General features: G+C 35.4%; 4 protein-coding genes and 1 non-coding gene across 11 annotated transcripts; 2 read left to right on the top strand and 3 right to left on the bottom strand.

Moving 5' to 3' along the window:
- Window positions 1–1079: 1079 nt before the first annotated feature.
- On the bottom strand, window positions 1080–1186 carry LOC136215891 (small nucleolar RNA R71). Its single transcript, XR_010682894.1, has one exon. It is a non-coding gene; the product is annotated as a small nucleolar RNA R71 (small nucleolar RNA).
- Window positions 1187–28102: 26916 nt separating this feature from the next.
- Window positions 28103–29611, bottom strand: LOC136230381 (mediator of RNA polymerase II transcription subunit 11). 5 transcript variants are annotated; one of them, XM_066019448.1, is made up of 4 exons: window positions 29235–29611; window positions 28846–28944; window positions 28646–28762; window positions 28103–28566 (listed from the first exon to the last, which is right to left on the bottom strand). In XM_066019448.1, exons 2-4 carry the CDS (start codon window positions 28903–28905, stop codon window positions 28387–28389), a joined length of 357 nt encoding a protein of 118 aa, XP_065875520.1. In that variant the 5' UTR covers window positions 28906–28944; window positions 29235–29611; the 3' UTR covers window positions 28103–28386. The 5 variants fall into 5 exon arrangements, with proteins under 5 accessions (XP_065875520.1, XP_065875532.1, XP_065875523.1 ...); XM_066019460.1 differs by having other exon boundaries at window positions 28846–28941; window positions 29244–29611; XM_066019451.1 differs by having other exon boundaries at window positions 28846–28941; window positions 29235–29610.
- An 8681-nt stretch (window positions 29612–38292) lies between these two features.
- On the top strand, window positions 38293–40983 carry LOC136230371 (uncharacterized). The gene is made up of 6 exons (XM_066019431.1): window positions 38293–38963; window positions 39047–39160; window positions 39399–39479; window positions 40009–40181; window positions 40337–40433; window positions 40588–40983. The coding sequence occupies exons 1-6, from the start codon at window positions 38643–38645 to the stop codon at window positions 40696–40698; spliced, it is 897 nt and encodes a 298-aa protein (XP_065875503.1). The 5' UTR covers window positions 38293–38642; the 3' UTR covers window positions 40699–40983.
- A 133-nt stretch (window positions 40984–41116) lies between these two features.
- On the top strand, window positions 41117–50906 carry LOC136230352 (uncharacterized). 3 transcript variants are annotated; one of them, XM_066019415.1, is made up of 9 exons: window positions 41117–41685; window positions 48268–48628; window positions 48735–48768; window positions 48846–49073; window positions 49163–49252; window positions 50014–50079; window positions 50169–50260; window positions 50382–50429; window positions 50526–50906. In XM_066019415.1, the coding sequence occupies exons 1-9, from the start codon at window positions 41679–41681 to the stop codon at window positions 50641–50643; spliced, it is 1044 nt and encodes a 347-aa protein (XP_065875487.1). In that variant the 5' UTR covers window positions 41117–41678; the 3' UTR covers window positions 50644–50906. The 3 variants fall into 3 exon arrangements, with proteins under 3 accessions (XP_065875487.1, XP_065875493.1, XP_065875479.1); XM_066019421.1 differs by lacking the exon at window positions 41117–41685 and adding an exon at window positions 46953–46989; XM_066019407.1 differs by lacking the exon at window positions 41117–41685 and having other exon boundaries at window positions 47076–48628.
- A 1345-nt stretch (window positions 50907–52251) lies between these two features.
- Window positions 52252–59068, bottom strand: LOC136230343 (uncharacterized). The gene is made up of 5 exons (XM_066019398.1): window positions 57049–59068; window positions 55366–56358; window positions 54336–54561; window positions 53856–53998; window positions 52252–52748 (listed from the first exon to the last, which is right to left on the bottom strand). The coding sequence occupies exons 1-5, from the start codon at window positions 58666–58668 to the stop codon at window positions 52461–52463; spliced, it is 3270 nt and encodes a 1089-aa protein (XP_065875470.1). The 5' UTR covers window positions 58669–59068; the 3' UTR covers window positions 52252–52460.
- Between the last annotated feature and the right edge of the window lie 13021 nt (window positions 59069–72089).

The following is a 72089-nucleotide window of genomic DNA, read 5'->3' as shown; positions in this document are numbered from 1 at the left end:
GGAAGATTGTCTGCGGTTCAAAGCCTTTTAATTGAAGGAGTTTACGTTATTACATTTTCATAGTTTATACAAAGTTTATACTTGTTTTCTTTGCTTAATGCAAACGAATATAATTATTCTCTTATTTTAAACACTAAACGTTTCTGTTTTGTAATTCATATTCAAAACAGAATTGATTTCTAACATTCTACATATTCTAGCCTAATTCTTATTCTATCAATTTTAAAACCAATTTCAAATAACGATTATCTATTTCCATAAACCTTAAGTCGTATTTAAATTGCACTTAAATAAGTTTTCGTTAAAAAACGTTCCATATGGGATCGATATCTTTTTATTACTACAAGCGAAACCGTGCACTTGCGGAAATCGCTCAACAAGTTTTTGGCGCCATTGCCGGGGAACGCCAAAAATTTTAACAAAAATTTAGATTTTTCGTGTTTTATTTCAAATCTAGGTTTATACATACTTATTTTAACTTTTGTAATTTATTAATTTTACTTTACTAACGTATTTATTTTTCAAATTCTGTTTTGAAGGAAGTTTCGGTTCGTGCGAAAATTTCAAAGTTCATGCGCAGTTCTCGAAGTTCAGGCATTGCACCAAACCCAATTGACCCAGAAATTGAAAAGACCATTAAAAAGAAAAACAAAGACAAGAAAAACAAAGAAAAACAAAATTCAGAACCACAGCCAGAAAATATGGCAAATCCACCAACACTTATGGAATATGCTAGGCCAGGAGTGGCCGGTGTAACCAATAGTATCGTTAGACCCAGAATCACCGCAAACCAATTTGAAATTAAGCCAGCATTGCTTAATATGTTGCAAAATAATGTAACATTTTATGGGTTACCTAACGAAAATCCTAACACCCACTTGACAAATTTCTTAAAAATTCACGACACTTTTAAGATACTAGATTTGACTGCCGAAGCAATCAAACTTCGCCTCTTTCCTTTCACTTTGAAGGATAGAGCCAAAGAATGGTTAACTTCTATGCCAGGCACAACATTTGCGACTTGGGAACAATTAGCCCAAACATTTTTATCAAAATATTTTCCTTTAGCAAAAACAACAAGAGTCATAAAAGAGTTAACATCTTTTTCTCAAAATGATAATGAAACTCTTTATGAGGCTTGGGAACGTTTTAAAGAACTTCAACGTTTATGCCCACACCACCAATTGCCCGATGCACTTCTAATGCAAACATTTTATAATGGATTAAATCCTACAACTAGAGGCTCATTAGATGCTATATCGGGAGGGTTATTTATGAAGAAGACATCAGCCCAAGCAAGAGAACTTTTGGAGGAAATGGCAATCAACAGCAGTATGTGGCCCGCGGAACATGGACACATACCGGTGGTGAAACCAACATCCTCAAACACATCATCAGTTAAAGGTATAGTGAATCTTGATCCAATCGCGATGTTACAATCCCAATTTTCTGCCTTATCGCATAAAATTGATAAGTTTATGGCACCGTGCGATGCCAACGGTAATCCAATCCAAACGGATGTGGATTATGAAGGTATGAGCGAGATCGAACAGGTAAATTTTGTCCAAGGGCAAAACCAAACTAATAATCCTTATTCTAATACTTATAATCCTGGATGGAGGAATCATCCTAACTTTAACTGGAAAGATAATAATAATAATGCAAATGCTAATCAAAATCGTACCAACAATTATCAAAATCAATCAAAAGATACGATTAGCAATTTATCTTCTAAAATTGACAAATTTATATATGCTATCAGTGGAAAAATAAGTAATCACGACGATGGTTTTAAACGGATCGAAAATAAATTCGATCAGCTTATTAAAAACCACTCATCTAGCATCCATAATTTGGAGGTTCAAATTGGACAAATTGCTAAATCAATTCCATCCTGAAAAGAGGAAAGTCTTCCCAGCCATATGGAAGAAAATCCGAAAGAGCATGTAAAGGCTATCACTCTTCGTTCAGGGAAAAATTACTTAGGTCCGGAAATGCCCGAAGACTCAACTTTACAAGGAACTGATTTACCAAAATCCAAAGAAGATACATTAAATGCAAAAAGTTCACCAATTGACTCTAATACAAAAGCATTTGTACCCAAACCACCTTTTCCACACAAAGTCCGAAATAAGGACTATGACAAACAGCTTTTAACATTTTTGGACAAACTTAAAAATTTGTATATTAATTTGACGTTTATGGATGCTATTACGCAAATTCCTAATTATGGAAAGTTCTTAAAAGATTTAATTTCAAAGAAGATTAGTTGGGAAGGAATTTCATCCATTTCACTAACTGAGGACTGTAGTTCAATAGTGTCAAGCAATTTGCCCACTAAACTCAAAGATCCCGGATGTTTTACCATTCCGTGTAAATTGGAAGATATTGAATTCCCAAGTTGTCTTTGTGATTTAGGAGCGAGTATAAACTTAATGCCATTGTCTATTTTTAATAAGTTAGGTTTAGAAGAAGATATAAAACGTACCAATATGGTTTTGCAATTAGCGGATCAAACCACTAAGAGATCATATGGTATAATTGAGGACGTTTTAGTTAAGGTTGACAAATTTATTTTTCCCACCAATTTCGTTATATTAGACTTTGCATATGACATTAATTGTCCGCTAATTTTTGATAGACCGTTTATGAACACGGGACGTGCATTAGTCGATGTGTCGGAAGGAAAAGTAGTTTTAAGGATAGGAGAAGATAAGATCGAGTTTAACATTAACAAAGCGATGAAATATCCTATGGAGGAATTCGCTCGTATGAAACTAGACTTGGTTGAAGAATGTGTCAATGACATTGTTCAAAAAGAAGAAATAATAGAACCTATAATGGGAGAAGAATTAGAAGATAAGGACCCAGAGCCTTTGATTCGAGAAGATGGACCAGTTCCGCCTTCAATTGTAGTACCCCCTAAATTAGAACTTAAAGAGTTACCAAATCATTTGAGGTACGCTTTCTTAGGCGAAGGCGATTCTCTACCTATAATTATCTCTAACAAGTTAACTAATGATCAAGAAGAAAAATTGAAAGAAGTTGTTAGAAATAGGATAGGAAGTATGGGATGGCAAATTTCAGACTTGAAAGGAATTAATCCTATTATTGTAATGCACAGAATTCATTTAGAAGAAGATAAGCCACCTAAAGCGGATAGGCAAAGACGCTTAAATCTGAACTTGAAAGAAGTAGTCAAAAATGAGATTACTAAACTTTTAGACAATGGAATCATTTATCCTATCTCGGATAGTGAATGGGTTAGTCCAATCCATTGTGTACCTAAAAAGGGAGGCATAACTGTTGTAAGGAACGAAGAAGGTGAATTAATACCTACGCGAACCACCACCGGTTTGAGGGTTTGTATAGATTATAGGAACCTAAATAAAGCAACCAGGAAAGATCATTTTCCTCTACCTTTCATCGATCAAATGATCGAAAGGATAGCCGGTCATGCTTTTTATTGTTTTCTCGATGGTTATTCTGGATTCTTTCAAATTTACATTTATCCGGATGACCAAGATAAAACAACCTTCACATGTCCTTATGGAACCTTTGCATATAGGAGAATGCCATTTGTTCTATGTAATGCACCAGCAACATTTCAACGTTGTATGACTGCAATTTTTAACGATTTCATTGAAGATATCATGGAAGTTTTTATGGACGATTTTTCAGTTTATGGAGATTCTTTTGATGCATGTTTAGGAAACTTAGATAAAGTATTGTCTAGATGTGAAGAGACGAATTTAGTCTTAAACTGGGAGAAATGTCATTTCATGGTTGACGAGGAAATTGTTTTAGGTCATAAAATATCTGAAAAAGGATTAGAAGTGGATAGAGCAAAAACTTCAGTGATAGAGAAATTACCCCCTCCAACTACTGTTAAGGGAGTAAGATCATTTTTAGGACATGCAGGTTTTTACAGACGATTTATAAAAAACTTTTCTGTGATCTCCGAACCACTTACTAATTTGCTCATGAAAGATTCAACCTTTGATTTTAATAAAGATTGTGTTAAAGCTTTTGAAACATTGAAAGCAGCTTTAGTCAGTGCACCTATAATTGCTAAACCCGATTGGGATTTACCTTTTGAAATTATGTGTGATGCAAGTGACTTAGCCGTAGGATGTGTTTTAGGTCAAAGGAAGGATAAGAAACTTCATGTTATTTATTATGCCAGTCACACATTATCTGGTGCACAGTTAAATTATACCACAACCGAAAAAGAAATGCTAGCGATAGTTTTTGCATGTGATAAGTTTAGGTCGTATCTGCTAGGATCTAAAGTTATTATATATACCGACGCAGCTTTAAGGTATCTATTTGCTAAAAAAGATGCAAAACCGCGTCTGATTAGATGGGTTTTGTTATTATAAGAATTTGATATAGAAATTAAAGACAAAAAGGGAGTAGAAAACCTTGTCGCCGATCATCTATCAAGACTTGAAGATGGAAACGGTCCTATCGGTGAAACTATCGGTATACGAGATGATTTCCCCGATGAATATCTCTATCAGATAAAAAGTGTCATGTCACCATGGTATGTGGATATAGCCAATTATCTCGCAGCTAACGTTGTTCCAGAAGGGTTAAGTTTCCATCAAAGGAAAAAATTCTTTTCCGATATTAAACAGTATTTTTGGGAAGATCATTTCTTGTTCAAAACTTGTGGTGATGGTATGATTAGGAGATGCGTTAGCGAAAATGAATACGGGTCTATAATGTCAGAATGTCATTCAAGCTCTTATGGAGGGCATAACGGCGTTAGTAAAACAGTTGCTAGGATATTAGAATGTGGATTCTTTTGGCCTACATTGTTTAAAGACGTTCGTTCGTTTATTATTCGTTGTGACAAATGTCAAAGAACCGGGAATATAGGAAGGAAAGATGAGATGCCTCTCACGAACATGTTAGAAGTTAAAGTCTTCGACGTGTGGGGGATCGATTTCATGAGACCTTTTCCCCCTTCTTTTGGTAAAACTTATATTTTAGTAGCCGTAGATTATGTTTCAAAGTGGATTGAAGCAATTGCAACCCTGACGAATGATGCTAAGGTTGTCGTTAAGTTTCTTGATGATATATTTTGTAGATTTGGATGCCCTAGAGTCATGATAAGTGATGGAGGTACCCATTTCATAAACCGAAATTTTGAATCGCTTATGAGAAAATATGGAGTACACCACCGTGTATCTACGCCATACCATCCTCAATCGAATGGTCAAGCGGAGATATCAAATAGAGAACTCAAGTGGATTCTAGAGAAAATAGTTTCGTCTTCAAGAAGAGACTGGTCTTGCAAACTTAACAATGCGTTATGGGCATACTGTACTGCATTTAAAACACCTATAGGAATGACACCATACCGACTTGTGTATGGAAAAGCTTGTCATTTACCAGTAGAATTAGAGCATAAAGCTTATTAGGCTATTAGAGCACTTAATTATGATTTGCAAATAGCAGGACAGAAGCGTTTATTCGACTTAAACGAGTTGGATGAATTACGCCATTTATCTTACGAAAATGCGAAGATATATAAAGAGAAAGTGAAAAAATGGCACGATGCCAAAATTAAAGTCAAAAGCTTTAATGTTGGGGATAGGGTGTTGCTATTTAATTCTCGGCTCAGATTGTTTCCAGGAAAACTTAAGTCTAGGTGGACAGGACCATTTTTAGTCATTAAAACTTTTGACTATGGATCCTTAGAACTTGAAGGACTTAATGGAGTTCGTTTTAAAGTTAATGGTAATCGATGTAAAATTTACTATGAAAACGCTCCAAATAAGGAAATTAAGTTTGTAACAAAATTCAATGAAGATTAATTCATTAATTTTCATAAATTTCCTTTAGTTTTTGTTCAAATTTTAGGTTTAGTTTTTGTTTTGTTTTGTTTCATTTCTTTTTACACATTTCATTTTATTATTTTTAATTTTTAGATAGGTTTATATCAAGTTTTAATTCAGTGACAAATTATTTCAGTCATGTTTTTAATCAATTTTCAGAAATTAATGTATATTAGAGAAATTCAGGAATCTCAGTTGAGATTTTCGGATTCTCAGTTGAGATTCAGCAGTTTCAGTTTGTCTCAGGAAGGTAGGTAAATTTCTGAACTTACCAAGATTATGGAATCTCAGCCGAGAATTCAGGGTTCAAAAAAAATTCAAGGGAAAGGAAAAAAAAACTTTCTCTGATCTTACCGAGAATCACCAATCTCGGCCGTGATCAATGGAATGGTGTGAATTTGTACCTTTTCAATCCCAACAAACACATTAATTCATCCTACAATCATTATAAATAATTCGAGAAGATCAGATTCTTTACTTTTCATCTTTTCCAGACAAAATCTGATATTCTTCTCAAGTTATTCAAACAAGTTCCAGAGATTTTTTTTTACTTTTTCATACTTCAAACACCATGACTTCCAAGCATAAATCTTCCAAGAAGATCGTTGCTTCTCACAATAAGCGTCCTGACTTGTCAGAACGCTACGGTGCGCCATTTCCTATATATAATCGTGACGAAGGCCGACGATATTACCAACTTCGCTACAAATTCTTTGTTGGCATGCTGTATATAGACGAGTTCTTAAATGATGAACTCAGCCATTAGCGACGATATGGATCGCTATTTGAGGAATCTAGGCTGGACAAAGTTTGCCCACATGCGGTTTCCTATCATTGGGGACTGGATTCTCGAGTTTTTCTGTACAGTACGCTTCGTGAAAAAGCGACGGGTTCGTCTAAGTTTTCACAGGGATGGCGAAACCTTCACATTTGGATACCCTGAATTGCATGCCTGGTTTGGTTTCCCACCAAGGGATACAACCATACATCATCCTGGCAGAGATATGACATCCAAAGACATTTGGAGGATGTTAACCGGATTCTGGCGTTTCAATCCACGTCTCGCCTACAACAAATCCATCAACTTCAATTCGATGTTGTATTTACATAAGTTTCTGTGTCACAGCTTGTTTGGATGCACCTTTAGTAGTGTTGTCCAAGACACAGACTTATACGTACTTGGTGATATTTTCCAAGGCAATACCGTCAATTCCTCCAAAATATTGATGGAAGGTCTTGTTGCCGCTTCTCGATCCAAGGATAAGAAGATTGGTTTCGGCAATATCATCTGTGGAATAATTCTCGGGGCCAAGGGCACTATATCTGTTCATTGGAGCGATGATGAATCCTTTCCAACATTAGACTATGAGTTCTTGGAAAGCGAGGGCCTCGTGAAATGAATCTTTTGGGTAGGCCCGCGATTTCTTTCTGCAGAAGAAAGGCAAATCTTCGTGCAAATGAAGATTGATCGTTATAGGGCAATGCAAATCCCGATTCAACGGGATGAATATTCCGTTTAGTTTAGTTTATTTTTATTGTTTGTAAATAGTTTGTGTTTAGGTTTTATTTTCTTTGTAAATATGTTTTGTTAATTATGTAAATATGTGTTATGAAATAAAATTTCAGTTCTTTCTTAATTTTTGTTCTGGTTTATGTATGTTCCAATTTTTATATGATTATCAATACATCTGTATAAAATCCATTTAATATTAATGAATTATAATGTATAACATAATAATGCATTTTCATCAAATCATTAAGGTTACTTTTTATAATGAACTTATATAATCTTTTATGATGATTATCACATATATCAGTTTGAACTTATTAACCATAATTTCATTCTTTTATGAATATGTATCTTAATTCATCAATTTGTTTAAAGTTCTAATGTTTAAGTTTTAAACATGAATTAATCCTTACATGAACTTACATCAATTACATTGTGGAAGATTCATTTAACTTATATGATTTAATGCACATTAATTGTTCATTAATTCTAATTAAGGCATTAATGTTTCATTATTTTCCAATTAATAAGGACAACCTTTTGGTTTTCCTTGTATTTAATGTTTTTAATTTGTGATTTTTAATACAGATTTAATTAGTTTCAGGACATAATTACTCAGAAATTACGCAAAAAGGAGTTATTGTGCGCGAAATTCAGCCACCAGGGGCAAATTCTCGGCCGAGAATGCGAATTCTCGGTAAGTTCAGCGAGCAACAGCCAAAATTCAAAGGGATTTTATCCCAGAATTTGCCGTGTCGCGACCGAGAATCTGGATTCACGGTCGCGACACACGTGCTTTATGCAATAGGAGGTCTGATTTTTGCATTAAATTAAGCCTATTCCTATTCCTAATCAACGTATACTTAACTCTTTTTCAACCTTATATATACATACTACTTACACAAACATCACATCACCTCAATTTTTACCCAATTCCTCACTCTAAACTCTTCCCAATACACAACTTTTACTCTTCCCAATTTATTCATTCCAAATCAATTACCCTTTCATCTACCTTCTCTTTCATTCATTCACCCCTACCATTCCCAAACTCTTCTTCAAGCTTTTGCTTTTCTCTCTACATCTCTTCTTCTATATTTTCCAATCTTCCAACACCAACATCATGCCTAGAACCAAGATTGTGGGCCAAAAGCCTAAGGTTACGGAAGCTAATCGCCTTCGTGTTCGTTGCGGAGCTTACTTCGATATCGCTTCCAAGGGAGAGGCAAGCCGTTTCACTCATTTTTCCAACCCAAAAATAGAGTTTGTGGACATGCCATTCCTACATTTTAATTCGGTAAGGGAGTTATCTTTCTCTACTCGGATTAATGCATACCTTGATACTCTAGGTTGGCATACTTTTGCTTCAATGAAATTCCCAAACATTACCGAATATATTGTGGAATTTTTGGTTACGTTGAAATTTGATAAGAGGAAGAATTTTATCACCTTTAGGAATAATAGTGTAACCTATACTATTGATTATGAGGCAATGGGGAATATGTTCGGTTTTCCAACGAGTGGTTTTGTTGATAAGCCTAAGGAATTAGATAATGACACCATTTGGAATACTCTTTCGGGGCAAGCTTATTTCAATACCAAAAACACTTCAAGCAAGATGATTAGGGATAATTGTTTGTTTTACTTTCACAAATTCTTGAGTTTTTCGTTGTTTGGCCGGGTTGAGAGTTCCAAAGTTCAAGTTCGTGACTTGTTTGTGCTTGATTGTTTATTGAAAGGTTTGAGGGTTGATAGCATCGGAATGCTATTTGATAATTTATATCATGTTTCGAAATCCAACACTAGGCAAGTATCTCTTGGCAATTTTATTACCGGATTAGTGTTGGGTGCACGTGGAGAATTGGCCGATTATGATATGTCTTCCTACCATGGCTATGTACCTCTTTTGGATATTTCGGCCCTTGACCGAGCCCACTTGTTTCTCAATTTAAGTCCTCCCGTTTTTGTTTCATATGAGTCACGTATTGCCCATCTTAGTGGTAATACGGGAGGAGGAGCCTCGAGTTCTCAATTTGTAGGTACCGAAGGAGGCGGAGCGGAGGATGCACCACAAGCACAACCACAAACCCAAGCACCACAAGAGGAGGATCCTATTGATTTAAGAAGGATTTTGAACCAAATGAATGTCCGTAATAGACAAATGAATTTGAGAATTGATGATTTGGTTGAGAACAACATGGTGATGAATGAGAATATCAACACCTTGAGGAGGGAGAACAAGTCCACCCGTCGTCGGATGCTCTCATTCTTCCGTCGTCAAAACATTGAAACTTCACCATCTCCATCGGATTCACCTTCCAATGTTTAGGTTTTATCTTTTCTTTCACATTTCCTTTGTTATGTTTTGGTACAATTTCTTTTCCATTATGTTTGGTACAATATTAATTTGGTTTTATGTTGAATGATTTTCTTTTTATCTCTAATATTGCATGAATCTATTTCATCTCTTATTTCGTATGCGTTATTTCGTATAATTTTTCGTGTTTTATCCATTTTTACACCAATGAGGACATGGTCCAAGTTAAGTGTGGGAGGAGATATTACATATATCATTTTATTTTAGTACGAATCAATGAAACGAATGACGATAAAATAAAATAACATCCATTTTTAAGCAACATTTAAAATTTTTAAAATGCAACATTTCTTTTATGCAAATGCAACACATTTTGCAACATTTTATTCAAAACATAGTATTTTTCAATGATATTATTTTAAGTAACATCATTATAACTTATCATTTTTATATGCATAAGTAAACATTTAACTTATGATTATTTTTAGGTTATCATTATTGTTAGAAATAATATATTTCTATACGGGCAACATTTTTAAACTTTTTCACAAATCTTCGATACAATTTTTAAGTAAATCGTCTCGAGTAAATGTATTTAAGTAAAATTCTTTTTAATCTCTATTTTATATCATGCAATTCATGATACAATAAATCTTATTTTAAATTTTCAATTAGGTTTATAGGCATTAAATTGAACTAACAATTTTTAGCTCGATTTGAATTTCGTCTTACATTAACACCAATTGAAGTTTTTAAGGAAACTTTAGCCATAATACATGTTGAATTTTAAGTCAATATAGGATGAATGTGCTATTTTTCTTTTTCCCAATTTATAATTTTAATTTATAATTTATGTTAATTAATCAATTAATCGTATTCTTAACTTTTGGCCACGATTGAGACCAACCTTATCACAATCGAGGTATGAAAGGGAAGAAAATTAAGTACCGTTTACTTTTAGCCACGATTGCGACCAACCTTATCACAATCGAGGTATGGAAGGAATGTATAAGCAAAAATTAAGCGTGTTTAAGTTTAAAGTAACGATTGCGTCCACCCATGGCATGGTCGGTACCTCTTAAGCGAACACAAAAGCAAATAAAACCATATAAAGTTACGATCGAGACCACCCTTATCTTGGGCGTAACTAAGCAAATAAATTAACCAAAATACTTATTCAATTCATATTTCGTATAATAGTTTAGGTTTGGGAAAGGAAATTTTGTGCTTTGAACTGCCTTGAGACGAAAAACTCAATAACATGCGTGCTTATATCGTCCCGAATACTTCAATTTAAATTGAAAATACAAGACGAATGATATATCACCTTTATACTAGTTAGTTTGATATTATGCGTATAAATTTGCCATGCGAAGTTAATCTTTTTGGCTTAACTAATTTAAAACGAAATACAAAGATATATGTTTTATTTTTATAAAGAGATTAGTTAAAGGATAAAATCAGTGAAATTTTGCTCGGCGCTAGCAAAAGATTAAGTGTGGAGATTTGTTAAGCCCAAAATATACCTAAAATATCATCAATATTTACATCAGTTTTGTTACGAATTCGTGTTGTTTATATCTATTTAGAGTACTTTTACGTCCGAATATGTTTCTTTCATGCAAGGTACCTAAATATTTGGTAAAATCCAAATAGGAACGAAAAGAGGTCAGAAACGAAGGAAAAACCCTACAAAAGGAGTCAAAGACGACGAAAATCAAACGCACCGAAACGAAGACGAAGAACGAAGTCAGAGACAGGACAAACATCCCGTGTCACGACCAAGATTCCCAATTCACGGTCGCGACACGCTAATCCCAGCTCTTCCTCCTTTGCGTTCTGAACACTTAAAACTGCTTCCCCATTCACGGCTGAGAATTTCCATTCTCGGTAACTTCAGATTTTCAGGCAGCACAACTTACACATGTTCGTTTTCAAACATACGCGTCCGTTCGATTGGATAGAAACATCTCTTCGCAGCAGACACGTCCCATAGACTCGACTTTTCAACTACTATAAATAAGAGTTGATTTCAGAGTTGAAGATATAATTGAAGAAAAGATTTAGTACAGAATTAATGCAGAAATTCTGAGTCAAACGATTCAGAGTTAGAAGTTCGATTTTGTAAAAAGCAATATGATGTACACACATTGTTTACCATTTAATTACAAACACAGTAGCAATTAGATTTAGATTAAGATCAGTTAAATATTAGTTTACATTTTGGTAGTAGAAGTACCCGTCTCTATTCCGAAGATTCAGCGAGAAGATTAAGTAGAGGATTCGACCCACGAGCCTGACAAACTCTAACGAGGTTTGAGGAAAGGATTGACGACCCGGAACTCTCATGTCGTTTGAATGCTTCCATGCTTTTTATTCTCTGTAAACTTGTATCAATTCATACTTCATCTAATAAAGTTCATGCAATTCAATATATTTTTATGTAGCACTTCTGAGAATGATCGGAAGTGAGTTCTGGTGTTTTCATTAAAACGTAGTTAAATTCAAAATCATTACAAGGAAACTTTGTTGAACACTTAGGCAAATTCATTCTTCGAGAATTAATTTGGTTAAGGTAGCAATCTATCCCGACCGTAGGAAGATTGTCTGCAGTTCAAAGCCTTTTAATTGAAGGAGTTTACGTTATTACATTTTCATAGTTTATACAAAGTTTAAAGTTGTTTTCTTTGCTTAATGCAAACGAATACAATTATTCTCTTATTTTAAACACTAAACGTTTCTGTTTTGTAATTCATATTCAAAACAGAATTGATTTCTAACATTCTACATATTCTAGCCTAATTCTTATTCTATCAATTTCAAAACCAATTTCAAATAACGATTATCTATTTCCATAAACCTTAAGTCGTATTTAAATTGCACTTAAATAAGTTTTTGTTAAAAAACGTTCCATGTGGGATCGATATCTTTTTATTATTACAAGCGAAACCGTGCACTTGCAGAAATCGCTCAACAAGTGTATCTATAAAAATCATCAACAAAAGTCATATAATACTTTTTAGCACCTTTGCTAACAGAATTCTTGAAATCGGTCAAATCAGAATGGATTAAACTAAACAATTTTGTACTTCTATTGAATACATGTGAAAAGGGTTTCTTTGCAAATTTTGCTTCCACACAAACAAAACATTTAGATTCACATTCAGAATTAGCAACAACAATATAATGCATATTTTTCAACCTTTTTCTGGAAGAGAATTTTACATGTCTTAATCTACCATGTTATACATCCAAAGATTCACACAAGTAAGCATAAGCAGATGAAGTTACATTATGTCCAACATAGTTCACAAAAACAGTGTTCATAATAAAAGGCCATCAGCAAGGTATCCTTTTCCCACTTCAATAAGAATAACCTTATCAACCTCAAAAATAATTTTTAGTCTAGTCTTATTTAATAAACTACCCAAAATAAGGTTTCTACGAAGGGAAGGCACATACAACATATTCTTCAAAGATAAACATTTTGCAGAAGTTAATTTAAGCAAAATTGTTCCTTTACCAACAATATTAACAGTAGTGGTGTTTTCTATCTAGACGTAGTCCCCTCTCAAAGTGATGAAACGACTCCTTATTTGAATATAAATGTCTAGTTGCACAAGTGTTCAACACCCAGTCAGTTTTGTTCTCTACTAAATTGGACTCGATCACTAATGCAACGATGATCTCTTCATTCTCCACTAGATTGGATTATGGGGCAGCTCTTGTAGTCAATTTTTTATTTGTGTTCTTTTGGTTCTTCCTTTATAAGCATTAATATGTCTTGTTGCCATTTTTTCCAAAAACAAAGCAGATCTGAATCTTTCATTGGTCTTCTTGAAAGACCTACCTTTCTAGAAATTGTTTGATTTCCCTTTGGACCTGTCTTTTGGTACAACAATAGATTCAACTATGTTAGCATTAATAGGAATAGATTTTGAGGACAAAAATTTATCTTTCATCCAATTTGCTTCTTCAGTTCTCATCTGGCTAATAAGCTCTTGGAGGGTGAAATCTTTCTTTTTATACTTCAAGTGGTTTATGAAGTTACTTTAGGAGGGAAGGAATTTTTCCAGAAGGACATTAGCATGCAACATATCACACATATACATGCCTTCACTGAGAACTTCAATAACTAGATTCTTGATAAGTGCATAATTCAACAATAAATAACCCCACTTTTGTGCTTCATAATTGCCATGTTTTGTTATTTTTGCGGGTTTTATTGTTTGTTTTTGGTATTTTCACCTCTACAGGCCACTGATGACCAAAAGGAGACAAATTGGGCTTAATTTGGGCCGAGCTGATGACGGGCCGTGATCCAGAGCTGATTGAACAGATATTGGTTCGAGTCAGAGTTAGTCTTGCACAAGACTAAGGCAGTCGTGGGCTGACAGTTCCCTAGTTCGAATAGGATTGCTGTCCTGATCCGAATAGAGCAGATAGAGAACAAGACTTTCACTAGAAGCACGAGATTGTAGGAGAAAAAGGAGGAAGCAACCAATTTCAAATTTGAAAGGAGATTTTGAAGCATTTTGAAGGGATTTAATTCCCTAATTTGGAGGAGCCGTAATTAACATAAGGACGGCAGATTTTCAAAAGAACGATCATCAGAGTTTTACATTTTTTTTCTTTCCAGCAGAAAACACATACTTTTCATGGCTATTGATAGCTAATTTCTTTATTTCGGTTAAGGGTTAATTCAAGGGATTTTTCTCCGTTATTGTGAGACTGTCGTGTTACATTTTTCTCAATTTATTAAGCCGTTTATTTGTTCATCGTGTTTAGAGAATTACTCTCAATTGATTGTTTGTTCTATGAATGATAACTGCAGGTTGTTTGTCGAATCGAATAATCATATGGCTGATTTGGTTTATTAGAGTTTCACCTAAGATAGCCAGACAAAGTAGCTATTGACTATTTAAATCAAGCTAGCTTCGTGTTTGGAAGAACAGACTCAAGTTTGACAAACCTGAGTTTGTATTCCGCGTGACATTAATACGAATCTAGTTGGGTTTATCTGAGTCAAATGAACAGATAAGTTAGTCCAAAATCGCCGATGCTGAGAGACGATTAACTAAGATCAGGTTCTTCTATCCCTTAAAGCTGTCAGTAAATTAAATCTTAGGCGCTGAGATAAGATTGTTTATTGATTAGGAACAAGTTATTTGTCGTGCTTAACTAGTTCGTTATTAAGGAAGAACATTCAAACTGACCCGGTGAAAACATGAGAATATAATCTTATCTGTCAATGATCGTTAACGTATGAATTATCCTGCGATTCCCCCTTAACTGAACTTTTCCAAATATTATTCACAAACCATCTTCAATTTCTGTTTTGTTTTTGCCATATCTTTTACTTACTACCTTTAATTTAATAAGCTTCACAATTTCAAACCCCCATTTAATTATTTTGTTAGGTCATTAGAAGTTTTAAATCAATATTATTCCCTTGGGTTCGACCTCTACTTGCTCTATTACAAATTATTCGTTTAGGGAAAGTTGGGATTATTTTTGGTGGATTCGGCACCCATCAATTCTCATACTCATGAATTTAGTCAATTATGGGTTTTTCATCAACCATTTGAAAGTGCAGCCACCTACCAACAATATATTTGTGTTTACCGGCATCATTAGAATCATATTTTGCTTTTAGGGTGTCCCAAATTGATTTGGCGGATTTTTTTGCTGACAAAGATATCAAATAAAGGGTTGAACATGTGATTGAGAAGATGACCCCTGACTGTTTTATTATCCTTTTTATATCTGGCAGTTTGGGTATCATAATTTTGAACAATAAGAGACATAGCAAGTGCGTTTGGGTTTGAAGATAGACTAGTAGTAAGAAGATAGTAAATTTGGAGTTGTTCGAAGAATATAAGAATTTTTTTGTGACCATCTTTTATAATAAAGACATTCTAAAGGCTTTAATTTTGGAAAGGTAAGGAATGTCTTAGCAATTAGAGTAGACATAATTACAAAAGAGGAAAAGCTTCATTTTTAGATTGAAGGAAAAATATGGGTAACAGAGAAAACTTGTCAGTGTAAAAGTGTTGTGTCGTGGCCGAAACCACTGCTCTGAAAATGGATTTTGGCAGACCGAGGTGTAATCTGATATCTGGTCATTTTCCAAGGCTAACATAGCTACCTCCGAACTTGTGTACTCAAGGTTGAAAGCAATGAAGTAACAAACTCTAAAATTGCTCAGAAAAAATTAATTTTGCAAAGATAATCTGAAAGATCAGTCCAAAAGAAACATTGAAATTCTATTTTATATTTGTTCTATAAAAACTAAACATTAAGAAGTGGAGCTATGGAGAAGAAAGTGGAAACAATTTCTGAGAAGTGGAGATAAATCAGGAAGTTAACGTTCTGATATTTAGTTGTTGTAAAGAATTAAAACTGTTGAATAATTAATCAATGGGTTTATGACGTATCTGGAAAAATATTAAAATTAGGGCCCACGTCTAGCCCAAAACGAGGCGGACGGTGCGTACGCACGTGTGATATATTTACTAAAACTCATCTTAACACAACTTGATAACTCATAAGGCCTAAAACAATATAAACTCTTTCAACTTCTCATAAGTTTCCTATATGGGATAGTAAAACACTTCAAATGGCTAAAAGGACAAGAAGAGCCACTTCACAAGCACTATTAGACAATCATACGGCTTAAATGGCTAAATGCTAAAAGCTAAAGCTGTTTTGCTAACAATGATCTATTTATTAGAAATCGATGTTTTTTTACTACGATTATTTATAGCGAAAACTTCTATTTTTTTTAATTTCTTCAATTGCACTATCTATCTATTTCAAATGAGGAAAAAATCACTCTTATATAAGAAGAGCGTCGGAATATTTCTTTCTCAATTAATTCATTTAATGAACAATTAATTTTACTAAAATAATAAACGTTAATGACAATTAAACTATTGTAAATACTAAAATATTTTATAAAATTAATAATGAAAATCAATTTCATTCAATTCCATTAATGGGATTTAATTCTGTAGTAATCACCATTCAAATTTTAAAATAAATTTTGACAGTTTAAATACCTTTATTCCTCGCTCTATACAACTATTCCAAATGGTCAATTTTGAACTTTAATTTTTATATTAATTTTACCATAATATCTTATGGAACATAATACAAAAACACTTGTTCTTCAAACATAATACAAAAACATTTGTTTTCTTTTATAATAAACCTATAATTACATTAACTTTTTTGTTTTTTTTTTTTTTTGAAAACAAATGAACCTTTCTTATTCAACATCAGCATTTAAGTCATTACAAATGAATTGAGGGGGATTATGTTTCCATATCCCATGATCAGACACAGAACAAGATGCTATTGCAAGTATATGAGCAATCTTATTCGTTGACCTCCTAATGAAAGAAACAGATAAAATATTTAGCTCGTTAATCAGAGCTTTACAATCATCAACAATAATGCCAAAAGGGGAAACTAGTTCTGTAGTTCCAGAAATTGCAAGAACCAAGAGCTGAGAATCCATTTCCAGATGAACATTCGGAAACCCTTCCTTCTTCAACCAACTAAGAGCTTCACGACAACTCATTCCTTCAACCAATAGCGGGTCCTGACAGTTATTAATCACACCATTACCAGCAGCAATGAAGCACCCCTCATGATTCCTTAACACAAAGCCAAAACCAGCATGACCTGTATCCTGGAATAGAGCAGCGTCAACATTGAGCTTCAAACTATCTTGTGCCGGACACAACCACTTCAAACTAACTGTTTCTCCACCAGGCGCTGCACTCACTATCTGGGCCTGTTGCCAACTATTCAGAAACACTGTTGCATTGTTATAAGAAACATCAGGAGGCTGTCGATTCTCTTCCCACACCAGCTTATTTCTATCATTCCAAATTGCCCAGCATAACGTAGCAGCAATCTCAACAGATATATTATCATGGTGATTTATAATGAAAGCCCAGAAATCACAGAAGCTACTAACCCGAGAGCTTAGATCTCCAACCTTAGATAACATCCAAACCTGCCTTGCTTCCGGACAGGTGACTAACGCATGTAGGATAGTTTCATCATGACTATTGCATCGAGGACAAAGTGTTGGGATATTGATTCTTTTCTTTACTAGCTCGGATCTTGTAGGCAAACACAAAGTGCTTGCTCTCCACATCAGATGTCGAACTTTAGGAGGGACTTTAATCCTCCAAATGCTGCTCAGTACTCTACCCATCTCAACCTTATGCCCATCACCATTATTATTTTGCAGGAAGTTATAGCCACTTTTAACCGAATAGGCCCCATTTCGTTCTAACCTCCACCACCAACGATCCCGTGTCTCTCTTTGACTCAGAGTGATCTTAGAAATAAGTATCCTATCCCTTACCGAGAATAGACTCTGTAAGATCGAATGATCCCACTCGCCATTCCTATCAGATCGCAACATAGCCACCGTAATCGATTCATCCCCAAATGGTGCAATACTATCAACATATGGATTAATTTCATCAGGTAGCCAATGATCAGTCCATACATTCACCTCCTCCCCTAAACCGATAAGAATACGAATTTGTGATTTTAACAATGGAAGACCAGCAAGGATACTACGCCAAATATAACTTGGATTAGCTCTTACTTCAGCTTCAAGAATTGAAGAATGTGGGAAATAACGAGCCTTAAAAATTTTAGCTACTAGGGAGGAAGGTCTTACCAACAAACGCCAGGCCTGCTGGGCTAAGAGTGCAATGTTGAATCTGTGGAAATTTTTAAATCCCAGGCCACCTTGATTTTTAGGTTCACATAGCTTCTCCCAAGACTTCCAATGAATCTTTTTCCCATTAACTTATTCTTAGAATTACATATTTACTTAATTATTTAGAATTTATTATTCAATTATCATCAATTTAATATGGGTTTCGTTATTATTTATTAGATGAAATGTTAATTTTGTTATTTATTAGATTAGACAAACTGTTATTATAATTGTAAAAGGAGAGAAAAAATAATTCCATAGATTAAGATTTTTTATATTTTGACACGTCTTAGATATACTATTCATTTCAACTATTATATATTTATTACTAAATGAGCATAATTTAGTTTGTACACACCTCTAAAATCAGAGATGAGAGGTTATGGTTCGAACTCATCCTCTTAAAAAAAAGATAAAAAATATAGTGATAAGGTGCAAAAATACCCTAACGTTCATACATAGAAGCAATTTTACCTCAAACGTCTAAAATGGTGCAATTTTACCATTAACTTTGGCAGCCAATAGCAATTTCACCCCTAATGTTGACAAGTTGGGACAATTGGAAAAATTATTCATCAAATTATCTTCTCGGTCATGAATCTTATCATCTACACTTCACGTGTACGTCATTTTATCACTCGTTAGTAACAGATCACAAACATATGATTAAACGTGAAAATTTTAAAAAAATATATTGTGTCTTTTACGAGTTAGGATAAAAAAATCAAATATGTCACCGAATTTAAAAATATTAATCTCCAATTCTATTATTAAATAACAAAAATATGATTTTTTTTAAAATCAACTTACGTACGATTGGTGCAGAATAAGGAATAAAATATATATATCTTATAATAATGTCTAAAATTGACCAAACTTAGGGATAAAATTATATAATTTTAAACGTTAAGAGTAAAATTACTCATGCTTGTAAACATTTGATGTATTTTTACACTTTATCCCAAAAATATATTACATATTTATAATAGATTCAGATGAGCTTCAAATCTGATTTGATTAGTATGAAGATGTTATTTATTATGATTTAGTTATAGATCCATAGATACGTAAGGTAGTGGGCCTGATATAGAAAATGTAGAAAGACGTATATTATTTTTTAATTAATAGATTAATCCAAACAATCCAAAAGTTTGGAAAAAAAAATTTAACAAACTTGTGAGCCTCTAATATCATGTTCAATGAGGGCTGTAAACGGAACGGGACGGGGTGGGGCGGGGCGGAGATTGCATTAACCATTCTCGATCACTGGTCTATTAGAGATTCGTCATCCCTGCCCCGAATAACATATGGGGAAAATTTTGGCTACCATCCCCGCCCCGCGAGAAATCCTCATCCCCGTTTAACTTTTTAATTTCCTTACTTTTTAAAGGTTTTCAAGGTTTTGATTATCTAAGATTCTCATCGGGGAATCTCCATCCCCGGTGCATGCATTACTTATTAACTTTCAACTTTTTTATTTTATAATTTCTACTTCTAATTGCATAGGTTCCGTTTTAATTTTAAACCAACCTAGTTAGAGCTCTTACTTAATCTATCTTAATTTATTTTAGAATATATTCCATTTTAAAGCAACGAGATTACAACTCAATCTTTTTAGTTTTTTTTTTTTTAGTTTATCCAACTCACATATACATTTTTTTAGTTTATTTTTTTGATATATAGGTATTTAGTCGAGGATCCCCGTTGGGGACATTCGGGGATGAGGACAGGGATGGGGATGAAACACTTACAACCATACCCGCCCCATCCCCAACTATCGGGGACAAAATAAAAATCATCCATGCCCCATGGGGAATCACAAACGGGGATTCCCATCCCCAACGGGCCGGGTCTCCAACGAGGTTGGGGGATCCCCAACTAATTGACAGCCATATGTTCAATGTTTAACTCGTATAATACATGACAAACAATCTATGGGAGATTCAAATCATATTCCTACAACATTTATAATCTTATTATAATATTCAGACCATTTTCGAGTTAGTAAATTAAACGCTGACTTAATCCAAAATTTGGCATGAGAGAATATTCAGTCCATTTCCGAGTTAGTAAGTTAAACCCTAACTTAATCCAAAATTTCTTAAGCTAATTTCGTATCAAACCAAAAATAATATATTACTTGTTTAAGAAAACACACTAAATTTTCTCTAAGCCCATATCATGTTATCGGGTTGTATATATAATTGTCACTCCTGCTTGGTGGTACATAAGTGATAATATGAGCAAAAATAGAAGATCTAATCCACAAACTAAACCTTATTCCAACATCGGAGGCTCTCCTTACCCCGTTTCTAGGGTTTTAGCTGTCGTACCCTACCTTGGGGTTTACGTTTTCGCACTGATCACCACCAAAACCCATCACCGATCCCCCCTATCCCTATCGATCCCCACACACAAATCCCATATACAATATCATATCCCCAATCTGCTCTTGCTACATCACAATAATCGTGTCGGATTAAACCCAACATACAAATCGGCATCCTCCCCCGATGGAAGACATCACAAACAACTGCCTTCAACTGTCACTGGAAGATGAGGAAGCTGCCCATGTTGTTATCCCCGAGGAAACAAACCAACCTGACTACGACCTTCGCTGGAGTTATGTAGGAAGGTTCGTTACTGATAGACCTGTTAATATCGCAGGGATGAAAGTGACGCTATCCAGACTGTGGAAACCGGCCGGTGGTAGAGTTAGATGGAGATAGACTGCTATTCCAATTCAATCATATTTTCGACATGAATGCGGCATTGAACGGAGGACCGTGGTCATTCGAGAATAAACTTCTAGTAATGAAACGTGTTACCTGCCCTGAGGAGTTATATGGGATGGAACTCAACGAAGTTGCCTTCTGGATTCAGCTCCACGGATTACCAGTAGGTTACAGAACAGAAAAGATAGTAGTAGCTTGCGGGAGTTCAGTAGGCCCTATCACAAAAACTGATCTAAGGGACTATAGAGAGCCTTTCAATGGTTATCTACGGGTCCAAATCCTCTTGGATGTACGCTTGCCACTCAAACGAAGAACAAAGTTGGGTAAGTCGGCTAAAGAATGGGTATGGATTAACTTTCAATACGAAAGGCTACCCCACTTTTGTTTCTACTGCGGTCTACTTGGTCATAATGCTAGAGATTGTGCCCCGTTTCGAGCATTAAATGATCCGGATTTACCAACATTATATGGTCCGTTCCTGAGAGCCGTCCCGAGGCGTTTTGCACAGAATAGCTCGCTATGGCTAAGCAACTCTCCCCTTCTGGTTTCACAGCCACGCCCCATGTTTATCGGCCAACATTCGACAACCTCCCTGCAACAATCACAAACCAATATTCAAGAAGCAATGGAAAAAAAGGAAGAGATGCAATTCATCACAGACCCAAAGCGAAAAAGGACTGATGATGATGATACAGTAACAAACAACAATACAGGAACAAACATTGAAACAGAGATATTGGCAGGCCCTAAGTCAGGGGTCAGCCTGAAGCTATGAAAATCCTAAGCTGGAACTGTCGGGGCGTGGGTAACTCTGACACAGTTCGGGAGCTCGGTGAGCTCATTGCTACCCATAAACCTTCCATCGTGTTCTTGATGGAAACCATGATCAGTACTAAAGCAATTTTACGGATAAAGGACAGAATTGGGTTCGACAGAGTCTTTTCTACCAACAGCATTCGTGGAGGAGGGGGGTCGCCCTTTTCTGGACATCAGAAATACAGGTACAACTTGTTAAATTTGGTAATAACTTTATTGATGTAACAGTATCAGCGGAAAATCTGCCAACTTGGAGGTTCACTGGTTATTACGGCTTCCCTGAGAGGAATAGGAGAGACGCGTCCTGGCAATGTATGAAAGACCCGTATCGCATCTCTAATCTTCCATGGCTGATCATAGGAGATTTTAATGACATGATTTACACGTTTGAAAAGAGAGGAGGCAGAGGACACCCATCAGCGCTTCTATCAGGTTTTGCGGACTCTTTGACAGTCTGCGGATTATCGGAAGTTGCGTGGTATGGGTATCCGTTTACATGGCGTCGAGACAGACATGGTCATCTTCAACTGGAGGAAAAGCTTGATAGAGGTCTCGCCTCACACAGCTGGCAAGAAGCATTCCCGCTTGCCTCGATTCAGAATGTATTCACCACTCAATCAGACCATTCAGCTCTAATTCTCAACACGACAGAACACCGACAGTCGTTTGAACATAGGTTCAGATACGAGAATGGATGGGGGAATGACATGAACTGCCGTGAGCTGGTACAGAAACAATGGGAGGAGACAGGTAGGCTCGATTTCTCAGTAAGAATGACGCAATGTAAAAACAAACTACAGCAGTGGGGGTCAGATCAGAAAAGAGAGTTCAGGGGAAAAACGGCAAAACTAAGATCTCGACTTGAGAGTTTAAGAGGCTCAGACAGACAGCAGGAAATACAATAACTTAGTCATGAACTCGATGATGTACGGCTTGCACAAGAAATATACTGGAAACAGCGGGCAAAGACTAGATGGTTGAAAACTGGTGATTGCAACTCGCGTTTCTTCCATTCAACGGCAAAAACACGAAGGAAGAAAAATGACTTCAATGGATTGACGACAACATCAGGGGTCTTTTTAACATGGCAATCGGGTCTTACAGATGAAATACAAGAACACTTTCAGAATCTATTTACCACAAATGGCTGTTCAGAACTCGACACAGTAAATACGCTCAGTAGCAGACTTGACAGCCGACAAAAAGAGGGATTAGCAAGGGATTTTTTGGAGGAAGAGGTGAGAGAGGCTCTTTTTTCTATGCAGCCAGACAAAGCTCCTGGACCGGATGGTTTCAACCCCGATTTTTTCCAGCAACACTGGCCGACGATTGGCAATGTCGTATCAGCGTTTTGTGTATCATGTCTGAATTCTGGTAATATTCCTAGCCATCTCAATGTTACAGATATCATTCTTATCCCAAAGAAATACCCTCATACTGGTTTAAATGACCTCAGGCCAATTGCTCTCTGCAATGTAATCATGAAAATAATGACTAAGATGTTAGCCAACCAAATAAAACGCATACTAAACACAGTGGTCTCTCAAGCTCAAAGTGCTTTTGTTCCTAAGCGGGCTATTACAGACAATATTTTGATTGCATACGAGGTGGGTCATGCTCTGCGGCTAGGAAAGGGTGGTAAAAAAGGCTATGCTGCTCTTAAGGTAGACATGTCTAAAGCATATGACCGCATAGAATGGGATTTTCTGCGAGCGGTGCTATTACGTTTGGACTTCCCCCAGCGCACTATTGACTTGATTATGTTATGTGTCTCATCAGTGAAGTATCAAATTAGTAACCGGAATGCTACCTTCAACCAGTTCACACCAACACGAGGGCTCAGACAAGGCGATCCATTATCCCCATATCTGTTCATTCTTTGCACTGAGGTTCTCACATCCCTATTAAGAAAGGCCGAGGAAAGTGGTAGCATCCATGGGTGTCGTGTCAGCAGAGGAGCCCCCACGGTTTCCCACTTACTGTTCGCAGACGACAGCTACTTCTTTTTCAGAGCTACTATTGAGGAGTGCACAACCATCCAGCAAATCTTTCAGACATATGAAACGGCATCGGGGCAGAAAATTAACTTTGACAAGTCAAAAGTTATGTTCAGTACAAAAGTTCTGATGGATCGGATGAACATGCTGGCACAATTCATGGGGGTTAAGATGGTGGACAGTCAAGACACATACCTTGGTTTACCTTCAGCGGTAGGCCGGAATCGTACAGAAACTTTCTCCTACCTGACAGATAGACTGCGTAAGAAGATCCGGGGATGGAATGGCAAGCGAATTTCACAAGGCGGTAAAGAGGTTCTGATCAAAGTCGTAGCTCAGTCCCTACCGTCTTACATAATGCAGGTTTTTGCACTTCCTAAAGCTATTTGCAGTAAAATGGAAGTTTTACTCAATGGCTACTGGTGGGGACGAGGGGTGAAATGGAAAGAATGGAAGTTCTTATGTGTTCGGAAGGATTGGGGAGGTTTGAATTTTAGAAGGTTCCAGGAATTCAACATTGCTTTCTTGGGCAAATTAGCTTGGAAATTTACCACTCAACCGGAATCCCTAGTAGCCCGTATTTTCAAAGCCAGATACTTCCCCAGTACCGACTTCAGAGAGGCTAGGCTAGGATACAACCCTAACGCCATTTGGTCCAGCATCTATAAAAGTCAAGCACTGTTAACAAAAGGAATCCGCAGCAGAATTGGCAATGGTAGAACCACGCACATCTGGAAGGATCCTTGGCTGAACACGGAGTCTGGTATCCCTGGTTGCCTCGAAGAACAATATGAAAACTGGACGGTAGACAGATTAATCCACAATGGGCAATGGAACTCAGATTTACTATCTAGTATCTTCTCTCAGGAAGATTGTGATCAAATCTTGAGTATTCCTATTTCTAAAAGAAACTCAGAAGATAAACTATGTTGGAGGTGGGAGAGAAAGGGTATTTACAGTGTGAAAACGGCTTATTATGCCATGACATCATCTTATCCGAAGCCTGCTAAGGAGATATGTCAAGCCCCCTGGCGTAAGCTTTGGCAGAGCCCTTGCCCACCAAAAGTGAAAAACTTCCTTTGGCACGCAGCCTGGAACATTCTTCCAACAAACAACAATCTTCAGGTACGTCGTGTTGAGGTTAATCCGTACTGTCCAATCTGCTTTCAGACAACGGAATCGGTATCACATGTGCTGCTAACATGTCCAAATATTGCTACCATTTGGCACCACTCGCAATTGGAGACAAATGTACAATTACAAAATGGAGCATCGTTTGAGTGGTGGTGGCGAAACATGATACTGAACAGCTCCCCGAGGACAGCTGCTGATATAATGACTCTGCTCTGGTTCGTGTGGTATGGTCGTAATCAAATGGTCTGGGAGAATCGGGTAACTGCACCACACGAGATCGCTACTCGGGCGGCTCGGTTATTAGATTCTTGGCGTCGAGCACAGGAGCCAAACAACACACCGCCGAGGGTAGAAACAGCAGACATCAGCTCTTGGTCCCCGCCAATCGCAGGTATTAAGGTAAATTTTGACGCTTCAGTTAAGGCAGGTGTAGACAGGTTTGGATTCGGTGCAGTCATCAGAGGTTCCGCAGGGGAATTCATCACTGCCCGATATGGGACTCATATGGGGAATGTCTCACCTACAGTGGCAGAAGCAATATCCTGCAGAGAAGCCCTTAGCTGGATTAAACAACGTCAAGACACCGTGGTTAATGTGGAAGGGGATGCACTAGTAGTGATAAATGCTTTACATCAGGATGAAGAGGAAGATTTCTCTAGCTTGGGACTTATATTGGAGGACTGCCGTAGTATTGCGAAGGATATCTCAAGCTGCAGGTTTTCTTTTGTTCGGAGACAAGCTAATCAAGTTGTTGACGAAGCGGCTCGGTTGGGTCTGGTATCCACATCCTTGATTGTAACCAACTTAGCCCCTCCCTCTATTGTAAGCCTATTGGCTATTCATTGATTTATTCAATTATTCTTTCATTTAAAAAAAAAAAAAAAAAGAAGATCTAATCCTAGACTTAACCGGTCCTCCTCCCACGAGATCTGATCATAGACTTAATCGGATCCTCCTCTCACGTTAGCCTGATACCTCATTCGGGCTTTTGGAAACTTCTAACTCTGTAACGTTGATCTACAAACTTCTCTAATGTTTAAGAGGCTTCGACACAAAGATAGTGACATCCTGATAGGAACACCTAGGGGTGAAAACGAGTCGAACTGACCAAATAGGGATAGGCTCGGCTCAAGAAGTGTGGAGACGGAACTCAGCTCGAGCTCGAAGCTCGCTGAGCCTAGAATTTTGGAGCTTGGCTCAAGCTCGATATAGATTTAGCTCAAGTTCGAAGCTCGTCGAACGGATCGTTTTGAATTATTTTTAAAACAATTTTAAATATATTTAATTGTAAGGTTTTGAAAACCAAACTAGATCAGCCGGTTAAACCAATTTGATCCTGTTTGAGCGTGAATCAGCTAAATATTCGTGGTGAACCGTAATAAAACTGGTGAACTAGTACTAATCCGATTAATTAAAAATAAAAAATTTAAGATTCATAAATCCATAAAATATCTGATTGCAGGTGAGCACACAAGACTCATAGCACAACTATGTGCCCACTATCACTTGTATATTTATAGTACATAAATTTTTTATTTTAAAAAGGCGATGTGTTTCGCAAACTCTATTTTTTATCCCACGTTGTAACAGTGGAGGATGAGAATATGGGATTAAAATCTGATGTTCCACCTTTGTTGCACCTTTGTTGTCCCTCTCCCAGTCCCCCATTTATTTGTTGACATATGGCAACTTAATCCTAATCAGTTTTAACACTCTAAACATTGTTTAGCGATTAATTAAATCTGATTATAATCCTAATTAACTTGTTAATGCCAAGCATCATCGATCTCTCTTTATATTAGTGTTTCTCTTCCAATCAGATTTTCTTCTTCCCATTATCATCATCAACCTTTTTCGATGATTATCTGTAGATTTTTTTACTGCCCATATTTTTCTGTTTCAATCTATAGAATGTTCCACTTGCATATGTTTCATTCCAACTCCTTTAAATCGAATTTTATAATTTTTTAGATTAGAAGAAATTTGGGTTTTATGAAAACTCATCTCTTTAATGCGTTGGGCTTGGTTCAACCTTTGCAGGTGGCGATAGTCAACCTCTATATTAGATACTAAGTCACTTAAGGCTTCATTTTAATATTAAGATAGGAGATGAGCTCATGTACTGCAACTAAAAGCAAAGAAACAAAGGTATATAGCATCAGCTATTAATAGACTATATGGAATGGAGACAGACTCGAGTGAGTTGATTGATGGCTATATGGAATTCTAACATGTCTTATAATAAAGCCAATAATAAATATATGGAAGATTGTCAAATGTAATTAGACACAACTCAGCTGCATAATGCTCATGATAAAGAATTGTGGTTTAAATCCACTTCCTTGCCATACATGTTATATTACTATGATCAATCAATAGATATATGTTGGAAGAAATTAGTTGGAATCAGCCCAACTTGTTTTTCCTTTTTCTGTTTCAATATTTTGCTTTTGTCTGCAATTTACCAAATTGCTATGTATATTTTGTGATGGAAAAATCAATAAAATGCCATTATCTTTTATTCTTTTCCATCACAAATTAGTTGGAATCAGCAGTTTATGAACAAACCGATAACGGCATAATGGCATTTTATTGATTTTTCCATCACAAAATATACATAGCAATTCAGTACATTGAAGACAAAAGCAGCATATTGAAAAGAAAAAAGAAAAACAAGTTGGGCGAATTCCAACTAATTTCCAAATTTCTTCCAACATATCTATTGATTCATCATACTAATATAACATGTGTGGCAAGGAAGTGGATTTAAACCACAATTCTTTATTCATGAGCATCGTGCAGCTGAATTGTGTCTAATTACATTTGACAATCTTTCTTGTATTTTTTTATTAACTTTATTATAAGACATGTTGAATTCCATATAGCCATCAATCGACTCACTCGAGTCTCCATTCGATAAGCACTAGTTCTTGTCAAAGTGATTATGTCTAATCAATAATAAAAGAAAACGAAAAAAGTGATCATTTTGCAAGAGATATTAGCTAGGAAACATGAACTAAGCAAGTAAATTAAAGATGAATTGATAACAAGCAGCATTCTGATGAACCTAATTTTACTCTTAAATTCCCTTATTGACTGACAAAATGCATCAAGGGGGAAAAAAAGAGAAGGAAACCATACAAGTAAACTATGGCAGATTCACTAATTGGAAAGATTAGCATTCAACTATTTACTAGTTAATGAGCTTAATCAGTCCCAACAACAGAACAAAGCCACAAACAAAAGTTCAAATTCAGCAGCAAATGTCAACTTCAAAAATCTTTAGACGGCATCATGATACTGATCAATGGCTTGTTTCATGGCATCCAACTGGGAAATAACGTACTCTGCTTTCTTAGTACAGATCTCATTAGAAATTCTAGAATTATAGTCGCACTTCTCAAAAGGACGGTATTCACATGCACTTTTGATTTCATTTCGCAGGGTAACCTGGATTTCCTGCTTTATAATTACGGGATTAACAATGAATTAATGGATAGTTATCACTCCAATTACCATGTAGAGGAAGAAAATATCAGACCTTTATCATTTGCATGAAGTCACGGCAATGGCTGTTGATGAATTCTTTACGAGGACCGGCTGGACTTGTCAACTCATCCATTACTCCTCCTGCCAGCTCCAAAACCCTAACTATTGTCTGCATCGAATTTCAAAACAGAAATTGCATATTGCTTTAATTGATTCAAGAATTGAATACTTCTGGTTGCATTATTTAACTACCTTTTCCACGTTTTGAAGGCGCTGCAACGATGTGTTGTTTTGCGTCTGTGATGCATCCATTTCTCTGCTCAATCTCTCTTCCCAGACTTCCTTCACCTACTTCATGTTATTAAAGCACCAAGAAAACAGTTAGTAATTGGACAAGTTGAATGTTATAATTATAGATGCAGAAAAAAAAAACCCAATCATTCCACAAATAACCAACACCGAAGCCCCAATTTACATATCTCTCTGTGTTTATGAACTTAATTTCAGAAGCAAAAGAGCATAAGAACTCAATCAATTCCCCCATCGTTATTTGGAATAAAATCAAGCTTATGAGAACCTAATATTTATTAGAAATGGAGAGGGAAAATGTCATAAGGATAAACTTCAAGCTAATTTCGCACCTATCTTACTTTGAAAAATAAGAGAGTTCGACTGTAAATGGAGGTGGAGGTGGGTGGAGTTGGTGGAGTCCGACCAGCGGAGGTTCCGATTTTGGTGTCGTTTCTGATGGTGGAGTCCGACAAGCGAGGATGTTGATTTGATGAGGATGCTTTGAGCCGTGGGGCTGGAGGAGGTTTGAGGAAGAGAAAGGGTTTTACTCTGAAATCTGAATTAAGAGATCGATCTGTGAAGAGCACAAACTATAGGATGGGTTGGCTGCGTTAATTCGATGGGAGAACAAAAATACTGTAACCGATTTGTAATAAATCTGTGCTTAAAAATTTGCAAAGAGACATTTCCCTCAAAAATTATCTAATAAGTTTGGGAGTTAGGTGAATGGGGTTAGAGTTAATGAAAGTTAAAAATTTGAGAGTTTAAAGAATATATATACAAATTAAAAAATTTATTTTATTTGAGAATTTAAGTATAATTTCGAAAAAACATTTAATGAAATCTATATCTATCTATACTATATATAATAGCGGAAGCAGAGAGAAATTAGGAGAAGTGTTTTAGAGGTCTTTTTGATGAGTTGTCAACGTAGTAAAAAATCAAAATTAAAAAGATTTTATTAATTAAAAATAATAGATTTATATTTATTTTTTTTTTGGTAAGAAAGGAAAGGAAAAAAACAAAACCAACAAAAAACCTACACCGGGATCAGTCTAGGAAGGCTGACTCCAATCCTATCCTCTAGGAGAGAAGGCAAAAGAAAAGAAGGAGGAACAGATAGGGTAGAAACACCTAACATTCTCCCATGCCCAGCAGCTGCTAAGCGATATAAATAGATTTATATTTATAATATATTAAACAATTACTATCTCATTAATGAAAATAATAAAAGAAAGTAAAAGTTACAGAAAGATGAAAAGACACGAAGCAAAGGAAATCCAAAAATCACAAATAAACTTCTATATAAAGCATGATAGATAGTATTATATTTGTGAAGGTAATTATTCGATTTTTCTTTCATATGTTGTAGTTATTTTGTTCTCAATTGTGTTGTTGTTTTATTTTTATTAAACAATAGTTGTTATAGTTCCATCTTTCAGATCCATTTCTGTCATTACCCAGATTCTATACATCTCGCTCATTCGGGTCAGGCGGGTGCGGGAGGTGTGTTTAGAAACAATCGCGGATTTGTGGTTGGCTGCTTCGCGTTTCCAATTGAAGATGCATCGGCTCACATTGTTGAACTTCGTGCCATTATCTTTGCTATCGAGGAGGCTTGGGATAGAAATTGGAGAAATTTATGGATTGAGCCTGACTCTGATTATGCAGTGCAGTTGATGGTTAAAAATCCTGATGATGTTCCGTGGAAAGTTAAGCGTGATTGGATTCGTTGCCTATCCAAGCTCTCGAGTATGCAGTGGCGCATCACTCATATCTTCAGGGAAGGTAATCAGACTGCTGATCGGCTTGCAGGGTTCGGGAAGTCGGCCCCTCATCTGACCTGGTGGGATTCGGCCCCTCATTTCTGCCAAGCCTTCATTTTTGACGACATATGTAACGTTGCTCACATTCATTTTGTTTAATCTTTATTCTTATCCTCCCCTCTCTTTGTACAGATCTTCCTTTTTTAATAATATTCGGGTTGGTAGCTGTGCTGGGGGTGCCAACATAGTTGGGATATCCAGTCGGCTGCCGCGTCTCAATCTTTCATTCAAAAAAAATACATCTCGCTATCTTATCCATGTTTTCTTTTTTATTTGCCTTTTTTTTCAAACTGATATCTCCAATTGAAGAAATCTGATAGAAATAGAAGATACATGAACAACTAAAATCGGAAAACACAAAAGTGTCAAAAATTACAAGAAATTCTTATGTTTCTCAATGTAATTATTCGATTTTTTTTCATATGTTGTACTTATTTTTGTTCTCAATTGTGTTGTTTTATTTTTATTAAACAATAGTTGTTATAGTTTCATCTTTCAGATATGAAATTCCATTCTGTCGTTACTCAGGTTCCATATATATCACTACCTTATCTATGTTTTCTTTTTTATTTGTTTTTTTTTTTTCAAAATGACTAAAATAAAGATTTTGTATATTTGGATTTTTTTTAGTATATTTTTTTATTTTTATGCATTTTGGTACAAATAGATATAAAGTTTCACACAATAGTTGTTCATTGAAGTTGGAGACATATTGAATAAAATATTAAAGAGGTATTGAAATATTTTACTTACAATGAAGTTTATTTCAATTATAAATTATGTTATATTATTATTATTAAGAAGTTATTTTTTTCCAGTTCTCTAGACAAAGAGATTGTAATCGTCTAATACACTTGATAAGGTGTTTATTCTGGAAGAATTTGGATTATGCTAGATACGAATTCAAAATGAAGGTAAATAAAAATAAATTTTGATGCTCAAAATCCTAAAAATGTACATTAATTATGGGATATTGAGATAATTGCTTTTGCAATATTGGCTTATATAGTTTTTGATGACTAGTGGAGAACTTCCGATTAGCTTCCGCTCCGTCAGAAAACAGTCGCCGATTTAGTGGCGGATCACTGGCTGCCATGGAAGTAATCACCGTGGAATCTGCAGGTTGGGAGTGAAAAAACGAAGAATCACGAGCGTTTGGTCCTATGGTTACATTTTGCCATTGGAATGTCGTAGGAGTTGGTGCCATATGTCGAAGCGGGGGAATTAACATGTACGACCTTAAGCGGCTTTCCATTTCAGGGTCAAACTCTCTTCCTATGGATCCTGCACATATTTCAAGAAATGAGTCAGGTGACATACTTCCCTCACCATGCACCGTAGGAGCGTCAGGATCAACGCGACCAGCGTTCGTAACAGGATTGGGTGATGGTGTTACTAATGGTGTTTCAATCCCTGTTGAGGGATTAGACCCTCCACTCGTCATGTCTTACAATGTGAACGAAACCCTTATTTGGTTAGGGTTCCACGTTCACCGCACCAATTGATGACTAGTGGAGAACTTCCGATTAGCTTCCGTCCCTGTGGGGGCGTCGTTGGGTTCGACGGGGGGAAGCTCTGATGCCAAAGTCAGTATAAGGAATGGAGGAATAAGCTGAATTGACAAAGTAGGGTTTCTAGGGTTGTGTGAATGTGTACCTTGATAGCTTGAGATGCAAGCTATATATAGTCATGTAGTTGTAACCCTCGGTAACTAGAAAGTCTCCATTAATGCTTCATTAATGGCGGTTACAGGTTTCCTTTAAGTATGTCTGTTAGCTCATTAATAGTCCATTAATTGCCTTTATTGAGGAGTCGGCTCAGCTGTTCAGTTGGCGGATCGAAGGGTGATGGCGGATCTCACGTAGGTTTGACTGCGGATCTCGTGTGGCGGAGTCTCAGTGATCCGCCCATCGGATGTCTTGCTTGATACGCCATTGCCTTCTTTGACCGGTTCAATACGTGGTCATTTTGGGTAAATATCTCCTTTGATCCCTTGGATAATATCCCGATGTTATCAGTTTTTAACTATTATATTGTGTTTTGTACAAAATTATTGGTATTTCAAGAGTTTTTAACAGATGAAAATGAAACATGATCATAGCACAAGTTGTTAAAAAATATTAATTAAAAATATTATTATTTGAATCTCTTCAAATTCTCAAATGTTGAGCATAATGATTCTAATTAATAGAATTAATTTCACATATTAATTATAAACGTTTTTTTTTGTACTGGGTGGTTACAATTGCGATTTTTTTTTGGTAGAAACAGGAAAGAAAACAAACCAACACCGAGACAAAAGCTAACCTGGGATCAGCCTAGGAAAGCTAAACCCAACTCTGTCCTCTAAAAGGAGAGAAGAAAGATAGATAGGAGGATCAGAAAGGGTGGAAACACCTAACATCCCCTCGTGCTTAGCCGCCGCCAAGCGATCCGCAATTCGATTTTGTTCTCTGTAGATGTGGCTGAACTCTAAGGACTCAAAGGAGGAGCCAAGACTTCTTATTGCTTTGATAAGGTTCTGGCTACTAAGACAAAAAGCATGATTATTAGAGATCATACTAATAGCCTCCATATTATTAGACTCCACATCAAGCCTTTTAATACCCAGATTTCTGGCAAGCTTGACTCCAAAAAGAATACCCCAAAGTTCCGCTGAAAAGGATGAGCCCAAACCCAGGTTATGGGTGAATCCAGACAACCAGGCACCTCCCGCGTCCCTGAGCACGCCTCCAGCCGCGATCTTTCCATTGTTGAGACAGGAGCCATCCGTGTTCAACTTAACCACCCCATCCTTCGGCCTACACCACCCAACGAGTTGAACCTCTTTATTCTGGGTAGAATTGGCAAGGGGGTCCCCTTTGAAGCTCCCCGTAATGGTAAGGAGCTTTTTAGAGAAGAACTCGGGTAAGTTCTGAATAAAAACAGTCTTCTCACCAAAGATCTCCTCGTTTCTCCACTTCCAAAGGTGGTGGCAGATAATAGCAAATAAAATGTCTCCCTGCTCCATGCTAGCCATTAACCTACCTTTAACCCCATTGGAGAACCAGTCATTCTCAGGGTAGGCAAAGAAGGAGGGGAGAATGTGGTGCAGAAGAACTTTCTGCCAAACCTCCTTACTCTTAGGGCAGTCCCTAAGGGCATGGCACAAAGATTCAACTTGGCCTCTGCATCTACTGCAAGCACCTGAATCCGCCAAGTGACGTCTATGTCTATCCGAATTACTCAGCAACCTGTCCTTGACTCCAAGCCACAGGAAGCTCCTCATTCAGTAAGGGATTTCAGAGCCCAAATGGATTTCCAAGTGTCCGAAAGAGGGTCGGATCTGTCAAGAGTAAAAGCTTCAAAGGCAGACTTGCAAGAGTAAGCTCCATTTTTTGTCAGGGCCCAACAATGCATATCCTTGTCCTCCTCAAGGTTACTAATCTTCACTCCCCTGATTCTGAGGAGAGAATCAAGGCTCAAGAAGGAATCAAACATAGACCAAATCCAGTCCCCATCAGAGTCCACCACATCGGCAATCCTCCAGTTGCGGAAATTGCTAGGCGGGGGAGAGCAGCAAACCTCTATAAGAGGTGGTTACAATTGCGATTTAATTCTATTTAACTAAAATTAATTTATGGACTTAATATTTCATTAAGAAAAAATAAAAAATTTAATTAATGGGCAAAATATATTTCTACTCTCCTATTTATATGCTTATATATTGACATTCTCTCTTATTTTATTTTATTTTTTTAAAACGAGAGGAAGATAGTTCTCTCTTAATTATTTTTTTGTCCATTCATTTTTGTTTTCTATTCTTTTGTTTGTTTTTCTTGCTTACGAAATTCAAGAATGTATAATTATTAGAAAATATTAATGAAGTCAAATAAGTGATATCTGCGAACGTGACTGATATTCTATACAGTGAAAGAATGAAAAACAAATTGATTGAATGTCTTGATGAGTATTACGAGATAAAAATAGAAGAAATCATCACATTAAACTTATTCAATTGGATATATTTGGTTATTGTAGCAGAATGAATAATTGAATTCGAATACTTGGTGATCATGAAATTCCATCAAACAAAATAATTATCATCAAGATGAATTTGTAACTAATTCTTATCAATTTTATTTTTTTTATATGTAACATATTGAATTGATAAAGTTTCTTCTTGTGCAACATTAGAAAAATATGGATAGTAATAGTTTATAGCATAATATATTAATGTTGCTTCCATTTTAACATAGATTGTAATTCTTTTGTATCGTAGATATACTATTTCATTTTAATTGTAGTTTAATTCAATTTTTGTTTAACATAGATTATAATTCTTTTATATCATAAATATAATATTTAATTTTAATTACAGTTTAATTCAATTTTTGGTTTTTTATTATATTCTAATATATTTTTTAATTAATCTCATATTTTATTATTATTGTTTCACAAAATTATTAAAAAATACAAATCATTGAATTTTGTAAAAAGAAATAAATCATTCACCTTTAATTAAAATTCTATAAGAAAATTAAAATTATTTTCAAAATTAATTTAATTTAATTTGAATTATCAATAAAATATATATATTAATTTCAAATATATATAATATAAATTTTTTTGCTATATAAAATTACTTAAAAGTAAATATGTCAATTTATTTATTCATCTAAATTATATAAAAGTTTCATATCTCGTGCATCGCACGGGTTTTCGACTAGTTTTTATTAGTTCTATTAACTTTTAATTTGAAAGTTAAAGGAAGTGAAAGTTTAACATTCATTGAATCTAAAAAAAATCTCAAATAACATTAATGTCACATTTATATTGTATTATTCTCATTTATCTCAATTAACTTCCTCCCAAATAAGTAGAGAAAACGATTTAGAGTAATTAAAAAATTGATTTTGTAAATTATTTATATATAAGGTATGATTTTGAAAATTATTTTTTTTGGAAATAATGCCAAGTTTTTTAAAAAATTAATTAATTATAAGTATTATTTGATCGAAAAATTGATTTATAGATTTTGTTTAAGTGCAAACTTCACCAAACCTCACACCTATATTTTTGTAAGTTTTTAAAGCACAAAACTGTGTTCACAAGTCGAACAAACCACGATACTTTTTAATGGAGATGTGGGGTTCCTCGGGCTGCTTTCATGACGACCGCTCCTCTTATGCTGGGATCGGTCTTGGGAACACTCTGATTCCCAAGTTAATAAAGTAAAAGGAACAGTGAGTAGCTAGAGAGAGATATGCCCCTACTTATGGGTTACTTGCCATATATATAGGCCTTTGAGTGTTGGCCGCATATTCACCATGGTTGTTGGGCTTGGCCTCCTACTTGGTGGGCTCGGCCCACATGCCTCATCAATTAGCCCCCTTTCGGTGCATTGCTCCGAACCATTGTATGTGAGGTTCCCAGATGGTGGATTGTGTGTGCTGATTATCGGGAGCGGACTAGTCGACGTGGATGCGGAGCGTTGGAAAAAACTCGTGAAGGATGTTAGTGGATGTCTTAGATGAGTGGATGCTAGCTGTCTGGTATCTAAAAGATTATTTCTTGATTTTGGAGCGTAATGATGACCTGACAATCATTTATTATATATTGATGGTTCGGTGGCCATATGAGTGACAAGTGTTGATTCTTGGGTCGTCACGTTTTGGTGCTGTTTGGCCGGTCTTCTGACCCCTATAAATAGTTGCCATTTTTTAAAATGTAGAAACTTTTGACAAAAAAAAATTGCTTCCTTTATTCCTTCAAAAGATCTTCATATTTAGCTGGTGAAAGTCGTCTTCTCTTTCGTTTGTTATGAAATTGTGTTGTAGCCGGGAAGTGTGCGTTGTGAGATCGGAGGCTACTATAGTTGTTGCCTGAACTGGTTGAGCGCAAAGATCAGTTCTTCTCTTGCTACTCTTTCGAGGTTTTTGCTTTCTTTTTATTTGCGTATTGGGAGGCCTTCTTTTGGGGGAATCGAAGTTGCTCTTTTGAGTATAGCTGTCGAGTCAAGTGGCACGAAAGTGGTAAGCTTATCGGGTGTGAAGCTTAGGAATTCGACGTTGGTGGATACGAGTCAAGTGAAGTAGAAAAAGCGTAAGACCGTCTAGATTGGTGCTGGGGGAGATGAGGATAGGAAAAGTATGAGGAAACCCTATGCGTGAAAAGTTCCAATAGTAAGACGGGAGCCATCAGTTCGCTAGCCGACAGGTGGTATCGGGCTAGGTATTCTTGAAGTGGTGTTGAACGTTCCCGCATACCTGGTTAGTAATGGGTTGACTTTGGTCAACCTGTACGAAAGAATGTGGAAGAAAGTGTGGCCGCGCGGGACCGGAGCACATAAATCGAAAAGAGCCAGGTTCGAAATGGATATGAGGTGTAAAGCACTGGAATGCAAGCTGTGAGCGCCCCGGAACCCATTTATCCTTTTGATTCAGTAAAAAGGGTTATGTTTGAACATTACACCGTCACTTAACATTTTCTAAGAACGACACATGGTGTGTTCCTTCCAATGTATGTTTTACTTATTAGCCTTTTATTATGTTTTCGAGCTAATTTAATATATCGAGTCGTCACCCAAGATTAATTTTCGGGAACATAATATAGATGACATATGGGCTCACACTATGCCATCTCTTCAGAGTTTAGTTCATGAATTAAACAATTTTAGAGGTTTGATTAATAAAAGCGTAGACTTGTCTTTTGTTAAAATACCAATATTTCTACGTTATTTCCAGTTCACGTATATATTCACCACACATTTATACAGAAATTGATAAATAAATTCGAAATTATAAATTACAACCTGAATTAATATGAAATCATATACAATTGATCTAGCCCTTAACAAAACTATTAAACCTGTAAAACAGATAAACGTTGGGTGCAAGACATTTGGACCCCTCTTTCGGATTTACACTACGACGCCGAATTCGGTGATGTAGGACTTAATCAAATCCTACAAATCTAGCAACACAACATGACAATTTGATCCAACAACCTAGTTTATCAATTTTAACCGATTTAATTTTTTCACAATGTCGATTTAATTTTATTACTTAATACGATGTGATACACTTGTCCCTAATCATTGTAAGAGACTTTTTAAGTGCATGCTTGAGATAAGACATGATAACAAACTTTTAGCACATTCTGAATTCTAACTCCACATGAGTTTATCAACGACATTTGGATCTAAATTTATTAGATCTGATCCTTATGACGATCTTAATTTTTATCTTATAATTCTAATAAATCTAAATGCAACAACGACCGTAAGTAAAAATTATCAGAGATTAAGATAAAATCTATGATTGGACTTTAACTATAAACTTATATTAATTTCTTACACGCTCTTATACGTAAAAAAAATGAAATATAAAAATTAAATAATTTTTTAATAGAGATTAAATTATTTTATGTCGTTTTGAAAAGGCACGTTTTTCTTATTCTAAAAGAGAAGAAAAAGAAAAAAGAAAGTCACGGAATTAAGTCAAGAGAGTAAAGTGAAACGTGTAACCTCATCTTCCATATGTTAAAGAGCAAAATATCTAATGCCCATTTATCTCCCCACACAGAGGTATTTATTTTAACCCTTAAAATAGCAAAATATTAGATTTCCCCTCCATTAGTTTTCAATTTTTATCCATTTTTCTTTATCCGGACACACACCAACCCCCCACTTATTCGTTATTTTCCCTTGAAATCCCAGTTTTACCCTTCTTATCTCTTTCTATCATCCATCAAGTTTCTCCTCTCACCATGCCCATTTATGTCATTGCCCGCCCCCGAAATTAAATCCAGTTAAAATTAACCCCTAAATTCCCTCGCAATCATCGGTGGCGGTGGGTGCGTCTTCTTCTTTCTCGCTTCAAATTCACACTCCCATTCCATTTTTTCTCTTTTTTTTCTTTCTTTCCTCTTTTCTTGGGTAATTCAAGGAAAATGCATTCGTTGCCCAGCATTAAAGTGTTTACCGATTTCAATGCGGGCACCCGAACGTGTTTTCCAATTCGGAACCCCCGTTTTGAGAGGAGACAGCGGCTTTTTTTTGGGGTTTCCTCCAGGAATTGTCGGATTGTAGCTTGTTCCCTGGAGACTAATGGTAATGATGGTGTCGATGCTGGTGCTGGTGGTGGAGCAAGTTCCAGCTCCAGTTCCGGATCAAATTTGAGTGGTTCTGACTTCAGTGCGAGTTCTTTTATTTCTCGGACTCAGAATTATGCTTTGTTGAAGCAGCAAATGGAGGTCGCTGCTCAATCTGAAGTAAGTCAAGCTTCTATTATCGTTAGTTTTCTCATATACTATTCAATTTTTCTGAAATTAAAACTGTTATGGTTTTTAATTAGGACTATGAAGCAGCTGCAAGAATTCGCGATTCATTGAAATCGTTCGAGGACGAGGAGCCAGTTCTGCGATACCGTAGATTGCTCAAAGAGGCCATTGTTGATGAGCGATTTGAGGTGCTATTTTCATTGTCTCGCGCCTTTTTCACTTTCTGCTATTACGATTACGAATATGCCTATGTCTCTGTAAGAGCGTGTGTGCTTGTTTATGTTTCTTGAACTATGAGGTTGAGTTATCTATATGTAGCCCAATTTTATTGATGTAGAGGTCGAAATCATGTTTTCAGATTTGGAATATGCTATTTTAAGCTATTTCAGTTAGTATTTTTCATGATTATGGGTCATTCTTGTCCAGGACGCAGCTAGATTTCGTGATGAACTTCAAGAGATTGCTCCACATTCCCTCCTGAAATGCTCAAGCGATGCGACAACCTTGGTATGCTGATAATCTCAAAGACTGTATTTTTTATTCCTTGTTGCATTGCTTGTGGTCCATGTGGTTTATTTGTTTATATCTTTTTTCCCACGTTTATCAATATCTGTTGCAATTGGGGTGTGATGTTGTATTAGAAATTGAGGAGTGCACTTAAGTCCTACTTGTCTGGAATAATAGAACTTACTGATATTTATGGCATTTTCTAAAATCAGTGACCTCTGCATTGTCAAAGGACCATTTTCTCCATGAACATAATCATCTCTTATGAGTCTTCAAAATTAAAAACCTAAATCTGGGAAATGTGTTTGGAAAAAAAAAGGATTGAATGGGGAGGGTGTATATGTGATTGCTGATTTGTTATTGAGTCAGTTAGGATTTGGTTTTTTTGCTCCATAATTTTTTCAAGTTGTTCTGCCTGTTAGGCTACTATGTGGATAGATAGTAAAACATGGACGAATGTTGGTTACACGGGTGAAAATCAATGATAATCAATCAGTTGAACTCATAAAAAGTATCGTATGCATTTCAGGGGGTCAGGGTTCAAGTAAGGAGTGCGTACATTGAGAGCCGAAGTCAGCCTTCACAGGGGCAGTTCTTTTTTGCTTACAGAATACGAATCACTAATAACTCGGACCGTCCTGTACAACTTCTTAGAAGGCATTGGATTATAACTGATGGCAATGGAAAAACTGAAAACGTGTGGTGGGTTATTTGTTTTTGTGTTTTTATCACATGCAATTCTTGAGGCATTTCTACAACTTATCATACATTTTTCCTGGCATTTTGACAACTTATCACCTTAAAATTACATATGCTGGACTTGCAAAATTGATTTTATATTGTTTTCCACATTGCAGGGGAATTGGAGTTATAGGTGAACAGCCAGTCATACTTCCTAGGACGGGATTTGAATACTCATCTGCTTGCCCATTATCTACTCCAAGTGGCAGAATGGTGAGATTGCAATTTCTTCCTTCTCTATTTGACTATCATGAATAGTTAAAGTCATTTTTGTCCTTTGATTTTATTTGATAAGATATTAAGAATCTCCAAAAAGTTTGAAAGGTTCATCATTCATAGGCATGCTGTTTATTTCATACAATTGCAGGAAGGCGACTTTGAGATGAAACACATTGACAAGGTAGGGTCCCCTACTTTCAATGTGGCTATTGCACCATATTCACTATCAGTTCTAGGAGATGAAGGTGACACATTTTGAAAAATCAACTAAGGTCCGTTGCACCACACCGTGTCAGAGACAGGGTTACCACTCTGTCATGCATTATGCCATTACCAAATTGAGGATTACAAAAGTATAAATTAGTGCCTTTCTTTTGGAAATGTAAAGATCATACCTATTATATACTGGGGAACATAGACTAAAATATTCATAATTTGTGTATGTATAAGGTTAGAAGCTGTCAAAATTGTATGTAGCAAACTTGTGAAAAATTCAGATTGTATACATGTTTTTGATGTGAGAATAAAGATTTTATTTTTATTATTTCTTTTTTATGTTTACTTCATGGAAAGACAATGATCAAACTAACTACCAATATATATGTTATTAGATTTATGCTCTATGAAGTAGTTGACACTTTGGGTTAAAGAATAAATAAAATTTCAAAGACATTTCTTGTGGATATATACTTTATTTTCTTATTGGTTAGGGGCTACAAAAACACATACACCACTCTTTGCATTGTTTTACAGTATACTTGGTGGGGATGGATTTTTCTAACTCTGATGGATTAATTTATACCAAAGTTAATAATTTTGGAATTTTGTTCACTTACTTAGTGGAAAAGCAAGAAGAAAATTGACAATTAAATTCAAATCTTCATATAAACCAAACTTGGGCTTGAAGCATGAATTGATTTGAATCCCACAATTCCCTTACACAAAAACTATAAGCACACACGCTTGTTATCCTAGAAACAAAAATGCTGCTCACACATGAATATTTTCAGTTGCTTCAACGTATTTCATTGCTCAAAACATGGAGATTTAGACATGAAAGCTGCTGATGAATGCAATTAGTTTTTAACTCTGTTTTCTATATATACATAACTCAATGCAATTAGTTTTTAACTCTGTCTTTTATATATACATAACTCAATCCTTCCTCTTAGTGCACTATCTGATACAGATCAACTTCAAACTTGGGGATCCCTTCACTGCAATTAATTCTCAATTACCATGAAAGGTACCTCTCTAACCACACACTCTATTTTTCTCTTCTTTACTGTATGATTCAATTTGGTAGGGGCGACAATTTTGGATTATTGTGTCAAAATCGTGCTATGTTATCAATCGGATTGTCTATGTAAATTGTGTTATCATGTCAGAAACTATTGTTTTTTTCTTATTTTCTTGTCACTGTTTAGTAAGCAGCCGTTTATGACTTAATTAGGGAAAAGGAGTTTTAGAAAATGTAGAAACATGGAGAAAGCCTAGCAGGTAGCTGCATATTGACAGTACAATACATATAGCTAGTTAGACCACTTTAATCTTTAAAAGCTAGAGGAGGCAGAATCTTTCTGGTTTCAACTTTATGAAAGCATAACTCAAGGTTTTTGGCACTAAATAGCAACCTAATTGGGTAGCAAATATAGTTAATAAGTTCCATTTGTATTAGGGTTGATCAGAATTTGATTGAACTCGCTTTTTGTTTAGGATCAAACTAGCAAATATAGTTAATAACTTCTATTTGTATTAGGGTTGATCATGGGTCTCGTAGATTCTTAAAAAGATCCAGAATTGGATTGAACTCGCTTTTTGTCTAGGATGGATGGAACTGAATTGTACCGTTAATTTATATTAGTTATAATTCTTGAGATTTTTAAATTCAAGTTTCTTGAATCGGATTGAATACCCGAATAAAATGATTCAGAATGGGATTGAACTGTTAGGACGGAACCAGATTGTACTGTAGGACTCTGACCCTTGTTTCCTAAATTGTATGTGCATATCCAAGTCCTATTTGTTTCACTTTGACATGAACAATGACCTCTCTGGGCTATAATATTCAGTGAGTATAGAGAACATATGACCATATTTTAAAAAGGATCAATAATTGAAGCAAGTAAAGATATAAAAAATAGAGTCCTTTCAAATCGATGCTGTTCCCTATCTTGTTTGTTCTGATTCTCCAGAATTTAGGAATATAATAATCCCTTGCATGCGTTCATATCTTTCTTATTTGTTATGCATTTCGAGGTTGTTTGATTCACTCTAAAAAGTACAAATCAAATTAAATTTTTCTTTCCAAGAGTTTAAAGCATCTGTGTAATAATATTTTTTTACAAATTGAATGTTTGGTCTTTTATATTATATTATTAAATTATGAGGAGTACAATACATAATAATAATAATAATAATAATAATACAGTTTGATTCCATTCCATGACATAGATGGGCCAACAAAAAGCTTAACTATTCTCTTTTTATCCTGAAATCTTAAATAAAGATAATTTAAGGGCTAATTTCATCATTTAGAAAGAAATTGAAGCGTGCCTTAAGAATTTGTTCTTGCTTGTTTACCACGTTGTCTCAGTTAACTTGTCGTTTTTTTGCTGTCGTTTTCCACAATTTTCATAATTCATGAGGACCATTCTTTTCAAGGATGGAAATTGTAATGTAAAAGTAAACCCTCCACTTTATTTATTTTTCCTCTTTTATCATACATTTCCTTAATTTTTCGAATTCTCATAAATAATCAATACTAAAAATATTATTTATAATATTTATAGCTTCAAGAAATTATGTCTGGCGTCAATACATTGATAGGATCAATCCTTGCTAATTGAATTTTTTTTTATTTATTTATTGTACTTCAACAAAATGACAGTGCATTGCACAAAAAAATATAAAATTCTCGTCTTTTATTTATAAACTCTTATTTTAAATTTATATCATATGCTTTTCAGTCTATCACAGACTATATAATATATATTTATTATAAATTTCTGTTTGCTGCGGACTCTGTTTGCTTTTTGTTACTTTTCTCTCTCTTTCTCTTATTAGTGAATATACATGTTGAGTTTTACAGAGTGACAGTTAAAAAAAAAATTTGAAAACAAAAAGGGAAAAAGCCACAATCGGCGGTAAAAAGAGGTAAAACTTTGATCCACGTAACGGCGTGGTGAAAATGGATGGAGAACCCTTATTGACCAAAACCATGATCCTGTGGTTCACGTTATATTTTATTTCGATGCGACTTCCCTTACAACTCCAATAAAGATTCCCAAAGTGGTCCCGCGTTTTCATCCAATCAAGCAATCAGGACTTAATGATGGCATGATGGTACCAATGACAAGACGACACGTAGAACCTTAAATGTCAATTGAAATCAGACTTACAATATACAATTAGCACAACCTTTAGCTCGCTTCTTTTTTTTTTTTTTTAAATTAATCTCCGATGTTGAACCACATTTTAGATGATCCCCTCAAGATTAAGATTTTCCGCGTACAGAGTAAATCAAACTCAAGACAAAACTTAAGTGAATAAAGATTTTTATTACTCAAATCAATCTTAATTAATAGTTTAGTTCGTTTTCGAGTATAAATGTTTAAAGTATTGTTGACATATAACTCCTCTTTTTTTTTTGACTTATTTAATGGGAATTTGGAGAAACAAAATTTGGAGAAACAATAAGATGCCATCAGAATGGAGGAAAAGTACCTTAATCCCTTTGTATAAGAACAAAGGCGATGTCCAAGACTGTGCCAACTATCGGGGAATCAAATTAATGAGTCACACTATGAAACTTTGGGAGCGAGTGATCGAACAAAGGCTAAGGAGGACGGTGAAGATCTCGGAAAACCAGTTTGGCTTTATGCCGGGAAGATCAACTATGGAAGCCATCCATCTAATGAGACAATTAATGGAGCACTATCGAAATAAGAAGAAAGACTTGCATATGGTTTTCATTGACTTGGAGAAAGCATATGATAAGGTACCAAGGGAAGTACTTTGGTGGGCCTTGATAAGGAAAGGCATTTCGCGGAAATATATTGACATCATAAAGGACATGTATGAGGGAGTATGCATGAGTGTACGTACTAGTGTTGGGAAGACTGAAGAGTTTCCTATTACGATTGGAGTGCATCAAGGTTCCGCACTAAGCCCATTTCTTTTTGCCATCGTTATGGATGAACTAACAAGTTCACTTCAAGATGGTATACCATGGTGCATGCTGTTTGCAGATGATATTGTGTTGGTTGATGAGACGAAAGAAGGAGTGGAGAGAAAGTTGGAACTATGGAGACAAACTCTAGAATCTAGAGACTTTAAGTTGAGTCGAAGTAAGACAGAATATTTGGAGTGTAAGTTTAGCGGCCGTAGGAGCAGGGAGGCAGGGACAATCACCCTAGATGGGAGAGTTGTTCAGGCCTCGGATTGCTTCCGGTATTTAGGATCTATTATCCAAACGGATGGAGAAGTAGATGGAGATGTTGCTCATAGGATTAAAGCTGGTTGGTCGAAGTGGAAGAGTGCTACGGGTTTCCTTTGTGATCTCGGCATGCCTAATAGATTGAAGGGAAAATTCTACCGGACGGCAATTAGACCAGCATTGTTATATGGTATGGAGTGTTGGGCAGTGAAACACTGCCACATCCATAAGATGTCGGTGGCGGAGATGCGTATGTTGAGATGGATGTGTGGTCATACGAGAAAGGACCGGGTGCGTAATGAAATAATTAGGACAAAAGTAGGGGTCACATCTATTGAGAATAAAATGAGAGAAAACCGACTAAGGTGGTTTGGCCATATGAGACGTAGAGCGCTTGATGCGCCGGTTAGGAGAACCGAAGAGTGGCAAAGGGATGTAGTGGTGAGGGGTAGGGGAAGACCTAAGCAAACTTGGAGGAGGGTGGTCGAGAGTGATATGAGTTTATTGGGAATTGAGGAAAATATGGTAGTGGATAGGACAGAGTGGAGGGAGCGAATCTGTGTCGTTGACACGACTTGATTTTCACGGTTTTATATGATGATTCATGTTAGCCGATCCCGAATCATTTCGGGACTAAGGCTTTGTTGTTGTTGTTGTTGTTGTATTTAATGGTAATTTTGACTAGTTAAAATTGATAAAATTTGAACCAATATAGATTATAAGTTTGCGGTTTTAATCTATATAACGTAAATCTAAAATTTAGCATTATTGTTAGTAAAACTACTTAAAAATTTACAAATTTACCATTCTCATTGATTGAACTTTTATCGATTTTGATAAGTTAATGGACAAATGTAACAATATAACATAGACCAACATTTTAGATAGTTTAGAAACAAATATAATAGGTCGGGAGGAGGCTAATAGTGTTTCATGTCAAATATAAATAATAGGAAAAAATACAAAAAAAAAAAACATAAAAACATAAAAAAAAAGGGAAAAAGTAACCAAATATCAGCAATCTAATTCTAATCTAACAATTAAATACATAATTAACACATTTTTTTTTTTTACGATTTTTACCTTTTCACTTTATCTTGGATTTTACTTCCTATTTTCCATTGGCAAGAGTGGGGGATCTCTCCCTTTTTAATAAAGTTTCTAACTTTATTTCCTTTTTCAAAGTCTTTTTTATCTTAGGTCCTTTTTAGAACTTGAGATGAATATATCTCATGCCCTATATAATATTAAGGGCCCGTTTGTTTTACCTACTATTTGATGTTGCTGTTTGCTGCTTGCTGTTACGGTTTGCTGCTTGATGTTGCTGTTTGCTGTTGCTGTTACGATTTGCTGTTGGAAAAATATACTTTTCCAAAAAGCAGAGATTCTCTGCTTTTGTAAAAAACTGCTTTTCGGATGTAAAAAAGCAAACAGAAGGTCACTAACCAAACACTTACTGCTGCTTTTCCAGATATAAAAGGCAAACAGGATGTCACTAACCAAACGCCTAAAACTCTCCCTTTTGAAGTGAAAAGGCAAACATGAGCATGAAAATGAACAATCAAACACCCTCTAATTATATATTTAATTATTGTATTAGGATTACATTACTATTAATTCTTAACTTCATTAGATAAGAGGGTGAGAATTGTTGATTTCTACATAGATTATGGGCTTGATTGATGATTTTAGTAGTTTGTGGAGCTAATTAATTTTCAAAATATAGTTTATAGGCTAATATGAACTATATGGCTCGATGAAATATGCAATTGACAATCAAGAGAAACTTCATCTTTAAAAAAATTACATTTACATACCGACAAAACAATGCCTCCCAAATCGAAACCATAAATTATATGGCCGACTTTTCATATTTGTTTTACTAATTTGACAGTTTAAACTAAATTGATGTGTAAGTTTTGTAGAGCTGCAATTAGATTTCTTAGTAGAAGATTACACAAATCTTATTTGTTAACAGAACATTACACGGATCTGTATTTGTAAATTTTAAACCGACATATGCATGTTTTGTTTTTATTTTTCCCCAGGTAATAAAAGAGGAGAGCTGTGACCAAATTTAGATGACAGGCAAAAGTCAAAAGAGGTCAAAATGTAGGGCCCGCATTAGGACGGTCACCAATCTCTAATGCTTCAACTGAAAGCTATAAAAACCGTATTCTAAACTGAGTAATCACAGTTTAAACATGATCAACTGTCAATATCTTTAAACCTCTCTATCTATTTCTGTTACCAGAAAAATATCATAATTAATTAATCAGTGATTAATTAATGAAATCATATTATTATCATTATGGTTGGTTCGAGTGACTGAGAGGTTACGGGTTCGAGTCGTAGGAGCGGTCTCTTGCCAAAAAAATTGGTAGGAGAAGGTTTGCCCTTATATACCCTTATAGTGGGACCCCTCTCCGAACCCTCACTTAGCGGTGATGCGTAAATGGTGAAAATAGTAACAAAACAAAAGAAAGATATTTAAATAAATAATTATAAGATTGACTAGGCCCATTTGATGTTGGCAGTTTGAGGGTGCTTTTATAGGCAGCAAAAACCATTATGATAGATATCCAAAAAATAAGAAGGTAGAATACAAAACAATATCCATTGCCATTACAGGAACCTCTGTCTCTTCCTTTTATAAAACAAGAAATTTTTGGAAACACTGAAAAAGTCCCCTGATTATATTCCAGTAAAAGGTGACAACAAGTTTTATGTACTTAACACTTCTTTTTTTATTATTTTTTTATTTATTTTGCATGCATTTAGAGAGATAGAGACTGTTCAGCCATATCAGTAGTCTAGTCTATTTTCAATTTTTATTTATAAGTGAAAAAGAAAGAAGCTTGTCCTCAAATCACAACCCCCTTTTAACCTTCTCTCTCTCTGATCATCTCTTTCTTTTTCTTTCTCTTTATTTAGTTTTCTTTCTCATCCAAACCAAACCCATACACTTCAAGAACAAGAAGCAAAGCATCTCCTCTCCCTTGTCTTCAGACTTTTCTTCCCCTATAATTTAGCTACTTCTTTTTAGGTTGATATACAGTTTTTTTTAATATTTCTGTGCAAGAACCCCCCTACCTAAAGTTTGGAATCTCTTCTTAGTTTTTGGGTTTCAGGTCAAAAGCAATCTGGGATTTTCAATTACTTATATAAAGTCTGCATTTTGTTTTGATGTTGATGTTACGTTTTAAACACCCGTGATAAATCCCATCTAAATTTATGTTTAATGTGGTATAGTTCTTGTATATAACCTCTCCTCTTCTGGGTTTCATAAAAATGTATTAAAGTTCTTAGCTTTTCCTCAACTTCTCTTCTGGGTTTGGATTCATATCCTATCAGGTTTTAGCTAACCTTATAGAATGAGTTTCATAACAGGATCCACACAAGACACTTGGCATCCATCTATGACTGCTGATACAACATTAGCTAAATACTGGCTAAACTGGAGATTCTTCCTTTGTGCTATCTGGGTTGTAATCTCAATGATCATTGCATCAATCTTGATATGGAAAAATGAAAAGTTTCGTTGTCGTCGATCGGAACGAGACCTTGAAGAGGATGATAAAGAAGAAACGGAAGCAGTTTTGTATGATGATGAATCTTGGAGACCATGCCTTCAAGGAATCCACCCTGCTTGGTTACTAGTTTTCAGAATTTGTGCTTTCACTGTGCTTTTGATGCTGCTGAATGTTGCTGCTTTTGTTGATGGACCAAGCATTTTCTACTTTTATACTCAGTAAGTTCATCATTTGAAGATCATTGCTTTGAATGCAAAAAGAAGCTAACTTTAACTTTTATTTATTCCTCTTTCAAACTAACTAGTATCATTTTGTATTTGATAGGTGGACATTCACTTTAGTTACTATTTACTTTGGGGTAAGTAATTTAAAAATGTTTGAAATTTTGTGTTTTTGTTTATGTTTGATGCTAAATGATTAATGATTGAAATGTAGCTTGGATCAATACTTTCAATGAGGGGATGTTATCTATATCATAAAAGAGTTGGTGGAGATAGAGTTGATAATGTAGAAGTTGATTCAGAGAAAGGAAACTGTTCTACTCCTGCAACTATAGATAGTTCAACAACTTCAATTGGAAAAAGCAGCTTAGATTCCAATGAACAGTCTGGAATCAGGCAACCTGCAGGGAGATTGGTGTTTATCTTTCAAATAATTTTCCAGGTAAGTTTTGTCAAATGTGAAATGAGCTCACTTTCACACGGTTTCAACTACTTCCTTGACATTCTTTACTTCCTGAAACATGTAAACAGATGAATGCAGGGGCTGTTATGCTTACAGATTGTGTATTCTGGTTTGTTCTTGTTCCGTTTCTTGCAATAAAGGACTACAGATTAAGTGCTGTAAGTATCTTTTTTTACCATTTTCTCATCCATATAGTTATGTTGCAACTAAATTGGTTTGATTGGAAAAGAAGGAATCATTGTCTTGATGACCCAAAAAACCGATTGCTCCCGAAACTTTAGAAATGTTATGTTAGCTTCCTAAACTTACTTAAAATGATTTATTTACCTTTGAACCGACTTAAAGTCACCTATTGGTCCCCTTTATCTTACTTAAAGTGATCTATTGACTCACTGAAATCGGTTAGATTAATACACCCTCCAACTTGTCAAAATTTCCTCTTATCCTGCTACATAGGAATAGGGAGTTAATCATGTCACATGAATGAAGCAAATTTAAGGGACTGATGATACAACTTTAAAGTTCAAGGAGCCAATCGGTTTTCTAGAATATTCAGCCACATGTATTTTTGAGGTTTTTATGTATCCTCATTGAGATAATTCAGTCCATATGTGATTTTGGCCTCCATCAAAATTCTCAACTTCTCCCCAGCCCATCCAGCAACCCCTTTTAAAATTTTAACTCCCGTGTAACTTTATCTTGCTCCGCCCCTTCCTATTTATGTTTGATTCCAACTAGGGATAAGGAGTCTTAACTGTAACTAAACTCCGTACAAGGTTATCTCAATCGGGATACGTGCGGTTTACACAAGGTGACTAAACCCGGAACATGGTTATCTCACTCAGAGACAAATAACAATTGTGATTTCGTGTTGGATAGTCATATAACAGTAAATAGTTGTTGTTTTTTCCTATGGCAGTTGGTTGTAAGTATGCATTCAATGAATGCTATCTTCTTGCTTGGAGATACTGCCTTAAATTGCATGGTGAGCTGAGCTACTTATTCCTTGAGTCAATATATAAAATCATTTGCAATTATGAATTATTATATTCTGATTTTGAATCTTCTTTTCAGCGATTTCCTTTGTTTCGAATTGCCTACTTCTTCATATGGACCATAGTGTATGTCTTATTCCAGTGGATTCTCCATGCTTCTGTCAGACTCTGGTAACATTCATTCATTATTTACTCAGATTTTCTTTCTTTCTTTCTTTCTTTCATAAATAAGTAAATATAAATAAATGGTCCCATGATGTTTTTTGTTTTTCCTATTTATAAAATGAAACAGGTGGCCATATCCGTTTCTTGACTTGTCTTCTTCATTTGCTCCTTTATGGTACAACCTCTTCTTAAGCAGGAAAAAAAAAAGCTAATAATTTTCTCATAATTGAATGAAAATAGTAACATTTATACTTTCTTTGTTTATATGAAGGTACTTTTCAGTGGCATTGATGCATATACCATGCTATGCAATTTTTGCTTTTATGATAAAGCTGAAACATACACTGTTCACAAGATGGTTTCATGATTCTTACCAATGTCCAAGGTAGCAGCTGCTGCTAGTAAAAAAACAAAGCAAAAAAGTTGTAGGAAAGTAGAAGCATAGGATACAAAGGTAACATGTGGGTTTGTCAAATGACAAGTTGGGAAAATGATTTCAGTAAGTAAGTTTTTTGGAATACAAACAATGGTGAAGAAGCAATGTTACCCATTGTTAGAGCAGCATATCAATTGTAACTAAATAAACCCATCTCAAAGAATCAAGGAAAATTTGTAATTGCTCTCTCTTTCTTCTTCTTCAATGAAAACAATTTCCGGCCACCATTAATCAAATATTTAATAATTAAAGTTGGCTTGAATAGAAAACGAACATTGATTAATCAAATACCACTTATTCGGCCTCGTGGTTTTAAAACATATTTATATGTAACACACCTTATTTATTTAAGTTCCACCACTCCATTTTAGGTTTGTCAATCGGACGGGTAATACTCATATCCATTGGGTTCCGTCTCATTAACATTGGAGAATTCTTAATATCCATTTTCGTAAGATTTTGGATAAGGAGAAAAATTATTCACATTCTTGAGGATGAGTTAGGAACGGTATAATTATTCCCGTCTCATGAAGATTCTCAATCCATTATTGTTACGGTTACTCATGGATATAGCCATTAATAAATAATACATGGATATAGCCATTAATAAATAATACTAATATTATGTAACATATTTTCTAGTATTTACCAATTAATTTCTAATTATACGTTTAAGTATCATTATGAATATATTTTAAGTAATTCTCTTTGGAGATTTTTTTTTTTTTTTTTTTTTTTTGACAAGAATTTTCTCTTTAGAGTTTATTGTGGAAAGATAGAAGAGGCATTAACATTGAATATTTCAAAAAAAAAAAAAATTATTTTACATTTTTATTGTGAGTTTATATTAAAAATGTTGCTTTTTTTTGAAGCAATATTAAAAACGTTGCTTATTTATTGTACATTTAGTAAGTTGAATATAATAATTATCCATTGCAACATAGATAGGGACAAATTGATCCCTGAAGTTAGCTTTGTTTTAATTAGCAGCAACAATAGTTTGTTATTTTTTTAAAAAGAAATTCCTTAAATCCTACCCAAAGAGAGAGAGAGAGAGAGAGTAAACATAGACATGTGACCCACATTTGATATTGACAATGATTACAATAAAAAGATATCCAAATAAATAACCATATGATATATTCAGAAAGTGATTCTCTATCTTATATTAACCTATGGTCAAACATTTTCCACTTCACAATATCTGATTCAGTGGCCCCTCCCCTGTAAATAATAAAAGTTGCCTAGTTGCTTTCACTAACTCATCAATCTTCCATTTTTCTTTTGTCTCTAGTTGACCACCTATCCTGTACGCTCTAATTCTTCCTCTTTCCTTTTTCACATATGGAAAGTGACTCCACTGCTTTTTTGGTAGCAATTCAAATTTGATTCTACAACTATATGCCAAGTTTTTATAACCATCTTTTCACACTATATTATTGTAACTTGTCACAATGTGTACATTTCAATTTAACCAGCTACAGTTTTTTCATCATTTAAGTACCAACCTCGAACCGATTAATCGGATTGTTTAAGTGATAACTTCAAGAAGGCATAGCTATATTTTGATGCAAATTTATAAATCGTGATAATAAGGGGGATGGGGGGAAACAATAATGTTAATCTGAGTCCCAATTTACAAAGGATTCGCTAAAAAATGAAGGAAAGAAAAAACTCACTCAGCCTATATGCTAGTATAGGCACCTATATGTGCTGCAAATGGAACTTCAACTTTATCAATCAATATAATATACAAATTGGTACAGGAGATCAAAGATAAGTGCTTGGCAAAGAACCCATTAATATAACAGTGTCATTGTCCTTCTGATCCTTTACCTTATCTGGATTTGCCCTTGAAAATAGTCCAGAGAGCAATCCAACGGACAAACCGCTGCCTGATCTTCCGAAGAAGTCGCTTGCCTTACGGCTCAGCTTATTATGGACTCCCATGCTCTTTTCCTCTCCAATGACTGCTCCACAAGAGCAGTTTGTGAGCTTCCTAAAGCAAGGCTTGTGAAATACCGATGGACAAGATGAACATTTTTCAACCTCGCCTTCCTGTTTGAGGTTTATTTGTATTGTTAGAACTTTTGCAAGTTAAATATCAGAAAAAAAAATATAATATGCATGCATTTGGTTAGGCCACATTTTATAGTCAGGATTTGAAAATTGTTCTGGCGCTTCATGCTTTGATCTATCTGCAGAAGCACTAATAAAGCTAATAACCTCATAGCACTAGTCATGAGCTTTTTACATCTTAGAAACCATTTTGAGTTCTATACTAGGAAGAACTGACACAGGTACGAGTACAGGTGCGGATGCGGAAAATGGCATTTTTAAAAAATATGAGACAGGAGACCCGGGTACGGCATTTATATATATATATCATAAATAACATTCATTAGCCATTATAAACCATAAATAACATCCATAATAAGTCATTAATTCATCAAAAAGAAACATTTAACACTTCAAACTATTTAAACTACTAAAAAAAGGGACGCCTGCTATATTCTTTTCATTACATTTTGATTTCTTTTTTTATTAGGGTTTTATTTTATTTTTGTATGTAACAATCCATCTTTTTTGTAAAATTATTAAAAAATACCCCTATATTCTACTTAATTAACTTAGAATCCGTCTACTATAAGTGTCCCCATTAAAAAAGAAACGAAAAAAGAGGGGACACTTATTTTGGAGTGTCAAGTGCGTGTCCCCGAGTATCCCTGGAGTGTCCGGACTGTCCGACACTCGTATGTTACCTCCTAGATGTTCGATGCTTCCTAGGTTCTATATGCTTTTTCCATTTCTCAATTGACAACCATAGCAATCAAAAGGGAAAACGAGCTATATTAAGAAAAACAAAATTACAACATAAACTTCAGAGTTTTCCTCACAGAATGGAACTAGAATTTCACAATTTCATGATTAAATTTTTTGTGCTCTCTTAATTTGAATATTCCATTTAGCAGTTCCTAAGAACTTTAAAATATAATCATGTAGTCAAACTTTAAGGACCGTGCAGAAATAAAATATTTCAGTGCTTCACAATCAATGCGATAGCAATGTGCAGAATGGTTGCATCATTAGATGCCAAGTTTTTGAATCTTAGGTAATGGAATGATAATGTGATATGAAAACCACTGCAAATATATGAATGCCCACCTGAAAGGGAAAAATGAGTGAAGATGGATCATTACACGCCTGTCGTGCACTGCACGGGATTCCCACATCACAACAAACGAGGCATTGATCAGTTATATGCTCCAGGATTTTTCTTGAAACAGTTTCCACCATCACAGGTAGGGCTGCAATAATAGCAGAAACATTGAAAAATTAAATGCAAGATATCACTTATTGTGGAACTACAAGCTTGTAGGGCACTCAGTATGATACGATACAAGCAAATACCAATAGTAGTACGTAACCATTTTTTGAACTTCAGTATGAGAATCCACATTCAAAGTACATATCAACCAAATGCATAAAAATACCCATAACGTACAAACTACACTTGATGTCTTCACATAGTATGGCAGATGTTCAAGAACTGCTGCATATATAAATAAGGGCATAGTAAATGCAATTCAATAAGGCATAAGCTTTTAGGGATTGAACTCCCATTATATTATATTAGATATTTACCTGCAAAAGCCCCTTTTGAGAGATCAATAAGGTCTCTAAGTGCAAAAAAATCATTGTTTTCAAGGAGATATCTACGTAGTCCAAGTCCTTTGTTGACAGTCCTGCGGAATGGGCAGCGAACATAAGAAAGCATAGTTCCTATCTTTTTCCTGACAGTCATAATTTGTTGTAGGGCAGGGACCTTTGAGAATAGGAAAGGATTAACTGCACTCACACAAAGCATGGGCTGCAACAAATTGATCATCAATACATGTCACATGGCGTTAGATAAAATGAAGTGTGAACTATTAGCTTTCTCAAGAATATACGAACGACCAATGCTTTATTAGTAGCTTGTGCATGCATTAGTTGCTTTATGTTCCGTTTGTTTCACTCAAAATAATTTAACTTGGACAAATATTTTCTATCTTCTGGGAAAATAAAATATTTTTAACTGTTTGGCTTTAATATGTGTACATGAGTTTAAACTTAATTCAAGGGTTCAAGATAATTTAAAGCTCAATATTAATTGCTATAATTCAAAGGTTGGACACTAACTATTCATTGTTACACTTGTTTATAGAATACTTTCCATTAACTATCAACATGTTTTTCTTTGACCTTTTTTACTTCAGAGGTTCAAATGTTGGAAAATAAGGAAAACATTCTCTGTGAAATGCAACTTAGTTTCAACATACGCAGACATTTCATTGATCCGCTGGAAGATAGGTCCAGAGTCATGAGCCCAAAATAATCCAACAAATTACAAAAAAAGTTAGAAAGTTCTAGCTTTAATTATCAGTTGAAACTCCAGATTGAGTCATTAAGTTTATGCAAGCCAGCCCAACAACTGTTGGGTTCAATCCACTTGCTCTTCCTATTATACCATGGTTCTAATATCAAAGTAATTCCCCTTTTCAAGTCATTTACTTTTGTCACTTCATATCTTTATCCAGTCTAAATCAATCCAGCTACAGAGAATCTCAGGATTACAGAAAACGAAAAAGTGTCAATATTGCCAGTAAAATAAAAGTGCCAATATTGAAAATACCTGATCATGAATGGAATCCAGGTATGATTTAGCCATTTGCGAGACAGGATATTGTGTAAAATCCCAATAATGTAAAGCTCGTGCTGGCAAAACTGCAGTTTCATTTGTATGGCATGAAGAACAAAACAACTGACCAGTGTATTCGCAAAGTCGCGGCTTTCCCCATCCAAGTGCTTGCACAAAATCTTGCACAAGTGTCATCCCATCATCAAAATGTTTGTGGCATCCAGCACAAGTATAATGCTGAGCTTCTAGCAATTGTTTTGTAGATTTGTACGGTCTAATTTCAACAATAAGTGAAATTGTCTTCCCCAAAGTGGAGACGTTCTCTGGCTCAGCTCCTCTGTTAGAGAATATAGACCAAGGCACTGCTTTTGGAGATGCTGGAGAACTAGGAAGTGAATCTTGAGGACATAAAAACCAAAACAATGCAGTTGGGAGACTGGAAAAGTAACCTGAATGGATAATTGAACTCAAGCACTGCTGAATTAGAATGCTTCTGTCAGAAACAACATCAGGAGATGCATTCCCAAATATTTTTCTAGATTCCTTTTCTACAGAAGACCAGGGAAGAGGAAGAGTCCAACCCTGGTCAGTGAATAATGTTTTCAACCGACGATAGAGTGTAAAGAAATCACGATACCTACGCTCAACCTCCCACTGATCATTGCTGCTCTTAACTCTTATTCTATACACAGTATATTCCTTCACTCCAACTAATCTTTCACTAAGTGAGACATCTCCTTTCTTCTGCTTAGCACCTACTACTTCAATCCCATCAATTTTCAGAGACTGTGTGATTAGTGGGAAGGCATCTGTACCTGAAGTGGAGGCAGTTGATCCACCATCTCTAAGAGGCGAGCATAGCTGTGACTGTGACATGAGATTAACCTGCGGAAACCTAGCTCCTGGAGACTCATTAGAGTCCAGTAAAATTTCTTCCATTTCATTTACAATTTCATCGTAACATTCATTATCTTCAACTTTGTCTTCCTGCCAAAAAGGATGAGTACCAAAATTAAGTATGCAACAAGAAAAAAAGAAGATCATGTAACCCAATATAGTGCCATATGACATGAATCACCCTCTAATTATCCATATGGATCCAAATGGCCAAGATAGATGCTATCAGTTAATACAAGTTATCAGGCTGATCAGAATATTGTAATGTATTTTCATTTAAGCTAAAAGAATGAATAATTTGCTGAAGCATGACTCATCCTAAAGGTTTCACAGTTCTTTCAGTGGCTTGTCAGGTTAGCTCCATCCAACATCAGACAAGACACATGGTAAATGTAGAAAAACACTTAAAACAACAACCAGAACACAACACAATGAACAGGATACTAGAACTGAAAGGAATTGGAGAAACTGTCCGTTTGGTAGCACCGGTGCAGCAGGTGACAAGTATCACTCACTTCCTCAATTTTCTATCTACATGCATCTTTGCCATATTCCCATGATTTTACCACAATAAAAAGGGCGGCCCAGTGCACTAGGCGTCCCCGCTGAGCGAGGGTCCGGGGAGGGGTCCCACCACAAGAGTGTACTGGGGTCCCATCATGATTTTACCACAATATACAATAATAATAATAATATTTAAGAACAAGTTTTGCCAGAGACTAAGAGGATGCAAACCCATGTACACTAACCAATCTCACATAGCTGTTAATCTAGACTGACCTTAACAGGCTCAAGATGATCTTCAGCATCTACAGAAGTAGGACTGTTTTTCAATACTTTGCTCCTGATGTTTTTGAGCATCAACTTAGTGGTTAGTTTCTGATCTTCAGCGAACTGAGCACTCCCATTTTCAAAATATTTAGTTGGAGAAGAACAAAGTTGATTAGTTGCATCAGAAAGGGGGTCCAATTTTGCTTCTGAACTCCCTGTCTCTCCATTTCCAAATTTTTTGTTATTATCAATAGGAGTTATGTCCTCAGATTTCACTCTTAAGCACTCCCTCTCCATGTCCCAATCTACAATGTTTCCAACAGGAAGTTTTTCTGCAAAAGGATCCTTCTCCATCTTAAAGACATCAGCGTTCATGCTGCTCTTAAAATTCTTGGATGTACAATTTGCATCTTCGACTAGATTGTAGGTTGAATGGTCTCGTGCACCTTGCAGATCTGGTTTAGGTAAATGGTATGAAGCCACTGAGGTCTTTCTGTCATCGTGAGTTATTTCAAGAGTTCCTTGAACTGGACAAATAACCATTTTGATGTCTCTCCATTTTTCTGATTGCTTCAGTTCTGAATCTTGAGAATCACCAGAGACCACAGAAGAACTACGGAAATTATTCACCAATAAATTGGTCATGTCACCTGGAGGTTCCGTGGTTATGTCTTCCTCTACGTCCGACAGACCAGCAGATGGTTCCTCTCTCAAAGGCGTAGCAGTAAAGTCACACAGGCTTCTCTGAGTTTCCATCTGCTGTTCGTTCTGATCCTGTAAATTATCCAAGCTCATAGAAGCAAAATTACCTCCAATTGTTTCTTGCTCAAAATCATCCCAATCCTCTGCACCAAAGGCTACAGAAGAACTCATAAGCAGTGGATTCTCATTCTCAACTTTTGCTTGCTTGCCGTGTTGTATGCTCTTATGCGTATATAAGCTCTTCCTATTCTCATCATCAGAGCCGCAACCATACATTGAATCATCGTCTTCAGAATGTCCATATCTAGATGTTGTCTCATCTTCCTCACTCTTCATCTCACTTCCATTGACATCCAAACCTAACTCTGAATCCAACCCATCATCCCCATCATTGACCACAACACTCAAAGAACGTTCTCCAACACCACGCACAAGAAGCAAAGCATTTCCAATCCCATTACTGATTGAGTCTCTCCCACTACTTACCACATTAACACTCTCTTGCCAAGCATCCAATTCATTATCCCTTCCATTACTTTCTCCATGAGTCCCAAAATCACTACTCCCATTCTTCAGAATCCGCTCTCTGACACTCTCTTTCAAACAATCGAAACCCAAAGCTGAAAGTTTCGGCTCCTCCAATTTTCTATCAGGCCTCTCTTCCAGACTAAAATTCTCAAAGCTACCATCCAAACTCTTCAAGGAGCCAAATTCAAACTCTATACGATCATTAATAGGTCCAATAGAGCTACACAAACTAGGCGTGCCCATTACCGAGTTCGCGCTACAATACCGATCAAACTCCGATTCTCCGCAAGACGAGTATCGCGACAGCGATCCATCGTCACCATCGGACAACTTCGGATCGAGTGGATCAGGAGAAGCTGGCCGGAAGACGTCCTCGTGCGGGCCATCCCCATCGATCATCTGATTCTCGATATCGTCGAAATTTTGATAAATACTTCCAAAATATAATACAAAAGAAGCAATTAAACTAACTTAGAATCATAAAATACATAAGAGAGCAAAGAACCTGATAAAAAAAATCGATTATGGATTGGAGTGAAACAACAGAATGATTTAGGGTTTTGTTTAGAGTGAATCGAAATGAAGAAATGAAGGAGATGGTGTATGGAAATGAAAAGAGCGTTCCTGTAATGTCTCTAGATGGCTGATGAAAGAAGATTGCGAAATGCTAGTGAGAAATTCGAAAATTGGTTAGTGCTGTTTGTTTGTTTTGTTGAAGAAGAGTTTTTCGGCTTCTGTTTTCAGTACAGTTGGTTCTTCAGGCTTTTACAACTATCATTGAATGGTAGTTACGTAATTCTATCTCTGCTTTAAATTATTTTTCCTTGATGTATATCTTGTTCCCAAATTAGTGTCTATATACTCTAGACCGGGAAAATACAAAATTTGGCCCTCTATTCAAAATAACTTGTCATTTAGATTTGGACCTCCCTCATCATCTTTTTCAAATTTTCAATATTCATTTATTGGGCTTTCAATCTCAACTTTTACATATAAAAATCATATCTATACTATATATAATTACAGAAACAGAGACAAATGAGAATAAATATTTTAGAGGTCTTTTTGATGAGTTGTCAACGTAGTAAAAAATCAGATTAAAAATATTTAATTAATTAAAAATAACAAATTTATATTTATAATATATTAAATAATTATTAACCTATTAATTAAAATAATAAAAGAAAGCAAGAGTTACGGGAAGATGAAAAAACACAAAGCAAAGGAAATCCAAAAGTCACAAATAAACTTCTATATAAAGCATGATAGATAGCATTCCACCATTATATTCATTGGTCACGATAGATAGTATTATATTTCTGAAAGTAAATATTCGATTTTTTTCATATGTTGTAGTTATTTTGTTCTCAATTATGTTGTTATTTTATTTTTATTAAACAATAGTTGTTATAGTTTCATCTTTCAGATTCATTTCTGTTGTTACCCAAGTTCTATACCTCTCGCTATCTTATCCATGTTTTCTTTTTTATTTGTCTTTTTTTTTCCAAACTGATAGCTTCAATTGAAGAAATCCGACAGAAATAGAAGATGCATGAACAACTAAAACCGGAAAACACAAAAGTGTCAAAAATTACAAGAAATTCTTATGTTTCTCAAGGTAATTATTCGATTTTTTTTCATATGTTGTAGTTATTTTTATTCTCAATTGTGTTGTTGTTTTCTTTTTATTAAACAATAGTTGTTATAGTTTCATTTTTCAGAGATGAAATTCCATTTCTGTCGTTACCCAGGTTTCATACCTCTCGCTATCTTATCCATGTTTTCTTTTTTATTTGTCTTTTTTTTCAAAATGACTAAAATAAAGATTTTGTAAATTTGTATTCTTTTTTAGTATATGTTGCTAGTTCTTGATGAGACGAAAGAAGGAGTGGAGATGAAGTTGGAACTATGGAGGCAAACTCTAGAATCTAGAGGCTTTAAGTTGAGTCGAAGTAAGACAGAATATTTGGAGTGTAAGTTTAGCGGCCGTAGGAGTAGGGAGGCAGGGACAATCACCCTAGATGGGAGAGTTGTTCAGGCCTCGGATTGCTTCCGGTATTTAGGATCTATTATCCAAACGGATGGAGAAGTAGATGGAGATGTTGCTCATAGGATTAAAGCTGGTTGGTCGAAGTGGAAGAGTGCTACGGGTTTCCTTTGTGATCCCGGCATGCCTAATAGATTGAAGGAAAAATTCTACCGGACGGCAATTAGACCAGCATTGTTATATGGTACGGAGTGTTGGGCAGTGAAACACTGCCACATCCATAAGATGTCGGTGGCGGAGATGCGTATGTTGAGATGGATGTGTGGTCACACGAGAAAGGACCGGGTGCGTAATGAAATAATTAGGACAAAAGTAGGGGTCACATCTATTGAGAATAAAATGAGAGAAAACCGACTAAGGTGGTTTGGCCATGTGAGACGTAGAGCGCTTGATGCGCCGGTTAGGAGAACCGAAGAGTAGCAAAGGGATGTAGTGGTGAGGGGTAGGGGAAGACCTAAGCAAACTTGGAGGAGGGTGATCGAGAGTGATATGAGTTTATTGGGAATTGAGGAAAATATGGTAGTGGATAGGACGGAGTGGAGGGAGCGAATCTGTGTCGCTGACACGACTTGATTTTCACGGTTTTATATGATGGTTCATGTTAGCCGACCCCGAATCATTTCGGGACTAAGGCTTTGTTGTTGTTGTTGTTGTTGTTGTTGTTGCTAGTTGTTATCGTTTCGATTGCTAACTCTTAACTAAAATTTAGATTTTCGGCTTTATATGAACTCAATTTTTGGCTTTCTCAATTGTGCTGTTGTTTTATTTTTATTAAACAATTGTTGTTATAGTTTCATCTTTCAGATATGAAATTCCATTTCTGTCGTTATCCAGATTCCATACCTCTCACTACCGTATCCATGTTTTGTTTTTTATTTATTTATTTTTCAAAATGACTAAAATAAAGATTTTGTATATTTGCATTCTTTTTTAGTATATGTTCCTAGGTGTTATCGTTTTGATTGTTAACTCTAACTAAAATTTAGATTTTCGACTTTTTATGAACTCAATTTTTAGTTTTAATTGAAGTTAGATTAATTTTTCTAATTCGGAACATGTTGAAATCCACTCATTTTTTTTAGTTTGAGTTTAGCTAATTGATATGGATTGTATTTTTTATTTTTATGCATTTTGGTACAAATAGATATAAAGTTTCACACGATAGTTGTTCATTGAAGTTTGAGACATATTAAATAAAATATTAAAGAGATATTGGAATATTATACTTACAATGAAGTTTACTTCAATATAAATTATGTTATATTATTATTATTATTATTATTATTATCAAGAAGTTATTTTTTCCAATTTTCTAGACAAGGAGATTGTAAGCGTCTAATACGCTTGATAAGATGTTTATTTTGAAGAATGTCGATTATGCTAGATACGAATTCAAAATCAAGGTAAATAAAAATAAATTTTGATGCTCAAATCCTAAAAATGTACATTAATTATGGATATTGAGATAATTGCTTTTGTAACATTGACTTATATAATTTTTAACTATTATATTATGGTTCGTACAAAATTGTTAGTATTTCAAGAGTTTTTAACAGATGAAAATGAAATATGATCATAGGACAAATTATTGAAAAATATTAATTAAGAAAATATTATTATTTGAATCTCTTCAAATTCTCAAATGCTGAGCATAATGATTCTAATTAATATAATTAATTTCACATATTAATTATAAAATGTTTTTTTATACTGAGTGGTTACAATTGCGGTTTAATTCTATTTAACTAAAATTAATTTATGGACTTAATACTTCATTAAGAAAAAATAAAATGTTTAATTAATGGGCAAAAAATATTTTCACTCTCCTCTTTATACGCTTATGTCTCGACATTCTCTCTTATTTTATTTTATTTTTTTTAAACCGAGAGGAAGATGGTTCTCTCCTAATTATCTTTTTCGTCCCTTCAATTTTTTTTTTCAATTCTTTTGTTTGTTTTTCTTACTTACAAAATTCAAGAATATATAATTATTAGAAAATATTAATGAAGTCAAATAAGTGATATCTGCGAATATGGTTGATATTCTATATAGTGAAAGAATGAAGAACAAATTGATCGAATGTCTTGATGAGATATTACGAGATGAAAATATGAGAAATCATCATCTTAAACTGATTCAATTAGATATATTGGGTTATTGTAGCAGAATGAATAATTGAATTCGAATACTTGGTGATCATGAAATTCCATCAACCAAAATAATTATCATCAAGGTGAATTTGTGACTAATTCTTACGAATTTTATTTTTTTTATATGTAACATATTGAATTGATAAAGTTTCTTCATATGCAACATTAGAAAAGTATTGATTGTAATAGTTTATAGAATAATATATTGATGTTGCTTCCATTTTAACATAGATTGTAGTTCTTTTGTATCGTAGGTATAATATTTAATTTTAATTGTAGTTTAATTCAATTTTTGTTTAACCTATATTGTAATTCTTTTGTATCGTAAATATAATATTTAATTTTAATTATAGTTTAATTTAATTTTTGGTTTTTTATTATATTCTAATATATTTCTTAATTAATCTGCTATTTTATTATTATTATTATTTCACAGAATATTTGGAATATGAAAATATATTAAAATTCCTAAAAAGTACAAATCATTGAATTTTGTAAAAATAAATAAATCATTCATCTTTAGTTAAAATTCTATAAAAAAAGTAGTCAATTATTTTTAAAATTAATTTAATTTGAATTATCATTAAAAAATATATATTAATTTCAAATATACATAGTATAAATTTTTTTCATAGCATGATATAAAATTATTTAAAAGTAAATATGTCAATTTATTTATTTATCTAAATTATATAAAAGTTTCATACCCCGTGCATCGCACGGGTTTTCGACTAGTTTAATTATAAAAATATAATTAAATCATAATCACATTCTGGCGGGACGTGAATTGCTTGTGATGGGTCTCCGAAGGAAAATTGGGAATGGTGAAACCAGCGCAATCTGGATCTCCCCGTGGCTTCTTGATGATTCCCTCCCTCTCCCTACCAGCCCTCTCGATACCACACTGCCTACTGGTCTGGTGAAGGATCTGCTAAATGAAAATGGCGCTTGGAACCTTGATCTCATCAGTAGAATCTTTAATAGAAGGGATGTCCAATTGATCTGTTCAATTCCGGCGCGAAGGAGGCAGCGTGAGGATGACTGGTTCTGGCCTGATGAAAAGTCTGGTAATTACTCAGTAAAGAGTGGTTATCTCAAAGCACTTGGATCCCGCCCTTCTAACACGGCAAATCTCTCTATGATTATCTGGAATTTACAGGTGGCCCCAAAAGTTAAAAACTGTTTATGGAGGATCTGCACAAGCTGCTTACCAACTATGAGTAACCTGGAATCCCGGCGAAGCTCCCTCCCAAACTGTTGTCCAACATGCAACGCTTATGGGGAAGACGATCTTCATGTGTTTATCAGCTATCCGCGAGCCTACCGAGTGTGGCAAATCTTCTTTCAGGACAATAGGGTATCGACGGTCACAGATCTCATCTTCTGGCTTTCAAATTGCATCGGAGGGGCGTCAGGGACGGGAAATGAAGTAGCGATGCTTTGCTGGAGTATTTGGAAAGCGCGGAACGATAAGGTTTGGAATAACAGTGAACAGACACTAGAGGAAATCCACCGCATGGACTTATCGGAATTGCACGACTGGAGAGAAGCTCAAATCGTCAATCTAAAACACCCCCAGCCACAGTCGGTCGTAATCGCAAAATGGAAGAAACCGTCGGAAGGAAGCTATGTGTGCAATATTGACGCAGGTGTGGATGACCAGAATAAATTCAGCTCCTATGGGTGTCTGCTGAGGGATCATCAGGGTAGATGTTTTGCTCTAAAATGGGGCACCTTGCGGATGTCACGGATCCCCCGTTGGCAGAGGCAATGGCGGTAAGAGAGGCTCTTACCTGGATTAAGGATTTTAACCTCAGCCATGTGGAGGTCCAATCAGATTGTCTCATGGTTATTAGTTCCATACATCAGCAAAAACGTCAATTATCTTATTTATCGGATGTAGTGAATAATTGTTGTGATTTATTAAGAGCCTTGAACTCATGTTCAGTCTCATATGTAAAATGTTCAGCGAATTTAGCAGCTCATAGCTTAGATAAGGCTGTTACATCTAGATCTGTTCGTGGTGAGTGGGTCTGTCCACCACCAATTATTTTGGACATTCTCGCTTCTGATCTTAGTTAATAAAGTTTACCTTATTTCAAAAAAAAAAATCATAATACAAACTTAACTATGTAATTATTGTGTATATATTATATATCATAAATAAAATATAATTTTATATTCTAAATTATAAATTTTAGATCTCGTAAATCCTAAAAAATATATTTTAAACCCATTATAAAATCTAATTTTTAAAATATATTAGAAATGGGTAAATTATAAAACTGGCCCAATTAAAAGGCACGTTTATATATTTAGATTTATTACACCACTCATTATATATCTAGACTATTTCAATACGGACTTTTCCAAAATACCCTTCATATATATATATAATAAATTTAGTCATTTCTTCATCTTTCTTCTTTCTACGAACTCGTTGGATAGATTGTGCAAATTTGAAGTGTTTCTTTGGCGATTTCAAAATGTTTGTTGAGCGGTTTCCGCAAGTGCATGGTATACGCTTGTAGTAATAAAAGATATCGAACCCACAGGGAACGCTTTTTAACTAAAACTTGTTTTAATCCAGTTTTATTCACGTCTTTAAGTTTAACTTAAGAAAATCGTTTAATTGATTGTATTGGTTTGGATTAATTAGGATTAGATGAGAATATTATATTGAACTTAGAGAACAATTCTATCTTGAGATTTTGATTACAAGACAGACGCTTTCGTATTTGGAATAAATCAAAGGTATAAAATGTGTTTTCGATTGAGCAAAGAAAGCAACTATAACTTTGGTAAGATTATGAATATGAAATAACATAAGAATTTATGCAATTAAATGGCTTTGAACCGTAGAAATCTCTCTGGGTCGGAGCAGATTCCTACCTTAATCAAATTAGTATTTTATATCCGATAAGTCGCGGTCACGATCATATCATCCGTAAAAACTAATTCTTTCAAGTGTTCAACAAAGTTTCTTTGTAAATATGATTGTATAAAACGTTTTAATAAAAACACCAATTTATCATTTTGAAAATCATTTTGTCAGAACAATATCAAAATAACAACAGGAAGAATGTATTGAATAAAATAAATATATTATTAGTGAATTGTTAATCTTCACAAGTTAACAGAGAGGAAGAAACATGGATAGCATTTTGACGAAATCTTTGAGATCCGGGTTGTCAATCTTTCCCCCAAACTCCGTAGGTTTGTCAGACCCTTTTTGCGCTTCAGCCGTTAGTTCTTCTCACTGAATCTTCAGAATAGAGACCGGTCAGTCCTCTACCAGAATGAAAACTTGTCTCTGATCAACCTTTGAAACTAAACTAATACTATTGTGTTTATAACTAATCTAATAACAACTTGTGTACATCAAGTTTGTTTATACAGAAATGAAATCTAACTTTCTGACTCTTTCTGAATCAGAGTTTCTTCAACATAATAACAACTCTCTAATTTCTCTAACTTTTTCCCAACTTAACCAAAATTGATTTCTGAAATGGATCACTTATTTATAGTTGGTGAAGGGTTGTAATTGAAGGGTCGTGTCCGCTGGTGAAGGGTCGCTTTTATCCAAACGAACAGACGCGCTTTTTTGGATTTAAACATGTGAAATCTCTGCAGAATTCTTCGCTATCTCATATGAGATTCCGAGAATCTCAACCGCGACAGGGGGTGAAGGGGCGAGCTGACGAACGTCAAATTTTAGCGACTGAGGTTCGTTTATCGCGATTGAGATTTTGAGAATCTCAATCGCGACAGGGGCATTTCTCCTTGTCCTTCGGTTGCTTCTCGTCTCCTTGCGTCGGTCTTCTGATTTACACGTATCTTCGGCACGTAACTTAGGTTTTTCCCTCGTTTTTGCTCCGTTTTAGCTCCTATTTGGATTTAACCAAATAATTAAGTACCTTGCATCAAAGAAGTAAATGAAGACGTAAAAGTACTCTAAATGAATATAATTAGCACGATTTCAATGTAAATTTAATGTATTTATATATGATATTTTAGGTATATTTTGGGCTTAACAAACTCCCACACTTAATGTGGAATTAATGCAGGATTAATGCATGGGTGAATATGCAAATAATGAGGAAAAGGAAGGAGTCTTTAGCATTATGCCACGCCACGTGGACCATGACGAGACCCACCATTGTTCTCAAGGAGAGCGTACATACGCCTTGACGGATCTAAGAATACCAAAAGGCACCTTTATTACCATCCATGAATGGGAATAAATACAATTAAATGGCAATTAATAGCCATTAAAGGGGAATAAAGACTTGACTGTTCGAATACTCTAACTCTGAGGGGTTTCAAGGACAAATGATGGGATTAATGGAGAATTGATAGCAATTAAAGATGAATAATGACATGACTCTTCACCTGCTTCCCCATTAATGCTGAAGGTTATAAAAACCTATATAAATACCCCAGCTTCCTAGGATCAAAGGTACACTTACTGATTCTCTACTTTTGTGCTTACAGTTTATTCTCATAAATGTTACTGACTTTGGCATCGGAGTGTCCCCGGCCGATCCCAACGGCGCCTCAAAGGGAAGGGCTCCGATCAAGGATTTTTCCCCAAGTTATCAATTGGTGCGGTGAAGGTGGATCTCTAGCAAACAGAAGATCACAAAATCTTGATTGTATAGAGTTTCACAAAGAACGAAATAATGGAGTCAACGGAACAGAAATCTCAATCTCAAACCTTGGCTCAATCAGTACCAACAAATCTATCTAAAGATAGGGTTCTCTATGTGTTGGTGAGAAGGAGTTTTCTACATTATATCTGGAATTTTATGATAAACAAGATAAGTTTCTTTTCCTTTCTTATTCCATTTTTAATTAAAGAAATTTGAAATTCCTTACCCTTATAAAGTGCTATGAATATCATTACATGTTATTATGATAAATCTAATAAATTGTGAAAGATAAAGTCATAGACACAAATCTTTCATTAAATCTTGCATGCTTACTATGCCCTCATATTTTTATGTATGACAAGTGTAATATGATATTATCATTAAATTAGTACAAGATGCATGTATAAGATCCGTAATCTTGGAATTTTATAAAAAAATCTATCCATTCAAGGTGATTTTATCATTTGATATTAAAATATAATAAAAAGGCTCATGTAATCACAAATCATTTAGATCTGATCAGTCTTTTGGGTGAACATGCATATAACTATTAGAAGAAATTACAAAAAAAAAATCATATTTGGTTTTTCTTGTACAATTCACCATCTATGTATGGCTTTTCTCATATATAGTACTTTTAATACCAGAAATTCATATTTTTTAATATTATTTTGTCAAACAGTTATTTCATTCCCTTTTTTACAAGGATGTGTTTATTCATATAAAAACTGTTCATCTGACATTGTTAGAATTTCTTTTACCAACATAAGAGACTTGAACATATTGAATCTATTTGTGATTATCATGTAATTTTCCTTAACTATTAAAGCCATTATGGGCTGATGAATTACCAAATTGGATAAACAAAACTTTCATGTCCTGAGCTGACTACAAAAGAGTACAAATGTCAGTTTCGAATGAGAACATTATTTTATGCAAAGTTCTTAAGCTATACATGAGTGTTCCTTAGAGATTGTTTGGATGATGGTATATGAAGGTATGTGAGGATGAATTTTGAGTAATTTTCCATACACCCCAAATTAGAGGAGAATCATGGTACATGTCTTTTTCTTCTGAAATTACCCTTTCTCTTTTATTTTATTTATACAAATGAAATGATATAAGAGTAATTTCATATATAACTATATTAGTTTAATTACACTTCATCCAAACAAGGCATTAATGATCTCTAGATGCCATTAATGCATGGATGCATAATATTGATTGCAAGTAAATAGCAACTATGTAAGATATCTTACCCAATATAGAATATCATAACTTTTATGATGTTTAAAATAAATATGCTATCTTGGATATTAATGCGCATTGAAATATAAAAGGACATTGTTCTTAAACCATTTTCATTATGGTTATTTATTAAGAATTCATTATGATATTTATGTGCACTAGTAATCTTTATGGTTATGACCGTTATATGTGGTATTATTAACACAAGCATGAATAAAATTCTATTATGAATTTGTTTGACATATAATATTTACTCGGTTTTATCCTTTGACTAAGTTCATTATAGAGTCAGGGACCAACGTGAAGGAATTACTAAATTGATTCCAAGATGAACTAAGAATTCCATAAAGAGACATTGCATCGTACATGATATTTGCCAACAAAGGCCAATGCAAACAGTCTTTTGCTATGAAGTATGTTCCATGGATCAAGCCATTGATCCCCAAGGTAGGTGAATATAACTTTTACGTCTTACCACAATCTGTTAATAATGGACAGGGTATGCCCCACTTCTGGAGTTCTTTCAGTACTAACCCACAAGTACAAGGGAATTGCTAATACCGCAACTAGTGCAAACACTGACATGAAAAATAAAGCTTAATCCAGAGAAGTGTATATTCGGAGTCACTTTAGAAAAAAATCATTGACTACATCATTAGCCAGAGAGGAGTTAGAGCAAAACCAGATAAAGTAAAAGCCCTACGAGGTAAACGGCGAAAAGAGCGCCTAAATAAAAGCCCTACGAGGTAAATGGCGAAAAGAGCGCCTAAATAAAAGCCCTACAAGGAGAAAGGTGAAAAGAGCGCCTAAATGAAAGCCCCACAAAGGGTGAGAAAGACCCAGAGGTTGAACGGGCGGATCATCGTACTAGGAAGATTGTCAACAAGCATTTCAAGGTACAAAACAATTCCTAGCAGAACCACCCTTGATGAGCAGGCCAATTTGAAGGGGAGACCTGCATTTGTATCTATCTGTCATGGATAAAGATATGTGCACCGTGGTTATTCAAGAAGAAGAAGGTCAACAGTTCCCCATCTATTATGTTCGCAAAATGTTGAAGGATGCGGAGACAAGATATTCGAAGCTAGATAAAATGGCTCCAGCGGTTGTGACAACATCCATCCGCGTCAAACTGTAGTTCCAAGCATAACCTCAACATGATCGAGATCAAAATCAAGAGCCAACTTCGCCACCACTAAACACATAGATGATGAGATTGAAAGGCGAGTGCATGCCGATCTAGATAGATGAGAGAACAATGCAGAAATGTACGCCCGTCCAATTAACAGGAATTCGCCATTCACAACACGGATCATGTGGAACGAGGCGGACAGAAGGTTTAAAGCTCCCAACTTGCCACAATATAAAGGAGAAGAGTGCAATATAAATGGGACATTACATATCCTGAACCCAAAGAAGGGGAGCATGTAACCGTTGAAAGGAACGCCAAGGCGTATTACAGGTTCCATAGAAGAAATGGCCACCACATTTTGAAGCTTGCTGGGAGCTGGAAAACTAGATAGATTTGTCCAGAATAACAAATAACAAGACGAAAAGCAGAAGACATATCCCAAAAAGAAATTCAAAAGTGTCATTAATGTCATAGCAGATGGACCAGTGTATCAGCCACCCGTGGAAAAAGCAAAAATATCCGCTCTGGATAAAACATCCCTCAATTGCCCCTTTTGCAGAAACAGGTCCAGTAATCTCTCCACATACAGATGCGTTGACGATTGAAGGATGGGAGATGAAATGAAGCGAGTAATGGTAGACACGGGCAATTCTTGCAATGTCATCACTAGAGGTGCATTCGCCAAACTAAAGGTTGATCCGATCCAAATAGAAACAACCATTGTTGACAGCATGGGAGTAACAGGTCACACTATCCGGACCAAGGGCTAGGTAACTTTGGAATGCAAGCTGGCGGATGATGATCAAGCGTGGATTGGTGATCTAGAATTCTCTATTATGGATGGACAATTAGCTTATAACATCATTCTTGGACGGTCGTTCATCTTAGAGGTTGCAGCCCTAATTTCCATCCGTCATCTAGCAATGTACATTCCCACCAGCAAAGGAGGAGTAATGATTAGCGGGAAGCAAAAGGTGGCTGAAGAGACCTACCCGACGTCACTATCGATCCGCCCACAATTCAAAGATGATGAAGGTGAGGAAGATGAACTTGTCACTACAGCTTTGGGCGACACGGAAATGTTCCTTATTGCTGATGGAAAGCGGGTGCGGATCGCCAAAGGATTAAAACCTGAGATCAAGGAGGATGTTACAAAAGTTCTCATCGAGTCTGAAAGCGTGTTTGCATGGAAGAATGAGATCCTCATAGGAGTAAGCCCAGATGTGATTACTCATAAGTTAAACATCATGGAAGATGCAAATGCAGTTGCTCAGAAAAGACGGAACCATGGGTCTAAAAATCGGTATTTTTACGTATTCTTATATGTGCATTAAATTGTTATAATATCCTATATTTTATAATTTATTCTTTCTTTCCATACTTTTTATATTCATTTGCCTAGTTTTGTTCTATATCTTTCCAAATTCTATAGAAGAAGAAATAGCAAAGCTGAAGAAGGCGGATGTAATCAAAGATGTGATATACGCCCAGTGGCTGGCGAATGAAAAGTTCCACAGGAGGATCAATTACCTCAAAGATAGGACAATTGATCCCCATCATAGGCGGATCCCCTTTCCACAAAGATAAGAAACACAGACCCTCAAGAGCTTTCAAATGAGCTCAACTCTCTCCTCAAAGACATGAAAAATATTGGTCACCATGAAAAGCGGGTTAAAATTATCTCAAACATGAGAAAATTACACCCTAAACTTTCTCCTCAAAGATAGGAGAACAATAATCTCAGCGGCGGATTGATCTACCTCAAAGATAAGAAACGATTGATCTCCGTCAGGGACGGGTTAAAAATTTCTCAGACATGAGATCTTTACACCCTCAAGTATTCTTCTCAAAAGGAGAGTATTAAGACCCGCTGGCGGATCGATTTACCTCAAAGATAGGAAACAATCGATCACCTGGGGCAGCTTAACTTCCTCACCAGGAATAAAAGCTTCTAGCCTTCAAAAAGGCTCATACTCCGAGGTATGGCTGGCCACCTACCTTGAACAAACCAAACAAATCCTAAACCAGATTCTAGAAAATTACTTGCTAAAAGATATAATGCATAAGTAAAAATAGTTCTGGAAAGAAAATGGTTCATCCAAATAAATGAAGCCTCGTCTTCATCCAAGTAATGAAGCCTCATCTTCATCCAAATAATGAAGCCTCGTCTTCATCCAAATAATGAAACCTCGTCTTCATCTCCAAATAATGAAGCCTCATCCTCATCCAAATAATGAAGCCTCGTCTTCACCAAAGACAATGAAGCCTCGTCTTCATCAAAGACAATGAAGCCTCGTCTTCATCAAAGATAATGAAGCCTCGTCTTCATCAAAGAAATGAAGTCTCGCCTTCACAAATGCAAAGTAAAAACACTTTGGAAAATGAGTAAAGGCTAAAAAGGCAAATGCCTAGAGTGCCAAAACGCCCCCACAAAATGCACAAAAGTCCCTAAATGGCTGATCATTCTTACTGATCCCTAAGGGCGGGTCATTCTCCTTAATATGGCAGAACTGAAGAAAAGAAGTCCCTAAGGCGAATCATAATCCTATGTGGTAGGAACAAATGGTCCCATAAAGGGAGGGTTATTCCTT

This window comes from Euphorbia lathyris, chromosome 1 (genome assembly GCF_963576675.1).
Source record: "Euphorbia lathyris chromosome 1, ddEupLath1.1, whole genome shotgun sequence".
Lineage (NCBI taxonomy): Eukaryota > Viridiplantae > Streptophyta > Magnoliopsida > Malpighiales > Euphorbiaceae > Euphorbia > Euphorbia lathyris.
This window is presented reverse-complemented; position numbering and strand designations above follow the sequence as displayed.

What these genes read in the sequence shown, in the direction of transcription:
- LOC136230381 (XM_066019448.1), bottom strand. Translation starts at nt 28,905, where the DNA reads ATGGATGCATCACAGACGCAAAACAACACATCGTTGCAGCGCCTTCAA. An exon ending in GCCTTCAAAACGTGGAAAAG is followed by an intron (nt 28,763 to 28,845) that starts GTAGTTAAATAA and finishes AATTCGATGCAG; the next exon opens with ACAATAGTTAGGGTTTTGGA. An exon ending in ACTTCATGCAAATGATAAAG is followed by an intron (nt 28,567 to 28,645) that starts GTCTGATATTTT and finishes GTAATTATAAAG; the next exon opens with CAGGAAATCCAGGTTACCCT.
- LOC136230371 (XM_066019431.1), top strand. Translation starts at nt 38,643, where the DNA reads ATGCATTCGTTGCCCAGCATTAAAGTGTTTACCGATTTCAATGCGGGC. An exon ending in AGGTCGCTGCTCAATCTGAA is followed by an intron (nt 38,964 to 39,046) that starts GTAAGTCAAGCT and finishes GTTTTTAATTAG; the next exon opens with GACTATGAAGCAGCTGCAAG. An exon ending in CTACTCCAAGTGGCAGAATG is followed by an intron (nt 40,434 to 40,587) that starts GTGAGATTGCAA and finishes ATACAATTGCAG; the next exon opens with GAAGGCGACTTTGAGATGAA.
- LOC136230352 (XM_066019407.1), top strand. Translation starts at nt 48,252, where the DNA reads ATGAGTTTCATAACAGGATCCACACAAGACACTTGGCATCCATCTATG. An exon ending in AGGACTACAGATTAAGTGCT is followed by an intron (nt 49,253 to 50,013) that starts GTAAGTATCTTT and finishes TTCCTATGGCAG; the next exon opens with TTGGTTGTAAGTATGCATTC. An exon ending in TCTTCATTTGCTCCTTTATG is followed by an intron (nt 50,430 to 50,525) that starts GTACAACCTCTT and finishes GTTTATATGAAG; the next exon opens with GTACTTTTCAGTGGCATTGA.
- LOC136230343 (XM_066019398.1), bottom strand. Translation starts at nt 58,668, where the DNA reads ATGATCGATGGGGATGGCCCGCACGAGGACGTCTTCCGGCCAGCTTCT. An exon ending in ATCATCTTGAGCCTGTTAAG is followed by an intron (nt 56,359 to 57,048) that starts GTCAGTCTAGAT and finishes CCTTTTTGGCAG; the next exon opens with GAAGACAAAGTTGAAGATAA. An exon ending in CACTCATTTTTCCCTTTCAG is followed by an intron (nt 52,749 to 53,855) that starts GTGGGCATTCAT and finishes AACCTCAAACAG; the next exon opens with GAAGGCGAGGTTGAAAAATG.